Raw genomic sequence first — 69443 nt, 5'->3', positions numbered from 1 at the left:
AAGCGGAAGCCTGAGCTCTTAGCCGGCGCCCATGTCCTGCCCCTCGCTTCCCGCAGCGGAGAAAGCACCAGCCGGTCAGTGCACGAGGGAGTCCGGGCTCGGCTGGGGTCCTGCAGCAGGATTGCACGCGCCTCCTCTGCCCCCACACGCAAGCTGATGCGCACACACACGGTGGGGCGTACCCGCGTGGACAGGCAGACTTGGGAAACTGATCAACACAATCATCAGGCATTCCCCCCCCCCCCCCCCCCTTGTGCACACAGACGGTGCACAGCTCTGAGCTGGTGGGCCCTCTGGGGGAGAGGGTTTGTGTGCAAACTGCTGCTAAGACTAGTCTACTCTGAAATACTCGTGCTAAATGCTCTGCAGGCTTTTTCAGGGGGTGGTGAATCCAGTGAAAAAAATCTTTCATTTCATTTCCGCTCCTATAGTCTTTGTTTCAGTTGGGAACCAGGAGGAGCACCTGGCCAGCCGGCTTCCTGCCGCCACCAGCAAGTGATTTGCAGATCGTGGAACACAGTTTAGGGCTCTCCAGTTTTCGGGGCCTGTATCTTATCTATGCTGCTCTAAACTTTGTGCTATTATTCAATCTGTTCTCTTCAGTCTTAAAAACCCCGAATCCTAGAGTGGACTCTGTAAATTGCTTCTAGAGCTTGAAGGGATGGGATGGGATTACATTCCAGAGAATCTTTGTTATTATGTAGGTAGAAATAATTTTTTTTTTCCGCCCTGTGCAGGATAGATGGGGATTTAATGGATGTTTATTTGTGCACACAAGGGTGAAAATGTGAGGATTTTGAGATATATTTGCTTTTGCAGGAATTAAAGCGGGGAATCTAACTTTCAGAAGCTCACAAATACATTGTATCCCTTTTAAATGCTAATACTGTTTATTTCAGTATCTTTCAGGAAGTGACTTAGGGTAGCAGAAGAAAAGTGGAGGTATAGAGAACAGTGATTCAAGATTTCACTCTGGATCAGCCAGCTCCAGAATAATCCTGAAACTAGGGAGCAGATGGCAACACTATCCCCTCAGTTGCTAACTGCGGCAGCTCAGCAGAACCTTAGACCAGGGAGGAAGAAGGGTTTATCTCCAGCTGCCTCCTTGCACCTGGCTGGGGAGATCTTAGCTGTAGCTTCTGGATTGAAACCTGCTCTCCTGTATGATTACAATTCAGTTGGAGTAGACAAAATCGAGAACTACCTTCAGCAGATCCAGGGCATCGGCCTGACGAGGCATCGGCTGCACCTTCTTAATATAGCAGACAATGTTCTGATACTCAACCTGGAGAAGACGGCACTGTGGCTGGAAATGCTGTTACTCACAAACAAAGTGCCCTTCATTGATGTTTCAGCTTCTAGGACATGTCCTGGCCATTGTGAGCCAGAATATGTAGAATCTATAAAAGGCCACATTGCTGAAATACTGTCTCATGTTAAAACACTGCCAAGTATCACATCCCAGCCGGTCACTACCAGTGAAATCTTCTCTGCCGATTGGAATCTGTGCACCATCTTTGGTGTTCTCCTGGGCTACCCAGCTTCCTATACTTTCACTACTGAGCAGGGGTTTGACAACTGTTTGTCTCTGACCCCACTGAGAGTTTTTACTGTCCAGGCCTCTTGCTGTAGGATAAGTAAAGATCTCCGAGTCCGAATTTATTCCTTTAGTGTCCCAGAGAACCTGTATCTTGCCATGAAGGAGGCCCTGGATGCATGGAGTGGAAATCTGAAGGACTTATTTAGTGCACAGAATGACTTTGCAAACCTCTGTATCTCAACGGAGGTGGTTTCTCTAGCCGCTGTTGCTTTGTAAATATAGCTTCTTCATTTCTTATCACAGGCTTGGGGGGTGCCAGGCATGAAATCTAGCGGGACACTTAACACTCCCCTATGGACAAAGGTTCCCCCAGGAACAGCTTGAAACCACAGCTCCCCCACACCTGGAATTTAGGGCCCAAAGCACTGGATGTGAAGGGTGAGCATGTTAGCTGCTGAACCTGTATTTGCCATGTCACTGGTACGTTGAACACTTGCCTTTCCTGGAAGTGCACTTTGTAGATTCAGGCACCCACGGCTGGGTTGCAGGCAGTTCATGCGGGATGGATCCCAATTGTAGGGTGTTCAACTCCTAGGGTTTGTCAGCACTGCTGTACTGCTTAGTGAAGACGCGACCTACGCCGATGGGAGAGCTGCTCCCTTCAGCCTAGGTACTCCACCTTCCTGAGAGGCTGTAGCTACGGCGACGGGAGAAGCCGTTCTGTCGACATAGCGCTGTTTACACCAGGAGTTCGGTCGATATAATTGTGTTGCTCAGGGGTTGGGATTTTCCACTCCCCTGAGTGATGTAGTTATACCAACATCAGTTCGTAGTGTGGACCAGGGCCTAGTAACCTCACTCAAATGGCACAATTGAACTCCACCTCATTCTTCCTTCCCAATAGGACTGTGGTAATTCCATCCCCTGCCCTACCACATCAACAGCAGCTCCTAATGCCAGTTTGACTAGAAGAATGAGCACAGAGAGTCAAGAAGCCATGGGTTCTAATCTCATTTTTTCCTCTGGCTCCATTGGGGCAAGTGATTTCTCCCCATATGTGCCTCAGTTTCCACATCTGTAAAATGGGGATATTTACCTCAAACATTGAGGATTAAAAAGGGGTCCATATTTGTACTGTGCTTTGAACATGTAAAGTTTGATAAATACTATTACTTATTGCCTATGTTATCTAGTGTAACCCATCTACTATAGACTATGCTTGTACTCACAGCACAAATGTGTGTTTGTATTAAAGATATGTGCTGTTGTCAAAGCAACAGAACTCAGCTGTTAAAGGAATTTCAGTAAGTACCCAGCATTGACTTGGATTAACACGGTATTAACATTTCACAATTTTTCTCCCCACACTTAATTTAAAAAATAAAAAAATCAGCAATCTCTAGTGCTTTGTATGGATTGGAGGGTGGCAGGGAGGGGAGAGGAAGAAGCTACAGTAATCAACTAGGAGGTGATGAGGATCTGGACAAGAGCTGAGACAGTCTAGACAGAAAGAAAAGGTGTGTGTGTGGGGCGGGGGGTGTCAGGGTTTTGTGTCTCCTACCGAGTTCTTTCCTCCAGCAGTGGGAGTTTTTAAGTGGCTGATACACCTATATCCCAATATAACGCTGTCCTAGAGAGCCAAAAAATCTTACCGCGTTATAGCGAACTTGCTTTGATCCGCTGGAGTGCGCAGCCCCGCCCCCCTCTTATATCCGAATTCGTGTTATATCGGGTCGCATTATATCGGGGTAGAGGTGTACTATGCAATAAAACATGGCTGCTGCAGCGCAGACACTGAACCTTGTCTAATGTAACCTTCAATTAAAAATTAAACCAAGCAAGAGGAATGATCTCACGGCATTTATTGGACCAGTGTGAATTTGTTGAGGAGTGAGACCAGCTCAAAAATATCCCCCCAAAAACCCTACAAAATTTTTATACATTACAGTGAAAAAAGTTGTCAGTTGCTGAGCTGAGGTAATTGAAACGGATGGATTCTCAGGGTACAAAATTGGCTAAGAAAGCCGCCATGGCTGCTGCTATCACCACCATTAGGAGGGGGATCCAGTGGCCACATTGTCTCTGAAAGAGAGAATTAAATGTGTTTAGTGAATCAGTACACAAACAAAGGAAATTTTTAATTTAACGTCTGGTGTAAATACACAGGCGCTATCTTTCCTCCGTTGTCCAGATGACATCACAAACCTCACCACCTTCAAGTGCAATGTGTTTCTTTGACTTTGTTTTCTCTAATATAAACACATAGCAACGTGTATTTAAAAGAAAGACAAATCCTACCAAAACAAGACACTCCCATGGATCTGCTGCTCCTGGGGAGAGGAAGGAACCAACGTGACGGATGTGTAGTCATGTTGCTTAATGCTCTACTGGAAGGGGCCCAGACAGTACAATGATGCGTGCAGCATAAGAAACTGAGTAGAACAGAACTGAGAAACAAATTTCCCCCAAGCCCAGCCCCAGCGTGGAGCCTGCAAAGGTATCAAACTGCTCAGGATGTTTGCAGTAGGTAACTGGACACAGTAAAAGTGAACCCCTACTTTTGACTGTTTGCTCTGGAACTGATTGAGCTCATCTCGGCACTGACGTAACTTGGTCATGCAGGAGCGGTACTCGTCGCTCAGGGCCTCCAGCTCAGAGCGGAGATCTGCGCACTGGAAACAAAACAGAGCAATGTTAGGAATGGCCCACGTGGACCAAGAATTTGGCAGGTCTTGGTGAAGTTCCCAGGGCAACAGGGCCCATGTAGTGGAGAGTGATCTTCCCTCTCACCCCTAGTATTGTGACATCTAGGGCAGGACAGCAGTTTATTGTTAAGGCGAGCCCAGGGGAAGCACACTCTGCTTCTGCCTGTATATTACCTCTCCTGGGGTCTTTAGCCTGTAGTTCTAGTATGCTGGCACCTTTCAGCAGCACTCAAGTCATGTGGGAAGAAAAAGTAATATTTCCCCCACCAAAACATAACATATGTAATCCCATCCCAGTGCCTATGGCAGCAGAAGAGAAAGCCCTCAGGTCTGCAACTGGCTCCATATAGGTAAATGGCTTGCCCCCATGCAGAGTTTCACTAACTGGAAGGTAGGAGCAAAATCAGTAGGATTGAGTCAGGGGGAGGGAAGGGAAAGGCATCACACAGAAGCAGCCCTTCCCCCCCCCAAAAAACATTTTCCTCTGTGACTGACTGGTCATTATTAGCTCTCCCCAGAACCCCCCCCCCCCCCCGCATGCCTTGTGGGAGTGACCCTTTAAATTGGGCAGAATCAAGCAGCTGCAGCCCTAACATGGCTGCTTTGGAATGGGCTGCTGCTGGCTGCATCTTGCTTTCTTCCAGCAGGTGAGTAGCTGTTAGATTTTTCCTTTTCATGCTGGGGAGGGGAAGTTGTGCTTTCAGCAGCTCCCCCCAAAGCACCAAGGTTCTGGCCATGGCTGGGGGGCACTGTTGATACCTATGAAGACCTCCTGGTGCTTGTGTGTATTCTGTGTTAGTTGCATTGATGTTTGTGGCAATGCATAGCAGGTCAGGTGTGCCTAGGGCTGGTCAGATTGTTTTGAGGCTGCATTGTATGAGGAGTCAGTGGTCTCTGCGAGGTGCAACGCAAGTTGTCCTGATGGTGCACAGTACGGTATGTAATGTAGCCCTGGAAAAGCTGTTGGCAAAGCAAGAACTTTGTGTGTTCTAGCCAGTTCCTGCTCTCACCTGTTTCCTTTAGATTTAATGGTATTTTGCACTCTCCCTGCCCCCAGCTGATTTAGACCCAATTTGCAATGTCTGGTGCTTGTAGTTATTGAAGGAGACAGTGTCGGTTCAGTAAGACACTCTGAGCTCCATCTGCCACAGAGAAGGGTAAAAGCCTGTTTTATAAATTCCTGTGTATAAGTCCCTTGGTGCCTAGGTATTGTTCTAGGCACTATATTACAGTCAGTAAAGAAAGAAAAAGCCTCAGATCTCCCTCCCCACCCAAACAGCTCCTCCGAAGGGGGTGGGGCTGATGAGGACATAAAGAAGTAGGGGAAGAGAGATTAAAGCAGAGCAATTAAATTCCCCAGAGCCACAATTCCCCAGGCCTCACTTTAATTGTCTGATCCTTTACGTTCCAAGGACTGGAGCTACAGGCGTGTTTGGGATGAGCAGCGAGTAGCTGCCCCACTGGCAGCTGCCAGGGGCTTCTGAGTGCAGAGCACAGACTGGCAGAACATCTCTGTGGTTCTGGGGGAGCCTACTGAGATGATAACTACTGCATGCTGTGAGGGGCAGGTGTGTGCTCCCCATAACAGCAGCTCCCACAGCACTCCCCTAGGGGTATCTAGCATCAGTGGCACTGCTAACACATGCTTGTGCTTAGGAAACACTTACTCTAGGATTCTACCTGTCCCGCACCCGGGTGCATACAGGTCCCTTGTACCCTCTCTGCTCCCTGAACCCCAATCAGTCTGCCCCGGTGTCTGCTCCCTGTGGCACTGCCCTGTGTGTGTGCTGTCATTAGGGTGACCAGATGTCCCGATTTTAGGGTCTTTTTCTTTTATAGGATCCTATTACCCCCCACCCCTGTCCCGATTTTTCACATTTGCTGTCTGGTCACCCTATTTGTCATATTGTGAGTACTTTGCAGGAGGGACTTGTTATTGGCCAGCACTGCTCCTGCATCCCACAGCTCTGTGTGCATTTAATTTTAAAATGTGCCTTTGGGTATTTTCTCTTTGCTAATTCCCTTTGGTGGACATAAACTGTGTTTCTATCATTCACTTCTCTGCTCCAGGAGATAAGTCTCAAAGGAGCTGGCTTGGCGGGGGGGGGGGGGGGAGTCAATTATCTGGGAAGATGGGTACCAATGTGCTGGTTTATTTTGATAGCCCTGAACTCTTCTATGTACAAGATCGACCTGCAGTATTTAACTCGCATGCCAACGTACATTTCAGCTTGTGCATGTAAAGGTTTTATTCGGGGTATGAAAATATTTGTGACTTTAAGGCTATCTATGTAAAGGGCTTGCTTCGATGTCATTGCATGACAATTATTCTACCTGGAAATACTTAGAGGAAACCCAACAGGGGGTTTAGCTGAGGTCAGAATCAAAATGTAGTGACCATGAGTCTCCAGTTACAGAATTAGATGCTATTTGTATGGTTACTCCTAAAAATCATCACACATCAGTTTTATTTCTGCCTTGGAAGCCTTTAAAAATAGCAATTAATCTCCTAATGAGAACACTGAATCTCATTAACGGATTGTATCACCTCCTCACCTCCTTTTCCTTTGCAATGAGTTGGGCTGTCCTCTTCTGCACCTGGTCCTTCAGATTTTCCTCTCCCTCATCGTCTGGATGCTTTAACAAAGCATCTTGTTTTTCTCTGACTGGACTGGGGGGTTGGATCTGCATAGTTAAAACCTGATCTAAAAAAACAGCCAGACTTCCAATGAGAAATGAGTCCAGGCTTTTGGTCAGCCTCTTCATTGTTCTACAAATTGATTATTTTTAACTTAGTACACTTAAACATGTATTGAGGTGCTAAGCAACTGGAAATGAATGGTGGGGAGGGATAGCTCAGTGGTTTGAGCATTGGCCTGCTAAACCTAGGGTTATGAGTTCAATCCTTGAGGGGTCCACTTAGGGATCTGGGGTAAAAATCAGTACTTGGTCCTGCTACTGAAGGCAGGGGGCTGGACTCTATGACCTTTCAGGGTCCCTTTCAGTTCTATGAGATAGGTATATCTCCATATATTAATTAATGCAGGACATGGCTTAGTTGTCTTAGTGCTCAGTTGTGCATGTGAATTAGAAATATTTATTTTTAAAACAATTATTAAGTGTTTGACAGTAGTCTGGCAAAGTAAGCTACCTTTGGTGAGAAGGGGGTCAAAACTCCCCAATCTTTGATGATGATTTTCTTGGTGTGCAGGGGTAGCTGAAATTGGAGATGGAGCATATCAAGTAAACAATGACTGGCATGGCCTCTGAAGAAGGAGTGTTGAAATCAAATCAATTTATTGTTTAAGGCATTTGCCATCACAGATACATGTATTCGTATATAGTGAGGCTAAATTCTGTATCAATTAGGAATACATAGCAACCTGTTATGAACAGTACAATTCCTTTACGCTAAACAGATAAATAGATTTCACTCGAAGTTACTGTTTAACCTTTTCATGTGAGATTAGAAGCATAATGGTTGTCTAGAGTCTGAGTTACAAAGTTTGCTGACCTTTTCTTACTACCACCTCTTCCTGAGCCTTCTGCTCCTTGGACTGGTTCTGTAACTGGTCTGCAAATAGAATAAGCCACTATTATCACCCAAACTATGTACACAAATCAGTTTCATTCTAGGCATTTCCTCTTTCTCTTCTAATCTGCCCCTTCTCCTATCTCAGCCCTCCTTGTTTGTTTTAATTCACTGTAAACTGGTTCTACTGTGTGGGTGGTTTGACTCGCTTCATTCATACAATTTCTTGGAAAATTCTGCCACCGGTTATACCCAGGCTGCTAAAAGCCCAGGTGTTGTATGGCTATCCCCTAAGGCAGAATAATTAGGTCTTCTGTTGCCAATATTGCTGTTATAAAAAAATACCCAAACAGATGTTGTGAAGTCTGGACAGATTTACTCTGAAAGGCAAAATCTTATTTGCTTATGATTATTTAATATAGACTCCAGCATGCCTTCCTTCTCAATGTACAGAGAAGTGCAACAGTACCTGTAAGCAACTTCACTGGCTTCCCCCATTCAGTTCAGGATCCAGTACAAAATGATTCTCCATGTCCAAGATTTTTAAATGACGTGATTTGGGGCAATCAAGCTGAAAGTTCTTAAAGGGAGCAGATTTTCAGGAGGCACGTGCCAAGCACTGTCTGAAAATCAAACCCCTTTAAGGCATCCCAAGTTGTGCACTCAAAAAATCAGGTTGTCAGAGTCACTAGACACTTTTGAAAATCCAGGTCCTTGTATGTTAAACCCTCCATGGTCTTGCTCCAGCTACAGAACTTGGCTATCTGTGTCTGTCACGCCTCATCCTTCTCCCCTTCTCTCTAGTCCCAGTGTCCTGTTAACAGTAGCTAGATTGTGTTAAAGTGAGAGCCATCTCCTCTGACTCTCTTGTTGTCTGAAACAGCTTCCCTTTTGCCCTCCACTGTATCTCCATCTCTTTTCAGTGTCAGGTGAAAACAGTCTCCTCTGCCCTCTCCTCTTGTACTTTTTCTCCCTCTGCTAATATTTAACTCTTAAGACAATCTGGGATAAAGTCTGTGTCAAAGACACACTGTAAAATGAGGTTTCGTCCTGCTAATGATCAATGCCAAGCGCTGGTGATGTGCCTGGTGGAGATGAGCAGGCTAAGGAGGGGTGGGGGCTATTTCACGCCCTCCCTCCCTCCAGATCCCTGGATTTTCTGTTTGCAGAATCAATCAGCTGAGACCTTCTGATAACCTGGTCACCTTTAGAGCCAATCACAGTCGCTCTGGGTGATGGGTAAACCTGCTCTTATATAACGAATAGGAAAGACAATCCAATCAGTCTCTGTGCAGGGGAGTTTATCCATGAATGGAGAACAACAGATGTAACTGGAGAAGGCTCTTGCATTTTCCTGTAGTGCGCATTTCACAGAGCAGTGGGCCTGACTCTCATCTTATCCGTGTAAGCCAGGGTTCCTGAGCTTACTGGAGTTATGCTGCAACGGCAGCGTCAGACCTAATGCATTTTAAAAATGCAGGCCTGTGCCCTGCAGTGCTACTTACTGTGCAAACGAGTGATTGTCGCCTCCAGCGCCAGCTTTTGCTTTTGTTCATTTTGCAATTTACCTGAAATTAACACATTAATTTTTAGTAGTCAGGGATGACAAAAAATCTCTGAGGAAATCTGTGTAAATGCTGCAGGTTTCCTTCTCCCCAAACCTGTACAACTTCTGTACAGTGGAATGAAAGGTGTCGAGAGCCTTAATGAGCTAATATTTGTCCTTAAGACTCCAGCGATTTCCTGTTAATCACACATGCCCAAATAAATGCTGTCTAACCAGTGATGGCAGCTTTACTGGTGCTCTTTACACTCTATTAATAATGCTGTATGTTTTGGTTTTAGTTTAAATGATGTTCGGCAAGACTTTAATCCATTAGGTAGATGAGGCTGCCATTAGTTTATCAGTCATTAATTTTATTTGCTATACTTAAAATAGCCACATTAGTAGTAACTGAAGTTCAGGGCCCCTGTCTGAACTGCCACTTGCCAATATGATTAGCATTTATTTATGGCCTCATAATGCCCATCACTGTTCCCATGCAGCTCAAATGTTAAAGAATTTGTCAACAACCATGTGAGGTGGGTTAGTAATATCATAGAATAGCAGGGTTGGAAGGGACCTCAGGAGCATCTAGTCCAACCCCCTGCTCAAAGCAGGACCAATTCCCAGACAGATTTTTGCCCCAGATCCCTAAATGGCCCCCTCAAGGAACTCATAACCCTGGGTTTAGCAGGCCAATGCTCAAACCACTGAGCTATCCCACTCCCACAGGTAGGGAAATTGAGGTACAAAGATGCAGTGACTTGCCCTAGAGTAGAGCACACAGAGAGCCTGTGACAGAGTTGGGGATTCAACCCACATCTCTTGGCTCCCAGACCACCCATTCTTTTGGGAAAGTCACTTGACCTCCTTATAACTCAGTCATGCTTGGTGGAGAAAATTGGATAAAACTTAATCTAGGATCCCTGTTGGAAACCAGAGTCTGCTTCCAAGCTGAGATGTTCAAAATGCTTAAAGGAAGGTATTTTTTTATGTTGGGCTTTAGCAACTGGGATGCTTAAAAAAGTATTTCCTGACGGTAACCTGTCCGGGAGAAACCCCTGCCATTACTGATCCTGCTCTTCCCTTTGCAAAGTCGGTACCTTCCATTGCACTGACATGCTCCATTCTGAGCTGCCTGTCTACTTGTAGAGCCTCCATTCTCGAATAGAGATCTTCACGCTCACTCTCCAAGTTACACAGGGCCTGGCGGAGCTGATCATTCTGGGTGTCTGCCCACTACATTCAAGAAAGAACCTCAGCATCAGGGCATTGGTTGGTAAAGAAGTTATACTTAACAATTCAAAGAAAACACAATGTGGGCCTGGCTGTCAGAAGTCAAAGTGAGCTGAGTGCTCAACACCTCTGAAAATCTGGTCCTGTCTGACTTGTAAATAATAACACAGTATTGTTTAACCAAGAAATTAAAGGCCTTGTTTTCAAATTGGCCTGAATCTCTGGCCTGCATAGGTGTATGCCGAAGTTTTTGCACACCTAGAAACAGGGCCGGCTCTAACTTTTTTGCCGCCCCAGGCAAAAAAGAAGAGCACCACCCCACCAACACCCTCCCCCACAGCGCCGTGCCGCAGACCCCCCCCGCCCCCCCAGCGCTGCGCCGCCCAAACCCCCCAAGCGCCGGGCCGCCGAACCCCCGCCCCTCCCCAGCACCTCGCCGGGCCGGGCTGCCCAAACCCCCCGAGCGTCGCGCCGGGCCGACCAAACTCCCCGCCCCCCCCCCCCCCAGAGCGCCGCTCCTCGCCTTGCCTCGCTGGCCAAACCCCCGCCACGCCCCCCCGAGCGCCGGGCCACCCAAACCCCCAGAGCGCCGCGCTGGGCCTCCCAAACCCCCGGAGTGCAGGGCCGGCCAAACCCCCGCCCCCTGAGCACGGGGCTGGCCAAACCCCCGAGGCCCTCAGTGCCGCCCAAACCCCCGGAGCACCGAGACGCGCCGCCGAAACACCCCCCCATGCTGCCCAGCCGGAAAAAAAAAAGAAAAAACCCTCGAGCGCCGCCCCGCCGAGCAGCAACAACAACAACAACAACAAAAACACCGCGAGCGCCCCCCACCACCCCAACATTGGCCGCCCCTTCTCAGGTGCCGCCCCAAGCACGTGCTTGGTCAGCTGGTGCCTGGAGCCGGCCCTGCCTAGAAACATGTATTTCACTGTGTAATTGAGTCCATTGCTACAGGAATCACTTGGCCTATAATTGCAATGCAGCCTCTTCTGAAGTGGAATATGGTGGCTATTTAACAGTAAATAGAAATGCCACACAAACGAATACTCTGTGCAACTCAATCTCAAGGGGAATTCAGTTACCTGAACTAGATGGCCGGGACATCAGGGTTAAAGTCATATGGAGCACATGACATTACACAGAGATTTAATGAGGTTATAGACTTTTTAAACAAAGTTCCTGCCTGCGGAAAATCTTATAATCACCTAAATACACCTCTACCCCGGTATAACACTGTCCTCGGGAGCCAAAAAATCTTACCGCGTTATGGGTGAAACCACGTTATATCCAACTTGCTTTGATCCGCCGGAGTGCACAGCCCCCCCCCCCCCCCCCCGGAGCACTGCTTTACCGCGTTATAGCCGAATTTGTGTTATATCGGGGTAGAGGTGTACTGTGATTTAGAAAAGGATACAGATAAAACCTTTGCCAGGGTGGAGTTGTGTTTGAATTTAACCCATTCATGGTCAGACATCCGTGGTCTCTGACAGCCTGACCAGAGTGGCAGAGGCAACAAGACAACCGTACGGTAGAGAATGAACTTACTTGCAGTTGGTTCTGCAAAACATAGAGCTTGTTCTCCAGTTCAGTATGCTTAGTGGCTGTCTCATTCCACTCTGTTTTTAATGTGTCATAGTGTTCTTTCCAGAGAGCACAGTCGTCTTCTGTGACTGCCAGGATCCTCTGAAGAACAAAACAACACCCAGGACGCAACGTTGTTAGCTTCGGACTGATCTACACACAACGTTGCTGCACTGTGTGATTTTATACTGGTTTAGTTAAACTGGTGCAGCTCTTATATCTGTTTAAGGCCGGCTTTTATCTTGCACCTATAAATTTACAAGCACAAGCTCAACTGATAGAACCAGCGATGAACTCAACCTGCTGCCCCTCCTTTAAAGATTCCCCATTCCCCTCATTGAAAGGAATACAGCGCAGCAAAATCCAAGCACACACACACACATGAATGTGTGGGGTTTTCTCTTTCAAGGTTGTATGCTGACAGCACTGTCTCTAACACCTCAGGGAAATGCAGGGGGAAAGTAGGTTCTGTGCATTTGTAATGTAACATGATTGCATTGCCCTGTTTCTGTGTAGTGAAGTAGCATAGAGGCATGTTAGAATACGGTGCCGCCTGATGGGGGTGGGGGGGAGAGAGAGAAACGAGCAGGAGCTTTTCATTCTGGAAGTTAAAGGTACATATGACTGTACGTACAAGAGGAGTGTTTAGTATAACTACCATGAGTTTGACATAGGGGATTACCTGAACTCTTGTGAGTTTCTGTAGATTTAAAACAGATTATTTCTGTGCTGCTTTGTCACAGTGTTTTGTTTTCCGGTGTTGAAAATGTTACTTTGTTCCCTGGCCCAGTGGACAAATGTGGCACGGGAGGACTCTCCTGGTGACATTATTTGTTAGGATTTTGGTCTAAAAAAAGCCACACCAAAGGGCACCCATCCAGAGCTCTGGATGTACGTTTAAAAAACACAGTAACATTGAGCTTACAAACCATGAAGCTGCCCAAAGCAGCAGCATTTCTCCTTCCCACCACGTTATTTAATCACCCATCATTTGGCTCAGACAACTGAAATACGTGCCACTCCCCGCCCCCCAACACACTCACGCACCCAAACTTATTATGAGGCATTGTACTGTTAAGTATGGGGCTGGAGGGTAGGGGGCAGAGGGGAAGGACAACCACTTTCGCCTTTGTTCAGTAGTTAAAGTATATTTTGCACAGTTGTTGAAGATGGTAAAAGGTACAATCCTCTTCTCACTAAAGCCAAGGGGTTTTCCAGTGATTTCACTGGGAGCAGGATTGGGCCCAATGTGATTGACCTGGCGGTGTGATTATATTTTTCAGCAGCCTGAAAATGGGCCCATCCCTCTAGGTAGGACATCTGTTGTGGGATTCATGTTCCTCACCTGAGTATTCTGTAGCTGCTGTTCTGCTTGGAGTTTCTCCTCCAGCAGCTTCTGTAGAGCTTCTCTTGCTTTCTGCTCATAGGTCTGCTTTTGGTCCTCCATCTCCATCAGGATCCTCTTCACACTGTCCTTTGAGTAATTCTTTAAAGGGACAATTGAACTCACAGTTGATTAAGTATTACCAATGGACTCTTAACCCACTGGTGAGAGACAAGCCTAGAAATTCAAAAAGATCCACCAGGATCCAATTCAGGATTGCTCTCTCTCTAATACATTCTCCACGACTTTGTCCTGATTCAGTTTTAAATGTCTCAAACACCACTACCTTTGATGGGCTACTTCCCAGTATCAGAGATCTCACTGGATCTGAGTATTAGCACGTACATGGATAAATGCAACAAGCTGCAGCAAACAATATAACAATTTTTTGACCCTATTTAATAAAAGCCTTCTGGAAAGTAAGACCTGATCTAATTACATTGTTCTGTGTTTATACTTGCATGCAAAGTTTTTCTTTCTATCTGTTCTCATTGCTTTTTTTAAAAAGTCTCATACGTTACCTGGGCACAGGTGTGAAGCTGATTTTCAAGGGCCCTCAGTTTACCCTTTAGTTTGTCTTCATTCAGCTGACCCTGGAAGAAACAATTGAGGCAAGGTCTGGAATACTGAATTACAGAACAACCTCTGCAGATTTCTAAGTGAATCCATCATACTTTGGCTCACTCATGTTTCTGATTTTTCTTCTGCTCCTAGTGTCGTACCCAGGGCTGGCCAAATTATTTTCAAAGTGAAAGTTTAGATTACCTTTCAAAATTTCAAAAATAAGTGGGAAAAATTTAGAATTTCAAAGTTTTGAAAAAATGAAACACTTGCAGTTCCTCCTCCGTCCCCCATTTTTTCCTAGCCAGCTCTATCAATTATAGGAATGCAGGAGCTCTCAGAAAAGTTAAAGGCGCAAAGGAGTCATGTAGTTACTCTGGATGAATCTGTACTGAGAACAGAACTGCCCCCAAGCCCCCACACACAGCCTTGTTTTCTGCTTCACTATTCTCTCTTGCAACAACATTTTGGCTTACGGCTCCAGCTGGTGGCAGCATCTTGTCTCAGCAGCTTCCATAGAAAACAGATTGGGTTTGCACTACAATGAGCTTTGTTGAGGGTGGAGAGAGGAATGGGGAAACTGAGTCACATTTTTTCCCCCAACATTGGTCAGGTTTTGCAGTTGGGTTTGTAAAATGCAGGCTGTATGCAAATCCAGGCAAGGCTTCTAGCAAAGTACTTGCCTGGACTCTCATCTTCCACCTCTGATCTGAAGGATGTCAGCACCACTGCCACTCACTGTCGTGTGAAGCCACGCTTAACATCCATTGGGTTATTATTTAATATTCATATCATGGTAGCATCCAGAGGCCCCAAGCAAAATCCGAGTCCTGGCATGCTGGGTACTCTGTCAACACAGAGATGTTTGCACATCCCAGCCCAAAAAGTGTAAAGTCCAATAAATCCAGGCGTCAGTTCTCATAACAAACTAGAGGCCAATTGTTTTTTAAAAAAAAGGCAATTCTGTGAGATATTTTTAGATGCAAGATACCGGAAGAGACTTCATGCCACTTTCTACTGGCAGTCTTTTTAAGCCTGTGGAAAGTGGATGTGAAGCACTGTGAAGTCAGAGTGGTAGCATTTCTCACCCACTCTATACGCCTGTAAATGAGCACAGAGGGCCAGATGGGAGAATCAGACTTTGTCTATACTTGACAGGCTTTGCTGGTACTAGTAGATTTATACCAGCAAACTCCCTCCTCCCCCCAAATGGAGATGCAGCTTTCCCCCGCAGGAGCTCTTTGGTCCCTGTAACTTAGACCATTTCCCTGAATGGAGTAAGCTCTACTCTACAAAAGGACTCTTTCGCCAGAATAACTGTGTCTACACTAAAAAGCGACAGAGTCCTGTGGCACCTTAAAGACTAACAGACGTATTGGAGCATAAGTGTTCGTGGGTGAATACTCACTTTGTCAGATGCATGGGCATGCACAGGGCCAGCTCTAGGATTTTTGCTGCCCAAAGCAAAAACAATTTTGGCCGCCCCCCGCCCCCGGTTTTTAATTACCCCACCCCGGCCCCGCCTCAACTCCGCCCCTTCCCCAAATCCCCAGCCCTGCCTCCTCCCCCTAGGCTCTCAAGTCTAGGAGGGAGGGAGGGGGAGAAGCGGCGCCCGCGCCGCAGCCACTCGGAGTCTCCCCCTCCCTCTCAAGCCTGGGAGGGAGGGGGAGCAGCGGCGCGCGAAACGGCTGTTTCGCACGCCGCGGCCGCTCGGGATCTCCCCCTCCCTCCCACCCAGGTTTGAGAGCCTGGGAGGGAGGGCGAGTAGCGGCGCGCGAGCGGCAGCAGCAGCGGAGGTGAGCTAGGGTGGCCGGGGCACATTTTTAGGGGCGGCATTCTGGCGCCGGCCATGCCGCCCCTAAAAATGTGCCGCCCCAAGCACCAGCTTGTTTTGCTGGTGCCTAGAGCCGGCCCTGGGCATGCATCTGATGAAGTGGGTATTCACCCACGAAAGCTTATGCTCCAATACGTCTGTTAGTCTATAAGGTGCCACAGGACTCTTAGTCTGGATCTGTAGGAAGCGACAAACATGGCTACCCCTCTGATACTGTGTCTACACTGGGCTTTTGCCAGCACAGCTATGATGGTTACACGTGGGGAAAAAAATCCCACTCCTGACCAACATAGCTATGGTGGCGAAACTTAAAACTGTTGACAAGGCTCAGGTTGTATGGGATTGCTAAGAAGACACCCCAATGCCCCTCTTAGCTGTTCATTCTCACAGTTACATTAGGGTTGTTCCTCATGTCTGAGTTCTCTTAAGATGGCAGCTCACACTTCTCGCAGATCCCTGCCTCAACAGCCTGAAGGCGGCACAGAAGGGAGCTCAAAGTTAGTCAGAGGCCCAGTGTTTGCAAAAGTGGCCGCTGACTTTGGATGCCTCAATCCTTGGGTACCTCTCGGGCCTGATTTTCAGAGACTGGATGACCTCAATTCTATGTGGAGTCAATAGAAGCTACGGATGCTTGGGACTCTGGATCTCAGGTTGGGCTCCCAAAAATTGGGACATCTATGGTCAGTCGCCACTCCAAAATACCTGGCTGCAAAATCCTCCCTCTGCTGCATCCCTGTTCAGCTGTCAGCGAATTACAGGGTGTTTTCTGCGGTGTCCTGGCTAGCCCATGATTGGTAGACTGTATCTGATGTTCCCTCCCTCTTTGCTTTTTTTAAACCTGTCATTTTAAATTCCTGGTTTAAAGAAGCAATTTTAAGCGTTGTTTTTGGACTGCATTCCCTTTGCTCAAACACCATGCCCATGCCAAATAAAATGGAAAAAAGTGAACCCTGAAAGTGGCAGCAAGTGGGTGGAAACAGTCTTTAAACTATGCAGAAAATGTCCCAAATTTCCCAAGGTCAGACAGCATTTTGGGGGATGGGAAAAAATATATTCCGGTGGTGTTTTTACACTTTAAAAGACAGGTCTAAAAAGTCATCACTGGTTACCATAACAACATGAAACTTAGTTAACTCCTTTTGTCTGAAGGTCTCAAAGTATTTTACAAACAGTAACTAAGCTTTACAACAGCCCTGTTGTTATCCTGCTGCTTGCACACGAGGAAACGGAGGCACAGATAGGTTATGCGGGTTGCTGAAGGTTGGTGGCAGAGCTAGGAATAAAACCCAGAGGAAATGGAACCCTACAGTCCTGAATGTAGCCCCTCGGCCCAACTGCTAGATATATTCCTGTTGTACTGATGAACACATTCATTATATTGGTCTAGATGCACCCACAAATATTAAGTAGGATCCGACAGGGATTCTCAGTGTAATTATGACCAGACCATTGTTGTATAGCATTTTTCTTTTCCCTTCAGACTTTCTATTATAGGAGCTTGGTTCTAAAATGCTGCCTCAAGGTTTGGTGCCTCAGCTAGTTATGGAAACATGGCAACCGTCACCTAATTTGCTTTAGAGAGGCTTCCAGATGGGACCCCTAAGAGTCTGGCAACTTCATTTGCCAGCCTTGGTCTTGCAGAAGCCCCTCTGAGCATTTCCCCCCTGGCCTGTTCTTTTCATCATATGTGCTAAACTATTCCCAGAGGACCAATTTCTAAATATCATTTACTTTGTTTGCTCTGTTGGCTACAACACCAGCAACAAATAAATTTTGATTGTCTCATTAAAGGCTAAAAGCAGAGGGAGCAGAGAAATCTATTTTCTATAGCAAAGACATTAAGAAGCAAAGTGCACCCACCTGTTTCTAATCTGAGGTTTCATGGCTACTTCCTGCCAGCGTGTGTGTCAGCGTGTTTTTTCCTGCTCATATTATATTTGTCAGAAGCATTTTACGGAGGAAGTCTCAAACCGCAGAACATCTTAACACATTTTTTGCTCCATCTCACCCAATCGCTTGGCTCCTCTGCTCTGACAGAACTCTTTCAGAGCTTTTTGTTTTTTTTTTTAGTCTAGTTCCAAATTAACGTTTTTTAACAGCAAATATTTTGCAGTGCGACTTGATTTTAAATTTCTATTTTAAAATTTGCTTTATGACCTAGTCCATAATGCCGTGTACTTTTCAGAAGTAGTTGCTTAATGTCACCTCCAGGCTGCTGGTTAAAAATCGACTCTGGGTCAGCTGTAATCAGAAATTGTTACCATCCAATGCCTGTTGGTGAGCCGTGGGAACTAGATTTGGCGGGGTGGAGGCCCTAATTCAGCAGAACACTTAAGGGTGTGTTTGTTTAAGTGTTTTGCTGATTCAGGGCCCTGGGCCCGTGCTTTGTGAAGTGTCCATATAACACAAACTGCCGCCACAGCTGGCTCTAGGTCATCTCCTGATCGCTTGTCTCAACGGAGCGGCAAAGAAGTGAACAGACTTTAACTTTGAGGTGCTCCCTCCAACATGTATCAAGAATGGATTGAGATACAGTGCGTGGGAGAAGCTTGCGCTGCTGCTGTCTGTGTTGTATCTGTTCTGGCGGATAAATAGATATATTCTGCCTCCAGGATTGAGAGTCTAGCACCTTCCCCAGAATGAAATTCTTTCCCACACACCGGTGGTTTAAACTGAGATGCCTGCTCCGTCTGGTTCTGGATTCATTCTTGGCACTGTTATTTAGTACCTCGTCTTGGCAGCTTTTGGCAAGAGAACACACTGAAACAAGCTGTTGCTGAGCTTACGGAGGCTATCCCTCTTGTTAAAATCCCTCTTTTCCCCCTTTGTTTCTATGCATGAAATGGGGTGGTTGTTGTTGTTGTTGTTTTTAAAATCAGTGTTTTCTCAATTGAAAAATGGCGCTTCAATCTAAATGAAAAATTGTGTGAAAAAATTCATTTTGGCTCAAATCTTTTTTGGTCTCCCCTTGCCCCTCAAAAAAATTGAAACAAACGTTTGTTTCAAAATGAAAACTTTTTTTCAGGGGGGCAATTAAGATTTTTTTATGGTCTTTCCCCCCCACGATCTTAGACTTTTTTCTTATTGGAAAAGGGGGAGAAACATGAGTGACAGAAAATGGGGAAAAATCCTCAAACCTTTTTAAAAAAGAAACACGATGAGAAACATTTTTAGTTCAAAACTTAATGAAAACTTATGTTGCATCCCAACATTTTTTGTCCAAAAAAAGAATAATAAAAAAAAAAGAATGAAAATTTCAAACAAAAAGAAAGTTTTCATAACAATGGAGAGTTGTTTTTCAGCTGGCTCTAAAATGAAACAATATTGGAGAGGAAGGCGGGCAATGATATTCACATGCTAAATAGTTCTGAGCACAGTCATGTCCCCTTGCAGACACAGCTCAGCTTCAGAGCTAAACCATCTTCTCCATTAGGAGAGAAGGATAATCCCAAAATTAGAAGACCAGAAGCAGAGCTGGAATTCAGCTGGCAGAAATAAGCAAGACCTGATGGGGTTTTCCCCCTTGCACACATGGATGGGACTCTGCCCTGGCAGATCCTGGCATAATCCTAAAGCCGACTAGAAGTACGCAGCGTAGTCATTTGGTACCTTCCAAGATTTTTCTGATGCTTGCAGCAATGTGGATAAAAGCTCCTGTAAAATCACCATCTTCTGCTTCAGCAGCAGCTCTCGATGTAACGCCTCCTGTAGGCAAAATGAGAAAGCCAGGCTAATATAGGTGCTCTGAATGCGTCTCAGTGACCCTAGTTCATCTGGACATCCAGGGGTGACCTGTTTCCCCTCTAGGACTCATTATAGCTATTTTCACTCCTCACTGTGTTTTGGGAACTTATTCCCTGGGCTTCAGTAGCTGCTCCTTTTGCTTTCCTGGCCACCTTAAAACTAGGTGCATGATACCAGTTTAGTAAAAGCTACCTCCTCACACTCACCCTCCACCCATTTCTAGAACTGTATTTATCATTTTTGTGCTTACCTTGAGGTAGTTGGAAAGTTGAATTATTTCCTAAAAGTGAAAGAAAAATGCAGTAAAATCCAGATTCAGTTCGTGCAAACCTTCTATTTGATTATGTTTTTAAATCAATCACTTAGTCCATAAAGGAAAAGATTTCGCAAGAAACTGCAATCAGTGGTATGAGTTCTAACAAGAATTAAACGGGGACCCTAAGTTATCACATTCTCTGGGCAATGATAATAAGCTGTATAGACCTTTACTGTGCTTAGGCTTGTGCAATAATACAACTGTTCTGTCATTCATTGGCTAAACCCAAAGTAGGTATTTTACCGCAATCAGTGCTTTCCCTGGAACAAGACTGTCCCTGTCTACTGCATTAGATGTACTGTCCTAGATCTTCCTGTCAGTAAATTAGTTTCCAGCAATCTCTGTCATCTACATTCCAATAAGAAATAATCAGGAACAAATCCTGCTTTCATTGACACTGTTCAAACCCTGGAAGTGCAGAATTTGGCCCTTTAACGTTAATGTTTCTTAGGACAACAGGATTCTTATAGGCATTTCTGTACAGGTTAGTCATATATTTTGCTTACCTTATCTAATACTGCTATCCCACAGCTAAAATAAAAAAAAGACAAGGATTTTCTTAGGATGGACATGATACAGATTTATGAAAAAGATCACAAGAAGGGGTGCACTGAAAATACTTGCTAGGTAGAGGAGCAATCATATGACGATTCATAGAACAATAAATAATGCCTATAAGAATAATTCTTTTCACTTGTATAGCACCTTGCATCTAAGTATGTCAAAGTGCCTTTACAGGTATCCGTGACTCCCCAGCCACGCAGAAGCAGGAAGAATGTGTTCCTAATAGGATAGATGACAAAATACTTACTCTGTTTGTTGGCTTGAATTTTTCTTTATTGCACTAGAATCTGTTAATGTTTGAGTGCCTGTTAAGATAAAATTGAGAGGGTGGGCTACTGGTTCCTAAATTGTCAGCAGATAGCTAGTATAAAACCCTTCAGTCACAGCTGCACCTTTCATTCTGAAGGCTCATAAAGTACTTTACCAACTATATATAGGGATTATTCCAACCATCAGAGAAATGCAGCCATTGCTGGGATGACGCATGGCAGTTTAAACTGCACACAGCAGCCTAACACAACAATTTAGGGTGGGAGTATGCAGCTGAAAATGCAAGTGGAATTTAAGTAATTTACCTAAGCTAAAATTTGGCCAAGCTACTGGCAAACACGCCTATTTCTGAGAAAAGCGCCATGGAGATTTTAATGATCACAAGTGTTCAGAGCCTCCATTTTACGTTTGTATGGAATGATGGCTCCCTCTGCAGCACGGTGCCATTTTGCAGCAGGCTGGGGCACCGAGGTCATTATTGACTCAGCACAAAGAATAGCACCTGGTGAATCAACGTATTCTTATCATGCATGGTTTGGAAAGGGAAAAATGTCAGATTTGGCTGATACAGAACATCCTCCTTAAACACTGGAACAGGGCTTCTAGGAGCAGGAACTCTTTTGGCATGTGTTAGTATTGTGTCTGATCCTGCTCCCATGCAATTCAAAGGCAAAACACCCATTGATTTCAGAGGTGCAGGTTCCAGCACATTGTGATTTGGCACCTGAGGGGATTCTTTATCAATACAGACCCTCTTTCTCGGCTTGCTTTGGGAGTCCAAACCAAAATAATCCATGTGATTCCCTTGAACCTCGGAGGTTTCAATAAAATGCAGCCCCCAGATCCCAGTAAGCCTGAGTTCCCTTTTGCAAAACCTAAGCCTCATTTAGCCAGTCTTCTTGTACCTCGGCTAAGCTTGGAGATGTCTTTAGGGAGGATGTTTTGTGATGAAATGCCACAGGAGTGCCAGTTGTTCTGCGTGCGAGGATCGTTGAGACTGTGCTGGGGATGCTTGTGATGGACCATGGAGGTGCTGTTATTCTGAAATGAAATGAGAGTTTAATTTTTATAATGGCCTATTAAAAATCAGGAGAGAAAAGGGGAAGCAACTAACCAAGTGGCATGGTGTCACTTTGAATTGTATAGATCGGGGTAGGCAACCTATGGCACGTGTGCCAAAGGCGGCACGCGAGCTGATTTTCAGTGGCACTCACACTGCCCAGGTCCTGGCCACCGGTCCGGGGGGCTCTGCATTTTAATTTAATTTTAAATGAAGCTTCTTCAACATTTTTAAAACCTTATTTACTTTACATACCACGGTAGTTTAGTTATATATTATAGACTTATAGAAAGAGACCTTCTAAAAACGTTAAAATGTATTACTGGCACGCGAAACCTTAAATCAGAGTGAATAAATGAAGACTCGGCACACCGCTTCTGAAAGGTTGCCGACCCCTGGTATAGACTGTGCGACTGACCTGGGGAATAACATGGGTGGAGACTGAGGGTTACAGTGATTTTTGGGTTCAAGGCCTAATTTTTCAGAAGGGGCTGAGCACCCGCAACTCCCACTGGAGTCAGTGCAAGGTGTAGCCGCTCAGCAACACTGACAGGGGCAGTGGGGGAACCTGCTAACTGCAGGTAGACTGTGAAGCTGCAGGGAAAGAAAGTGCCTCTGAGACTCTGAGAGGCAAGGAGGCCAGTTGCTTCACTAACCACACGGAGAGTAAGAAAAGAGCTTTTGATGCCTTGAGTTAGTTCCTGGCTAGCATTGCTGCTAGCAGCTGGCTAGCTTTAGGCTTAGATATTTCGTAGGGTGACCAGATGTCCCGATTTTATAGGGACAGTCCCAATTTTGGAGGCTTTTTCTTATATAGGCACCTATTACCCCCCACCCCCATCCCGATTTTTCACACTTGCTATCTGGTCACTCTAGATATTTGTTCTGCACTCATCAGAGTTATATCCGAGTGCCTCTCCAGGATCTCTGGTAGTAAGAGCATGAACTCTTTTCTCCCTTACTTCAGTTCCTCAGAGCCCCCTGCAGGTGCTAGGATGAGAGTGATTCTGCAGCCAAAGTTACAGGCACATGGGCTGCAAGCATGTGAATGCCTGCTCCAAGTCTTGCTGTCTGGCTTGTAATTAAACCCAGCGATCAAAAGAAGTAAACAGTAGCATGAGGTACATAATTGTCCTCCACAATCATGCCTTGTAGAGGAGCCCACAGGACATGTCTGTGCTTTTATTTGATTGTCCTTGGTTGTTGATTTCAGTTAAAAGTCCCTTGGATAACTTTACTTAGGTACGAAAACAGATGGGGGGATTATTTCATTTGAAAGGCTGTGAGTTTAGAAGGTACAACCTGATTGTCTGACTCTGGAGCATTTATGTATGATCTTAATCTAGTTTTAATAAATGCATTGGCTCATCTGGTTCACTGCTGGCTGCGTATAACATCGGTAGGCTTGGCAGAGTCATTTTGATTTTTATCAATTTAATTTTTCACAGTTGAGAGAAATTATGGGGCAGTCAACATTACTTGACAAAATATGCAAAGTAAATATCCTTAAATCAAACTCTAATAAGTTCTCAAACAGCATTTTTTAAACTTTGCCTATCTGTACATTTTGGTTACTATAGATGAAAATACTTTATTGGTTGTATATGTATGGTGATATCAATGTTTACTGATAAAAATCTAATACTTCCAAGCCTAAATATAGGATAATGTGTAGTTTGTAAGAAGGATGCTGAAATTAGGATACAATCAGACACTCACTACTAACTCAACATGAGAAAATTCCTCCCACTAAAGATGCTGGCGGGAAGTCATGCTTCCATAGGTTCATCCAAAGAAAGCCAACTGCTTATGGTGATCATCTCAGATCTTTTGATGAGAATGAGAGGCAATTTGCACAAGTGGAAAACAATTATTTTGCTACCAAAATGCAGGTTTGAACTACGAGAAATGGCTGCAAATCTCCATCTGGGTCAAAGTTCAGGATTTAGAAAGCAGGAGAGGAACACGACGAGAGTGACAGGACAAAATCTTGCCCTGGATCAAGTTTGTGAATCGTCAAGGAAATATCCATTTTTGTCAGTGAATTCTCAGTTTTTGCCATCAAATATTTAGACCCTAATCCCAAACCTCTTGTAGTCAATGGAAAGACTCCCATTGATTCCAGTGAACATTGGATAAAGCCCATAATAATTAGCCAACCATCTATGAAAAGTATGATTGTCATAGCTGCAGCTGTTACCTGGAGGGATGTGGGTGACCTCAGATCCATCCAGGAGGATGCTTCCTTGGGGGTGCCTGTTGCACACTCTTGTCCCGGAGATGCTGGTGTCCCAGTAGGAAACCTCACTTGTTTCTTTCCTTCTTCGGTGGCTAAGTTCCTTCTCTTCAGGAACTCTTTCTGGCGGGGGCTCTGGGACTGCTCCTCTGCCTCCTTTTTCCGACATTGCCCCACATGGCGACATGTGGTGACATTGTTTCTCCTCCACAAGCTCTCACGGGTCTCGTGCCGGCGCTCGCACTTCTCGTCGTAACTCTCACTCAGACGCCTGCACCGGCGCGGGGACTTCTCAGTTCGACTGATCATATTGTCCACGGCTCCACACACAACACACCAACCTGTGATGATCTCCTGGCTGCTTTGGTGAAGTTCTTTCCTAATGAAACCAAAGGGGGGGGGGGAGGAGAGAGACATTTTAAGTGAAAACAAATGATCAGGCTGGAGGTTGAATAAATGTATGAAAGACACCGACTCTAGGAATATTCACCTTATTCAGTGGATGCCGGTGGCATCCTTTTTCCGACATCTCTCTACCCCCAGCCATAGATAAATATACACACACACACTTGGGAGCTAATAAAGGATTGCTCCTTGAAGTAGATTTTCCAGTGCTTTATCCAGTTCAGTCTCAAGTGATGAAGTTTCTACCACCTTTCTTGGGAGATTTATTCTTCAGTCTTAGATCTTGCCATTATCAAATACCTCCTGCTGTTCAGTCTAAATTTTTTTTTGCTCAGTTTCGGCCTCCTGCTCCTAGTTATAACCCCTTGGCCCACCTAAAAAAGTAAGACTGCAGCAAGAATAATGGCTCCTGATATTTCCGTAGTAGTGGCCTTGCATTCCTTTCCTGTATAAATATATTTTTCAGTCTGTTCCAAAAGACTAACTGTAGATGTAGGAAATTTGCTATTATATAATTTACTTTTCATGCAGCTGCATGTATTTCTAAATCCTGTTTGCCTTCTGTGCACGCCCAGAGAGACCTGGGACATGGAGCTTGTGTTATCATACTGCATGGGTTTTTCTATAGAATCTTTGGGGAAATCCTAGGTTGTTTCTGTCTCATCAGTTTTAAGAGCTCTTACTATCTGAAGATAATGGTCACCCTAATGTTGAGTTCTGCATTATTTTAGCTCCTCTTCCTTACCCCACTCACCTTTTGCAATAGCTTGACTTAAATGGTACATTCCAGTTTGCACTCTGCACGTTTTTCTTTCCTTTTCCTCACAAAAGCTTGTCTGGCTGTAATGCCGTGTCCTTAATTCTCCTGGCTAGTGGCACTGCCTCCTGTTCCCTTCTGTTGTAAATATTAAATACATTAATGTTTACTCTTGTTAGAAACATTGTTGGACTCGAGATGAGGGGAGAGCAAGCAGGAGAGCTGAATGGTACGGCTCAGCCCAGTGGGTTTACCTCCACTTCTGTTTGTGTATCGCTCAAGCAAAGCAGGTAGGTTGCACCAGAAGCCTGCCCTGAGAATGAGCTCCTTTGTTTGGGCATTACCCCCCTACACTGTGTACATGTGCACAGTGAATGATAATCCCTTCCCTCCACTTCCTCCTACAGAATTCTTTGCTCACTTGCAAGCTTCCCTCTTACTTGCTTTACTAGACTGTGGCCACATGGAAGGTGTTTGGGTCTTCTCCTCTTCACCAGTGAGGGAGAAAACAGAGCACAACATGACACACACTGACAAAATCCCTAAAACGTTACATTTTCCCTCCTACTCCTCCTTATTAGCCAGCACAGGGATTCCCTGCTCCTTGATCCAGACGGATAATCCTCATGCACATTCCAGAAATGTTGTTTGGAGGATCATGTGAAGATGTTAGGCATTCTGCTGAGCGGTTTGGGGTTGGATTAGTGCTCCAGTGGGTGGGAGTGGCTGTCAGCCAAAATACTTTACTCTATTGCCTGCCAGCCCAAGTGTACATTTTGCTCTCTTTTTGGCCTGTTGTATTTGGACAGTGAGATTCTCTTAGTTATTATTGATCATGTTTATTATGCAGGGCCAAAGGGCCAGCCAAGAATGGGGTCCCATTGTGCTAAGCATGGCACAAACCCAGAGTAGCAGATGCAGGGTGGGGGAAGGGGTAGAACACTCAAGCAAAGTGAACAATGTGATGGCAGTGATGCGGGGGGGGGGGGGGGGTTAGGAGGTGATCAGCTAAATGGGAAGGGAAAGGCGAGGAGGAAGAGGGCAAGCGGACAGTTGTGCAGTGAAGTTGAGGTGAAGAGTCCGAGGGAGGTGGAGGGTTGGAACAAACAGCCAGTCAGCACAAGGAAAAACTCTGGAAAACTCTCTGAATGTCCCGAGGTCCCTGCTTTGGCCAATTCTGTAGCTGCTCCTATGGCCGGTTCCGCCCTGCAGTTTTTCCCCAAGGACACATAGCTGGTGGGGTGCAGGGGGTGGAGGGCATCACCTGGGTCCTAGTGCCCACACAGTGTGCGATGGAGGGGTCTCCCCTGCACGGTTCTGGGTGTTGTGGGGAGGAGTATCACACTGCAGCCCTGGGATGGAATATCCATTTTATTTTGACCAGCTAACAGGATCCAAACCAAGGGCCTGGCTCTCCTTTCACTCACCCTGGTTTTATCTCCATTGACTCCAGCGGAGTTACTGTGGATTGATACAGGTGCAAATGAGAGAAAAAAGCAAATTCCCATCTCCAGATTTTCAAAAGTGCTCCGAGTCAGCAGCTCCCATTCAGAACAATGGAGAATCTTCTCTATCCCCACTGAGGACAATAGGAGCTGTTGAGTGTGAAGCTCTTTTGAATATCTGGCCATTTAGAGGATATCTGCACTGCAGAGCTGGGAACGATGCTCCCTGCCCAGTGAGACAGACTCCAGCTCAGGGCTGCCCAGAGGATTCAAGGGGCCTGGGGCAAAGCAATTTCGGGGGCCCCTTCCATAAAAAAAAGTTGCAATACTATAGAATACTATATTCTCGTGGGGGCCCCTGCAGGGCCCGGGGCATGGGGCAAATTGCCCCACTTGCCCCCCCCCCCCGCCCCAGGCGGCCCTGCTCCTGCTAGCAGAGCTTGAGCTAGCATGCTAGAAACAGCAGTGTGCACGTTGTAGCTCAGATGGCAGACGGACTCTCAAGCCCACCTGACCCCCTGGGTCTGAGCTTGGGTGGCCTGAGTAGTTTTTTGGTGGCTGGAGCTGGAGCTTCCACACTGCTATTTTTAGCACACTAGCTCAAGCCCTGCTACCAAAAAAAAAAGCCGTTGCAGCAGGCATTTCAAGGCTTTTATGGATGACTACTAACAAAGGAAGGGAAGGAAGGAATATATAGATTAGCCAAGAAACGCAGAGGACTCGGCAGCTGCGAAGTGTGTCAAAGAAGAAAACAGAAGAGAACTGGTGGAAGATGGTGAAATCGTTAGGAGATGGCCGAGGTTTTATGAGAAACCGCTCAATGAAGAGAATGCGAAGAAATCATTGTGGGAAGTATGCACAAGCAGCAGCTTCATGAGACCTATGACCAGGTTGGAGCTTCAGGCCTGAAGACGATGAAACATGGGAATGCAGTGGCAGTGGACCGTGTACCAAAGGAGGCATTTAAAGCACTCACCCATGAGGTCGTGGTGATGATGACAGACTTCTTCAACTTAATTCTCTGTACTGGGAAATGCCCGACAAGTGGAGGAAGAGCATATTGGTCCCTATCTTCAAGCGTAAGGGAGATGTGCAGGAATGTAGTAATTACCAACCCATCTGTGATGCTCTCCTCAGGGAGTCCAGAACCATAAGCTCACTGTGTTACCTCTCTGCCTCAGCAAGAGAGCGCTTTCCTGGAGCGTAAACAGTGTGACAGCCTCCTGCTACACCACTCTGTCCACCTCACCAGCAAATATCTCCAGACTCTGCCATTCTAAACTTTGCCTTGCAGGTAACATTTAGTGAACCCTGGTTCCTGAGTCCCCTACAGGCATCTTTCTGCAGCATGCAGTCCCTCTCACTTGGATGCTCATCGAAATTAATAAAGTCTCCTGTCTCCAAAGAGACAGAATACACCTCAGCCTGTTGGCTCAGTTGAGGATGTGCGCCTCACTTGAATATAACAGGATGGGGATGGTTGATAGTAAAACTAATAATAAGTTGATTAATACAAATATAGATGTAAGTGATCGTGAGCAAAAGAAAAGAGACAGGTCTGGTGACAAACAAAACAAAAATAACCTACTTCCTAGTGACTGAAACTTAACTTTAACAAGCTATAATCTTTGCCTGAGCAGCTTTCTCACTCACTTCAAGCTATCGGCATCCCCAGCCACTCAGGCAGAAGGATCCACCATTCACAGCATCAACGGGTGCTGATCCCTTTGTCTCCTAAGTGATGGATAACAAAGGAGTCCCCTTTTTGTCCTATTATAGTCCAAAAAGCCTTTTGGAATGTGTTCTTTGAAAATAAACCCAGACAAAGTTCCTCTCCCCTGCTGCTTGTTCTTCGGGATGCAGGTGCCAAGCCCCTTCTTCATCCTCGGGTCAATTTGCTTTTTTTGATTCACTCGATCACTTTGTTTACCTTCGATACAAATGTCTTTCTATTGTCCTGTGCTTGTAATCAAGCCAGGATGTTTTTCTCTTCCACTTGTTTGCTTGATCCATGCAGACAGGTAAATCCACATTCCTTTGTCTAGGGAAGGCTGGTTAATCAACTGCCTCCACAACATATTTTAAGAACATATTTCCAGCATACATACATAACTCTCTATAGACAACCCGTACATACATCACACACGTTTTTTTAGGATACTCTATGAGACATAGTTTGGCTAAATATTCTGTTAGGTGCACTCTTCGCTAATTGGCGTAAAGGGGCTCTCAGGGTCACACCATCAAGTTAATGGGTAACACTATGAAATGGCTAGAAAGAATTATAGAGAGAAGATTTTAGCAGGAGCTGGAGCATCAAATATATGACAACCCATTTGGGTTTATGCTCGGAAGGTCGACAATGGAGGCGGTATTTGCAACCTGAATATTGCAGTAGAAGTACAGGAATAATGCATGGAGCTGCACTTGGTGTTTGTAGATTTAGAGAAGGTTTATGGCAGGGTTCCTAGAGAACTGCTTTGGTGGTGCCTTTGGTTGTGCAATCTGCCAGAGACACATGTTCAGACTGTGATGGATATGTATGAAGATAGCACGACAGTAGTGAGAGGCATTCACTGAGAGTGTAGGTCTACATCAAGGATCAACCTTAAACCCAATCCTATTTGTGATTGCAATGGACGCCTTGATGCAGGAGATTAGGGGAGAGGCTCCATGGAGCATGCTTTTTGCTAATGACATTATTTTGTGCCGTGAAGATAAATACAAACTGGAAAGGGGCCTAGAACTATGGAGGAAAATGGCTTAAGACTCAGCCGACAAAAGATGGAATACATGCAATGCTTTGTTGAGAGGGGCAACATGAAGCCAGTAAAACTAGATGTACAGAGTTAAAGGCTGTGCAATAACTTACATACCTCAGTGTACTGTGGAGCCATGATGGGGATGTGGATGCAGATGTTAGGAACCACCCGACGAGCGCTTGGTGTAAACGAAGCGAGCTGACAGGAATTCTCTGCGATAAGGATATGCCAAGTAAACTAAAGACCCAAGTGTATAAGATCATGATTAAGTCAGCCATGATATGTGAGTCAGAATGCTGACCAATGAAGCAGAGAGAACAACTACTACTTCACGCTGCCAACAGGAGAATGCTCAAGCAGGTGCTGGGTAAGACAAGAGCTGACAAGCTATGCAATGAAATGGTACAAACCAGGATTCAGGTAGCCTCCATCACAGAAAAGCTGCGGGAGTATAGACTGAGACGACTGGGTCATGTGAAATGACAAGATGTAGGATGTGTTGGCCAGAGAGTTCAAAAGCTAGTAGTCCCAGGACAAAGACCACCTAAAAAAGGTGGTTTGAGATGCTGAAGGAAGATATGAAGAAGGTTGATGTCAGCTTGGAAGACACACTCGACAAGAACACTTGGAAACTGAGAACCAAAGCTACAGACCCTGATTGACGGGAGAAGGTGAAGAGGAGCTCAAGCCCTGCTAGCACAAGTCTGTCTCCCTGGGCTGGGAGACATGATCCCAGCTGCAGTGTAAACGTACCCATAGGGCGTGATTTTCAATGGTGTGAAGCATGGACCTAACTCTGTTCCTACTGAAGTCGGTGGGAGTTTTACCATTAACTTCAACAGGAGCAGAGTTAGGCCAACGTGGAATGCTTTTGAAAAATCCCAACCTTAGTGACTGGGGAACATCAAATGATTCAATCATTAGGGTGCAGTTCTGATAAGTACCCAAGGTTTTACCTTAGGGTCACATTCTGCTCTGAGTTGTATAGAAGTCAAACTGGGAGTAACATCACTAAGTGGATGCACTCCTGATTTACACCAGTGTAATTGTGAGCAGCGTCAGCCCTTTTACAATAATTTAAACAAAAAATAAAAGAAGTTTTTGATGGTGTCTGGTGGTTGGTTGGAAATTGAGATTGGAAATAGGGAGAGACTGCTCTCTTTAAGCTTTAGGTTTCCTATTCATAGCAGATCATAGAGCTTTGGAGGACACATGCCAGCATCTGTTCACTTGGCAAGAACATAAACTGGCACCCATCATATGCATAAAGTCTCTGAGCTGGGGCTCTTGCCACTGGACCAGTAGGCTTATAAGAGTGTGGTAGTAATATCCATTCCTAGCAAACATTTTTCAGATTCTCATTAACATATATTCTATTGTTTTCATAGCAACCATTTCTTACAGTCCTTAATGTCTTCGTAAGCTAGACAGCTTCATACACCCTTGCACTCAGAGCTGAAAGACAGACTAATTGAGATGTAGATAGATAAGATCAAATTCCTATCCAAACCCTTTCAAAGTTCTGGGCACTCTCTATCCAGGTACTTATAATGCTCCCATCACTCTTGAGTCTGAGAGTCTGACTGCCTGAAAGAAAAAATGTATCAACTAAAGTGAAGAAAAAATAAGGAAAATTAGTCTCTGAAAAAACAGGTTAAACGTTGTTCACTCTCAAATAAAAATAAGCGATTTCACTAGCATTTCTTTGTCCCAAACAACTGGAAAATCACTGACTTTGATGGAAACACTGAGGGCAATTACTGGCATCAATTAAAAAGTTTGCAAGGTTTTGGGGAAGGGGGAGGAAAGATGGGGGGATTTTATAATAATCTGCCCCACAGAATAGTATAGCTACCTATAAAAAACCACTACAGATAAACACATTTCTTATTATGGCACAGCCAGAGCATGTCACTGAAATGTTTTCCTTTAACTAGAAGAACTCCTTTCCAATATGAGAACAGCCTTTTAATAACTATCTGAAGGGCTTATGCTTTTATGTAGGAGAAATATATGCAAACTAGCTATCAACGCATCACCTTAAATGCTCCCCCAGCCAACTAGGAAAATGAAGACTTCCAAGATAATATTGAAATGAATCACTTTCTAAATGGCCCTGTACTTTTGTTTTTTGGGGTTTTTTTTTCATTATTTGTTTGGAGATGCTGCTGACTCCCAAACCTCTCACTGTCCCTGAAATGTCCTTTTTTCACTTAATTTTTCCACTCGTCCCCCTCTGTGTCTCATCAAAATCTGCTATTCATTTGTTTTTATTGTTGCAAACTTTCAGCTGGAGAAATAATAGAACTGGGGAACTCACATTATAAAATGCTTAAAATGTTGTTTCCGCACAGCTTTTATGTTCTTGGCTTAATAGTTTCATTGTGGCCCTCCTTCTGGGCTTTCTCTCTCATGCCCAATCTTCCTCAGCACAGCAGGCTAAGGGTAGATCTGGTGAACAGCTTCGCCGACATTGAAGTACATAATGATTGGGCCTGTGCCAACACCCTAGAGCTGAAAACCCTCAGAAACGGGATCTGGATGTGAACTCACTCCTTCCCCCCTCCCCAAAAAGACAACTGGCCTCCAAACTTTTCAGGCCCTGGAAAAGATATTTTACTCTGCTTATTTTTTTCATATTTTAAAAATGGCCCAGTCCAGTGCTGAATTTGGGTGCTGCTGCCTATTCATCCGGGTGTGTGACATGTACTCAAAGGCTGGGTTTGTTAGACTCTTCTCATTACAAGCTGCTCAGCTACCTTCTCACCTGCTCTGACTACATTCTTTACAGAGCCTGTTTATTGTGCATCCCAGGAAGTAGGACTTGTTTATACGCTTGATTTAAACACAAAATACCGTCTAACTTTTAAAGCAAGAAAGAAACGTAAAGAAACGTGTGAGCTATTACTCACCCCCAAGCTGAGCAAACTTCTGAGCCCTTGCTGGCGAGTTATGGGTTTTATTTTCTTCCGTGGCCACCCAAAATTACTCTTCCTAATTAATGAGCATGCCCTTTATCTCTCTTTTGCATGCTGTAACACTCGAACTTCAAGGGAAAAAAACATCCCTTGCTGGTTCATGTTACAACCTCCCAGTGTCAATCATGCAGGCTGAACCTCGGGGGGAAAAAAACAAGACACAAATTGCCTTCCTTTACAGGGTCAGCGTTTACTTCTGTACATCCATAGCTAGCCACAGATCTAAAGGTTCTTACCTCTACGCAGCAAGGGCAGCCCTTAGGTGGATTCGCCAGATGTTCAGAGGCCCTGCTCTGCTCCCCGACCTCAGTTAAGCCCCATGCCAGAAAGGAGAAGGGTGAGCCCTGGGTTACCGGGTGCTAACACATTGCAACTGACATCTCGTTTGAATGACTTCTCTTTGCTGCTCTTTTTTTTTTTTTTTTTTTTTTTTGAAACAGGAAATGTACTAAGCCGCAACACTTAACCCAGGTTCCTGTCTCTGCTTAGAGTTTGTGACATGGTAGGAGAGGCTAGGGCACAAGCTGGAACATTGGTGCCCTGCCCAGTACAGTTGTTTGGTTATCTTGTGGTGGGACAGGCTGCATTCCACTATCGCCAGGGTCCAGGAGTGTCCTTTGCTGTTTCTCCATTTATCAGCCACTGCACCTTGAGGTGGTGCTCGGTCCTGAGAAGCTGTGCAGGATGAGCTGTGACTGACTCAGCCTTGCCACCTTTGGCATGAGGAATCCTGGTGTTGGGAAGGAAAGGAGTGTTACTTTTAAACCGTCTTGTGTAGTGCGAAATTCATATTTCTGCCATCTGAGGTTAGGCCGGCGGCAGAATTGACAAAGGTCAGAGTGAAGCTAGTGTGAACGCTCCCCACCAAACAGGCGTGTCCAGGTAAACATGGAAGAAAATGAAACTCTAAGGCGGCCATCTTCTTTATGATAGCTCCAGCCTTATTTTCTAAGGACTCATCCAGAAGTGATGCTTGAGCCAAGTCTAGGCTAAACAGTGCTAGAATAAAAAGCGAGAGCCTCCCTTAGTATGGCTTCTGGGGTTTACACATCCCAAAATAAATCCTTATTTGGGCTGAACGGCAGACCCCCTTTCCTTTCACTCTTTCTTTCTCTGTATTTGCCCCCCTCCTTCAATCATCCTTGTTAAGTTTCTTATTTGACGTTTCTGAAATTCTTGTGGGATTATTTGGCCCAGAGGGCTCCAATTATTATTGTCAGAGGGGAATATCTGCTGCCACCCATCATTCCAATAGTGCTCAGCCTGGTAGACATTGGGCCTGGAACTTCAATACACTATTCCAGGTGTGTTCTCAGGGACTAGTGCCTCCCTGCTCACCTGATTCGCTGTGTATGTAGCTCAAAATCACCCTGGCCACCGTTCTGCCATGTCACTGCAATAGTAGGCCACCTAGAATTTGCTGCCCAATATTACCCCAACATCCTTCAGCCATTACTGCTTTCTGAGGCACCTCCATTCCATGGGACATTTTCCAGCTGACATCACCTGTGGGGAATAAGGAGCCTACAGTCCCTGTTTTGCTTCAGTACCAGGATGTGAGAGGATCCGTGTATTGGCGTCTGCTGTCAGCAGGTGGCAATGCGGACTGATTGATACAGACTCTCTGTGGTGGGAGTGGGGGTAGGTAATTCCACCCAGAATAGGAGAGAGGCAGGTCTGAGCAGAAGGAGGGAAGCAGGACTTGGAACAGAGAGGTCCTGGAGGGAAACCCTAGGAACAGCCTAGCTTGGGTGAGAAAGTTTAGGCTGAGCTTAAGTGGTGTTGCCGTTTCCACTGCCAATAAAAGAACTACCTCAGAAGAGGGATGGCTTTGGATACTAAACCAGTGCATGCACGCACTCCATGCTACAGCATGGTAAAACTTCACCACTTTCATAGCATATTTTTGTGATTTGCCCTTTGCATTGTTAACCAAAGCAGAATGCTTTCAGCGAGGACCTGATCCAAAGCTCATTGAAATCAATGGATGGGCTCCTATTGACTTCAGTGAACTTTAGTTTTGGCCCCAAAAGAATAAACACAAATCCATTTCAAATGTGTGTGTTTCATTTAAACTCCCCTGATTTCCTCATGCCTCCTTGGAACCTGCTGGATTGTGTCTCACAACTTTATTTTTTATTTATATTTTTAGATGAAATTTTTGTGAGATTTTTATAAAATTGCAAACCACCAAAGTAATAGACCAACCATTAGTAAACAAATAGAAAAAAATATGTAAAATACACATTTCACAAAGTCTCATTTATTCACATCCTCTGTTACTCCATTATGCATTATACATTATTAATTTTGATGATTTATGAGACTCCTGATGAGTTTCTATCCTACTGCACTTAATTTTTAACAAGCATAAATTCACTGTGCTTTGCCCAGCAGTCAGTGACGAGAACAGTTTTATAGCTCTCGTTACACTTTCCTGATGTATATTTCAATTAGAACTTCAAAATGAGGTTGCAGTCTCTTTAGGCTGTACATTCCTGATGCTGCTATACATTTTCCACCTCCAATTTCACAGAGTTTAGGACATTTCCCCTGCCTCTGAAATGCAGCTGTTTTCAACCACAGAGGCACCTGCACTTCAGAGCTGGACGATGTGATCCCTAAACTTTAAAGGTTTTGCCCCGAGTACTGTTGAAGTGGGTGGGAACTTGAAGTCTGGCTTGATGGGAGTTCTGGGTGTTCATGGAATGCAGAGTTGGCCTCTATACACATACAGTCTGTAATTCACATTAGCAAGATTGTAAGCTCGTTGGGACAGGAAGTCTTTTTATGATGTGTGTGTCCAATGCAAAAATAGGCCCCAGCCCCAACCCCTGCTTGGGCTTCTAAGCATTATTGCAATGCAGATAAATATTACTAACAATAACAATTAGTGTTTAGCATGAAGGGATGCTGGGGGACCTGATGCTGACTCAGAGCACAGTGAGAGGAGAATGAGATCCTCTTAGGTTTTGCAAGGAAAATTAAAAAGCAGATTTCTTACTAAGCAACTTTGTGCAGTAGAGCAAATGGGAGGTATGCTACCGAAACCAGTGTGGGCTGTTTGCAGCATTGGGAGGTCTGAGAGTTGCTGTCCTGGTTCAAAGTGGGTGACACCCACACCCCATCCCAGCAAACATGAACCCAGCCATTGCTAATGCTGTTCTATAGACAGTGGAGAAGTTGCTGCTTTGCGGAGGCCTCATGTTGCTCCCTCTTCTCATCTCCAGAGAGAAAATATAAAAACAAAGGATGGGATTTTCAAAAGCACCTGAGTGACTTCGATGTACAAATCTCATTGAAAGCCAATCGGATTTGTTGCTCCTAAGTCCCTTAGATGCTTTTACCAAAATATTTAGACTGAAAATAAAATGTCCCCATTTACCTGAAGTTCATGCCATTTGGTTTGTTTTCTAGTTAGGCCCTGCTACATGTGACAAGCTAACTTCTTTTGACCTTTTCCACATTTAAACTATTTCTTATGAGTGAGTCCAAAAATTCTGGAGCCCAGCCTCGTATTAAGAGGGGGATTCTCACAGTGGTGTATGGATAGTAGAGTTCCCGTTTTCGCAATGCTCCACTCTTGATAATCTCCAGTGCACACTCTTCCTTTGGTGCACCTGGCTTCGGCATCACATGGGAAACGGTTTTCTCAGCAGTTTCTGGGGAAAAGGAGAAATACAAGAAAAGGAACTGCGTCATCACAAACCTGTGCAGAGCAATGAAATCTAAAGTTCAACATTTAAGGAGGTATTTGGCATTCTGAAAACGAATTACTAAATAGAGTGGGTTAAAAAAAATCAAATGTTGAGATTTCAACAAAACTTCAACTTTAAAAAAAAAAAAAAAAAAAAAAAAAAGGAAATTGGTGAGATGTATAACTTCTCCCCTGCTTTTTGAGTAATTATACAACTGGAAAATTGTATTGTTGTTTATTTCCTTTTGCTAATTTTATTACTAAGTTATTCAGGTCAAAAGAATTGGATAACATTTTCAGAAATACTCAAGTCCCATTTTCAAAGGTGACTCAGGGTCCTAAGTGCCTAAGTCCCTTTCGAAAATAGGAGTTAAGCTACTAAGTCACTAAGATGTGTTTGAAAATTTTACACCTTATCTTTTACTTGTGTTTAGCACTTACTGGTGCTGTAAAAATAAAATAATAATTTCCTGAGCAAGTCTGAGACACTCATATTTGGGCTGAATTTCTTGTGACTATAAAATCATCATTGATGCAATTTTGAGATGTACTAAAGAGGTTTGCAGGAAAGTTAAGGTGATCGACTGAATTAATTAAAAACAGTTCCTTCATTTTTGTAGCTAAAGCCATGAATTTTTAGGAGATTTGGGTTCAGTATTGTAAAAACTTCTAAAGAGAATAGTGAAACACTTTTTTAAAAGCGACAGAGTCCTGTGGCACCTTATAGACTAACAGACATATTGGAGCATAAGCTTTCGTGGGTGAATACCCACTTCATCAGTCTTTTATTAAAAACGTTCATACTACCAAAAAAAAAAAAAAAAAAAAAAAAAAAGCTGACATGTGGACACTATTCTCCACTCTCTGGATGTAAGTAATATTTTTATGCCTGGGTACTGTATGTGCAAGCCCTTCTAATTAGCAAGGTCAAATAAGTGTGCTGATCCTACCAGTAGCAATGTGGCCCAAGATGCAGAGCGTGATGGAAACATTGATATTCTCGATTATTAATTCCTGTCTCAAGGAGCTGAAAAATCCATCCAGGGCAAACTTAGTTGCAGAGTAGGGAGCAACAAATGGAATTCCAGTTTTACCTAGAGAGAGATGCAACAACAGTGTTTATGAGGCTAAATACTTTCAGTGCACAGAAGCAAAAACGTGTCATTCTGACTTTGTCTTATCCTTCAGCAGCTGTCATATTTCGACTCACAGGAACTAACTACCTCAGTAGGCTGAAGGATATAAGTAAATCCACTAACACTGGGATGTGGGGGGAGGGGGAGTTAAAAACATTCCTAACAGTTTTCCTGTAATATGTGGCACGTACAAAATATATGATGAGATGGGGTGATATAAAGGTATTATCAGCATGAGGTCTGAATGACCTCCATAACTCACTCATGAGAAATGTGACCCTTGCATAGAACACACATCCACATATATATCCGTTAATGTGTATACAATACACAACCCAGCAAACAAACAATATGTATTGTGATGGCAGATATTACCACGTGGCTCTGTTACGCAGTTTTACAAGATCTTTTGCTTAGTGTGCAAGTGAGTGTTTACTGTTGGGAAGACACGTGGTGGTGATGTTAGTCTTTATTGTGCCAGGTTGTGTGTAGAGGCAGCTTCAGAAAAGGGGGCGTTTGCTCCATGCCTTGGACTCGCACTTAGAGTCAATTATTGAGGCAGAGTTGCTCTCTGGGAACTGGACATTGGCATTAGGCTGAGATTTCTGGAAGCAGAGACTGCCCTGTGCACTGTTTGACCATCTCATTTTAGGACTGGTGTACGTGCGTAAGTAAAACCAGTTGCACTTGGAGTACACCCAGACTGCATCACGGATTTCTCCTCCACTGGGAAGCTGATCTGCAAGATGCTAGACGTGCTGCCGCTCAGCAGCGTGGGGTCAGAAGAAGAGTGGTATATGAATCATACCGACTGTTTTTGCATTCAGTAAACAGACTTTGTCACACTGAACCCACAGTCCCAGTCAATTATGTTAGTCTTCTCAGGTGATCCTCCTCCTCTCTTTTGAGAAACAATTTCAGAAGAAGCCTCCTCTGAATCCCAGGAGGAACTAAACCAAAGGAAAGAATCAAGCAGTACTGAACATAAGGGTCTCTAGCCTGGTTCACTCTCACCTGCTCTGGATGAAACCACAAGGATGCTGCCCCCACTCTCCTTCAGCATCGGCAGTGCAGAGACTGTCATGGCCACATAGCTGAGAAAGTTAATCTCCAGGAGTTTTCGTATATGCTCAACATCTCCATCGAAGTAGTTAAAGTAGGTGTAACCGATGTGGTTGAGGATCAGCATGTCTAGGCCTCCTGAAAGCAAAGAGGGGGTTTTAGCTTCAGCTAGAAGAAAATGAAGAAACTGTTTAATGAACCTATGCCAGCAGCATTTGAACCCAGGACACTCTCCTTATCACATAGACCTTTTACCATTTGAACTAACGGAGAAAACTCCCTTAACTAATAGCTATAGTGGGTTGTTATTTTCCAGAGACTAAATACACCTCGCATTGTGTTGCATCAGTGGTTTGGGTATGTAAGTGTATCTCAAAAATCAAAACCCCTTTTTGTCTATAAAATCCTGTGAAAAACGAAAAGTAAACAATGTAACCACATTATCCACCGTATGTTGCCAGCAATGTTAATAACAATACTTATAATAAGTATATATTTTGAAGTGACCATAGTAGGTGTCAGCAATACACGGAATCAGTTCACTGATCCTTCATCTCTGGAGACCTACACTTATAGCCTGGGCTTTAGTGAGAAGTAAATATAAGATTGGGGTTATTCGTCTCTTGTGCTAAAAGCACCTCTGTGAAAGGGGCAGGTGGTGATTTCCAGACAGCAAGCAGTTAACGTACCCCACAATTGTCTGGCTTCCTTCACCACGTCTTCTGCAAGTGCCATGTCTTCCATGCTGCCATTCATATAGTGAGCAGATGCTGCGCCCAGCTCTAGGCACCGTGTGACAACCTGAGACAAATGCAACGTTGAGACATGGATTTCCCCACTGTTAGTACTCTTAGCATTTCAAAGGGACACTTGGGTGGCTCAGTGGGCGGAGTGATTATGTTCTCCTACTTGGGTGAGTCCAGTCCGTGTTCACTGAGTGAGATTCAGAGCTGGTATAAATACATTGACAGCAATGGAATTAGACCATGCAGGCATTTGGTCCCGTGGCTCTGCCTGCAAAAAGTACAGCAAGCACTAAACATCTGATTCTGCAAACACTGACTTGGCTGTAAATTGTAATTTTTTTTCCCCATGGAATTTTGCAAATAGTTATTTTTGCACAGCCCTTGTAATAACACACTGGAGACCCTGGCATAGCAGTCAGGTGTTAGTAGTTATGTCTGTCAACTTTTCCTGTTAATATTTATGTAAGAAAATAATGTGTACTCTCTTCAATTCTGCTTATCTTTTAAAAATGTTGCTAACTAAAAATTCAAGCTTTGATAATAACTGCAAGTTTTTAGCACTCCAGCTTGGTAAAACCAGCTCTCTGCACTAGTTTTTTTTACCAAGAAGCTATGTATAAACCATTGATCCTGCAATGCAATCCACTAATTGGTCTCCATTCAGTGGCCAGGAGCAGAGCAAATGGGTCCTTTTGCAGAATCAGGGGCTAAAACAGGCACGGAGCTTTTACATTCAACAGTGTTCAACTGGGCTAAACCGTAAGAACAAGTAACAAGAAGTGAGAAATCACCACTTTCTCAAAATCTCATAGCTCAAAAATTGCTCTGTTCAAATAGACCTCAAACCTTTCAGTAACGGTTTCTTCTGGGCAGAAGCAACACATGAGAAACTGCCTGTGGAAAAGAATTGTCTGTGTAAAAATTAGTGAGTGGAGGGGGTAGGGACATAAGAATTGCCAGGCTGGGTCAGACCAGGGTTCCATCTTGTCCAGTGATCTGTGTCTTACGTTGGCCAGCCCCAGGTACATCAGATGAAGGTGCAAGAAACCCTGCAGTGGTCAGTGAAAAACAGGCTTTAAAATGGCAGCGTGTGGGAGTTGAAAATAGGATATTTTCCAACAAAAGCCTATAACCTTCATTATGAGATGATTTGCATCTCTATAAACTGTGTATGAATCTGAGCATGCATATCTCTGTAATCAAATATCCACATATATATAATATACCCATCACCATAGTATCTAGGCACCACAGGAGTGTTTGGCTAGCCAGTTACTTTCTGAAGCTTGGCTTCTGTCCGTGCTGTGATCAGAACATGGGCTCCCATCCGGGCCAGGTGATAAGCCATTTGCTCTCCAATTCCAGTGCTTGCTCCAGTGACGATCACTCGCTTCCCTTTCAGCATCTCTGCAGAGTAGCACATAGCGAATGTTACATGTCCCACTAACATCACCCACAAAAACACTTGTGCCCAAAACACTAGTGAAACCAACAATTTTTGTCCCAAACCATACAAGTCCAGCCTCAGATCAACTCAGCCTATTCCTCTTAGTCCCAAGAGAAGAACCCATCAAGGGAACAGTGGAAACTCACCCAAAAATACAGTTTTGATGCACTTCCATTTGAAACCTACTCAACCTTAGTATCTACAACTAGAGCAAACTAAAACTAAACTCCAACAACTAAACAAACTAATGACTCTAACAAACTAAAATCCGAGATCCCAAAGCTTTAAAAGTTTGGATCCAAAATTCACAACTGACCTTTCTTTCTCTAATGGGGCAAGCCCAGCCCTTAGAACCAATTCCTTAGCTAGTGTACATCAGCATCACTCCATTGACCTCAGTGGAGTTATGGTGATTTACACCAGTTGAGGATCTGGCCCTGGATTCCGCTACCAGGATGATGGGTTCAGTATGAAAATCTAGATGGCGCGGAAAACGATCTCACCGTGAAAATAGTTTTTATCCAGAGCTGAATTTTGTGGCTGAGGCTCATCTTTAATTTGAAAATGAAACATATTAGATTTCATGGTGCTAAACCTTGTGTCCAGTTATTTTTATTAGCAATAGTATCAACCACAGTTTATAACTTTGTTGATTTCAAATCACTTACCTTGGAAATTCCAGCAAGCCCCAAATAATCCCCTCTATTCATCTGGGAAGCTAGAATAGGTCTGCACTTTTATACAATTGTGTAATTTGTCATTTTCTACCAGAGAAAAGAATACCATGTCAGGTGACATTCCTGGACATACTTCATTTCAAAAGGCTACAGTCTGGAATTTGAAAGGCTCATGAAACTGCAGCATTGTCTCTGTGCAGATCCATTATTTTAACTCTCAAGTGTACCCTTTTGCTGTCATGGTTTTAAAGGACATTTGCTGTAATCACTTACCTGGTTTAAAATCTTCCTTTGAATAAAAACCGAAGGCCAAGACCAATCCCACAAATGGCACAAGAATCTTTAGCAACAGCCCCATCCCGCTGCAGAAAAACAAGCATAAAAGAGACAAACCCTGAAGATCTGAGCTCCACAAATGCATATAAATATTCTGAAACGGAGGGAGCAAGTGATGGGAGCTTTGAAAACAAATTCAACTGGAAATGTATGTCATAGCCTTTGTTAACCTGGACAAAAAGTAAACAATCATTAACCTTTAAACAACAGCGTCATTTTGGACTTCATATTCCCTATTGCACCCAGTTCCTGCTATGGACTGCCGTTGTGTTCTCTGAGCACACTGAAGGAAAGTGTCCTTTTGTTGGAAGGAACCTGCCTCTGAGAAAGGAAGGGTGGGTTTGTGAACTTCGATTCAGGAGATCTGGGTTCAAGTACCGGCTCTAATAGATACTTTCTTGAGCAGGTCACCTAACCTCTGTGTGCCTCAGTTTCCTCGTCTATACAATGGGGATGATACTCCCCTACCTCCTGGGGGTGTTTTGAGGATAAATTCATTAATGAGTGGGAAGTGCTCAAATGCTACAGGAATGAGGGCCATATAAAAATCTAGGAAGAACTTTCTAGTGATTGCAGCACAAACGTTGCAGGATTCTGCTATTTATTATTACCACTTGTATGATACCCACCATATGCTAGATGCTTTATACTTATAAAACGACATGGTCTATGCGTTGAGGAGCATATGTAGACAGACGACACACATATGCAGGGAAGGAATGCACTAAAAACCAGAGTGAATGAGCAGTCATGTTAGCCATGTCTTGTAGTTCCAGTGGGTGTGTAAACCCTTCCCTGAGGAAAGAGGGATTGCAGGCTTCTCTGAAGGCAGCTTTCTTAAGGAGTGTTTAAAGGTGGAGAGGAGTGAGTTCTGGTGGACTAGATTAGGGCCGGAGTTCTAAGGCTAGGGGAAAGAAGTAAATGCATCAGGATTGCAGGATCAGCTACTAAATTTCTATAGAAAACTAATGGAAAGTTATTGCTACTAATTTGCTTTTGGGAGGCAAAGTGCAATGTTTTCAGTGCATTTCTATGCATACAAGTGCTGTCTGCAAACAGTGCAATTTCAGAACTCAGCTATCTGGGGAGTTGCAATAAAACAAGTCTGGGCAATGTCTCAGCTCTGCTCAGCTCCAGTGTGAAACTCAAACATGCTCTTTTTTCCGAATTGTTTTCCAAACACAATCCCTTTAAAATCTCATTCTGTTTAACATCCTTTCTTTTACAAACTGAAATAGAAAAACAATCCACCTCCTAAAACAGAGGGTTCCACAGAGTCAAGCAATACACCAGGCAAACCCTGCAAAGCTGCCGCAGAGAAAAGCAGCCATATATAAACTTTGGACCTTGATTGTGAGTGCCTGCATGATAGAAAAATTAGGGTTACCATATTTCAGCAAGCAAAAAAGAGGACGGGAGGAGCCCCACCCTGTCCTGCCCTAGCCCCGCCCCTGCCCCTTCTACTCCCTCCCACTTCCCGCCCCCCTCAGAACCCCCAACCCTCCCCCCGCTCCTTGTCCCCTGACTGCCCCCTCCTGAGACCCTCCCCCCATCCTAACTGGCCCCCTAGGACCCTACCCCCTACCTGTCCCCTGACTGCCCCAACCCTTATCCACCCCCCCACCCCCAGACAGACCCCCGGGACTCCCACGCCCCATCCAACCACTCCCCACCTCCTGACAGCCCCCCCCCCGAACTCCCGACCCATCTAAACCCCTCTGCTCCATGTCCCCTGACTGCTCCGATCCCTCTCCCCACCCCTGCCCCCTGACAGCCCCCCCCCCCAGAACTCCCAAACACTCCCCTCCGCTCCTTGTCCCCTGACTACCCCTCCTGGGACCCCTGCTCCTAACTGCCCTCCAGAACCCCACCCCCTACCTAAGCCTCCCTGTTCCTTGTCCCCTAACTGCCCCCTCCTGAGACCCTAACCCCTACCTGTACCCTGACTGCCCAAAACCTTATCCACACACCACCCAGAAAGCCCCCCCGAACTCCCGACACCCCTCCCCGCTCCCTGTCTCTTGACTGCCCCCTGCAGAACCTCCCTGCCCCTTCTCCGACCCCCTGGCCCCCTTACCTTGCCGCTCAGAACAGCTGGGCAGTAGGGAAGGGGGAGGAGCTCTAGACTGCCGGAGGCCCGATGAGAACGGTCGGCCGGCAATCTGCGAATGCAGGGAGGGAGGGAGTGCTCTCAGCTGCAGGGGAGAGGAGGGGGAAGCAGAGGAGGGGCTCTTTCTGGCTGTCGGAGCCCCATGTAAGTGGCACCATCCGGCCGGCTGCCCTGTCAGCCACGCGCACTCTGCATGGGGGGGAAGTCCGGACATTTACAAATTCCCCCCGACGCTATTTTTAGCTCAAAAAGCCGGACATGTCCGGGGGAATCTGGACGAATGGTAACCCTAGAAAAATAGGCTCACCTTTAAAACCAGTCTGCGTCCATCAAGTCTTTAACCTGCTGTATCAGACTTGCTCTCCATCAGCGAAAATGGGTTGGGATGGATTGCCTCTTGGTCTATTTACCCTGTCCCTGCTTTGGAAGGCATCAGCATGTTTACACACTGAAAAGAGGTGGGGTTTTTACCGGGAAAGAATGAGTTTCCCTTGGAGGAACAAAAGTTGTGTATCTTCAACTCGTGTTTCGTGGGGCGTTTTTGTTTGTCCTGTGAAAGTGGAGATCAGCAGGGAGGATGGCTGGTTAATTTGCTGAGAGTCAAGAAAGTAAACACACATACAGAAAGACACACAAAGAAAGAGAAAGGGAGGGACCCAGAAAGGAGACCAGGATGTTGCCGGCCCGAGGACAGCAACAGCGGGGTTCGTTGCCCGGTGTGTTTCGCGCCAATAAACACACCAGGGTGGAGAAGCAAACAAAGTTTATTTGAGATCTCAAAGTGGTGCAAGGAGACAGGCAAGTCTCAGATCAAGCACACCAGCATAAACAGTTTTTCTCTCTTTATACATTTTACAACTAAGCCCCCTCCTTCCCCCCCCTCTTTCCCCCATTCCCTCTCCCTTCTTCTACAAAAGCCATGTTTATACATTCAAGCAGTTAAATCATTCTAGCAGCTATAAATCTAGCTCGTTAGCAACTTCTCTCTAAACCGTTATCTGGTCCTGTTTCCCCTTGATTTATTATCTTCCCTTCAGCCAGAAACATACAGGTCTCATTATTACCGCTTGGTACCAGTGTGAGGGGGGTTGTAACTGATAACTGGCTGTTTACACATTCCATGCATCTAGCTTTTGAGGTCGATTAGAGTTAAACATGGAAGAACTTTGGTTCACTCAGGCCTAGTGACACCAACAAGGAGAATAATAATTAGAAAAAGGAAATAGAAAATGGAAATGTGGTGGATAGAGGGAGAGGTGGAGGATGGAGGGAGTGAATAAGAAGAGATGGGCAAATTCTGTCCTGGTGTAAATAAACAAAATTCAGGCCTTATCTGCATTGGAAAGATTGCACCTGCTTAACTAAAATCAGTTTTTAAACTGATATAGTCACACTGATTCAAACTCCTGTCTGGGTGCTCTGATTTCAGTTTAAGGATTTTGTCTACACTAAGAAGATTTACTGCTTTAACTATGCCATTATATTTATGTTGCAAAGAAAAACCTAGCATGGATGCAGTTATGCTGTATAAAAGTCCTTATTGTGGTATAGCTTATTTCAGTTTGGGAAGCAAAATAAGCTATACAGTTATAAGACAACTTATAGTGTTAAAACGTCACCCACATTAGGGTTTACACCAGTATAACTATCTCAGTAAAAAAACAAACAAACCCCCCCCCCACACACTTCTAACCAACAGTTAAAATTCTATCACTTTTCTAGTGTTGACCAGGTTTAAGAGTGGCTTAAACCTGTTCCCAATCCACAATTGTCTACACATAAAAATTATATTGCTTTAACCGTGGCCTTGTCTACACTAGAAAGGTTTTGCTGGCATAGCTATAGCAGCAAACCCTCCTAGAGTACATGCAGGTTATACCAGCAGAAGTGTTTCTGCCAGCATAGCTGACACCAGTTCCCAGGAGACATAAGATGTACTGGCAAAAGCACTTTTATGCTGGTATAAATGCATCTGCATTAGGGCTTATACGGGCACAGCAAAGTCAGTAAAAAAAAAAAAAAAAAAAAACCCCACACCCCTTACCAATATAGCTATGCCAGTATAAATTGTAAGCATAGATCAGGCCGCTAACAATATAGTTGAAGTAGTACAATCCCACAAGTGTGGACGTAGTTACACTGTACAAAGGTGCTTTATACTGGGATAGCTATTCCCATATGGGAAGGGGGGAATAACCTACACCAGAATAACTTTGCGCCGGTATAACTACTTTTCTGTAATATGTATAATCACCACCCCATCCAAAATAGTTATACTGGTACAAAACTGTGTAGACCCAGGCCCTAACTTAATTGGAGAAAAGCCACTCCTAAACCAAAATAGGTACGTCCACACAGGGGCTCACACCAGTTCAACTATGTCTTTAAATTTACACCTTAGGCCTGCTCTACACCTAAAACTCAGATACATTGCTCAGGACTGTGAAAAATTTCACACCCTGTGCGACATAGTTATGCTGATCTAAGCCCCAGTGTAGACCCCACTAGGTTGATGGAAGAATTCCTTTGTCAACCTAGCTACTGCCTATCAGAGAAGCGGGTTTACTACAGCAATGGAAAATCCTTTCCGTTGATTTAGAAAGTGTCTATGCCACAGTGGCACAGTTTACAGCTGTGCCGTTGTAGTGTTGACATACCGTCAGGTTAAACTGGTGCGGCTTGCCTATGTAGATAAAGCCTCAACTGGAGTCAATGGCACTGCACCCAGGTAGTATGGGCCAAAAAGATGTAATGGAGAAAGGGGGGGGAGGGAATATACACAACTCTAAGGTTAGTGAATTTTATTTTAATAATGAATTCACGTCACTACATTTCTCCTGGTACATGCTCCACAGCTCTGTGTGTTTGTAAGGCCAGGGCTGGCTGGAAGGGTGGTGGTGGAGTTGTTGGAGATTTCTGTCTTTCATGCTTTGTTCAGTCTTGGGCATGTGTTATGAACAAATCCCATGGTGCAGAGTCCAGCCATCTCTCCTTAAACTTCAGCTCAGATTTGGGGACAGGAGATAGTTTCACAATGACACTTTTATTAGAGTTCTTTGGAAAAAGAGGGGAACAATTTCATGAACATTTTTCAATTTTTTTGTACATGTGGAAAAAATGTAATTTAAATTTGGAAAATTTCCATCAGCACTAATTATTTGCCACAAAAAGGGAAACAGAAAGCCAGCGCTGCTGCCTGCTAGCAGTCACCTTTGATGGAGATAGCTTGCTCTGCCAGTCACCACAAATGCCAGCTGTTATGTAACCATAATCCAGCTCCTAAGAAGTCAGAACTGAGGTCAGAGACATTCTGGATACTTCTTTTGCTATGTATTCTGCATTATGTAGTTATATTATTCCAGATACTGTAGCTAAAGCAATGGGGTTTGCTGGAATGCTGGCTAGTTTTTGTTAGGTCTTGGCCTGCTATTTTTTAGCGATGCCAAGCTCCCATTGATCTGCGGGCACTCAGCCCCTCTGAAAATCAGGCCACTTGGCTTTGGGTGGGGGGCAGTCTTCTCTCTTGAGTAAACATTGATACATTTCTGGAGTAGAAATTGTCTGACTTTTCCTGGGACAGGATACTGTAGTTTTCCATGTTTACAGCCAGGACTCCATGATCTAGAGGAATTTTGAAGGAATTGCAATCTTAATTTCAAATACAAAGTGCTGTCTATTAGCTTAAAAAAATCAAAACAAAGATTTTTAAAACAAACATTGCCAGATTTCTGCTGTGAAAATGACCTTCCCACAGTCTGCTTGATCACAAGGGCCGTTCTAATATTGTTATATTGTTAAGGCATTGCCTCTCTTCTGTGAATTTCAAATCTGCCTGCTGCAAGGATTTTATGCACCAGGAGAGGGCGGTATGGGATAAAATACAATCCTTCCCTCTCTGCAAAGATCTCTTTATACGCAGCTGACATATACATAGACTAACAATCAACGGTGCAACAAGAGCCTAGTTCCCTTAAATAAAAATGTCTCATAAAGACCATATTGAGACAAGGTGGGTGAGGTAACGGCAATGACCATTGCATTTTACTGGCGAGGTCAGTTAGTCCTTAAGTCTGTTCAAATGCAGAGAAATGTGAGCTAAGGAAGAGTTAGAGTAGGAAATGCAATCCCAGGGCACCGAATTCAAAAATCTTTTCAAAACATGGGTTTTCAAGGCCAGCATGACTTCACCGTGCTCCCAGCTGCAGGAGCAGGAGTGCATGCGTTTGTATCCGGTAATGACAGGAGTGGCATGCTTAGGGTTGCCAACTTTCTACTGGCACAAAACTGAACACCCTTGTCCCACCTCTGCCCTGCCCCTCCTCCAAGGCCCCGCTCCAGCCCCACCCCTTATCCTAGGCCTTGCCCCCGGTCACTTCATCCCCCCCCCCCTCGCTTGCTTTCCCCACCCTCACTCACTCATTTTCCCCGGACTAGCTCAGGGGGTTGGGGTGCGGGAGGGGATGAGGGCTCCGGCTGGGGGTGCAGGCTCTGGGGTGGGGCCAGAAATGAGGAGTCCGGGCTGAGGCAGGGGGTGGTGGTGTGGGCGGGGGAAATGAGGGGTGCGGGGGGGTGTGAGGGCTCCAGGCTGGGGGGTGGAGCCCAGGGGTTCGGAGTATGGGTGAGGGCTCTGGGCTGGGGATGGGGTGTGGGAGGGGGTACAGGCTCTGGGCTGAGGGTGCGGGTTCTGGAGTGGGACCAGAAATGGGTTCAGGATGTGGGAGGGGGCTCTGGGATGGGGCAGGGGGTTGGGCTGGGGGGGGTGTGAGGGCTTCTGCTGTGGGTGCAGACTCTGGGGTGGGGCTGGGGATGAGAGGTTTGGGGTGCAGGAGGGTGCTCCAGGCTAGGACCAAGGGGTTCGGCGGGCAGGACGGTCTCAAGACTGGGGCAAGGGGTTGGGGTGCGGGAGGGATGAGGGCTCTGGCTGGGGGTGCGGGCTTTGGGGTGGGGCTGGCAATGAGGGGTTTGAGGTACAGGAGGATGCTCCAGGCTGGGATCGAGGGGTTCAGAGGGTGGGAGGGGATCAGGTCTGGGCCGGGGCACAGGAGGGGGTCAGGGGTGCAGGCTGTGAGCAGCGCTTACCTCAGATAGCTCTCAGAAGCAGTGGTGTGTCCCCCCTCCAGCTCCTACGCAGAGGCGTGGCCAGGCGGCTCTGTGCGCCGCCCCATCCGCAGGCGCCGCCCCCACAGCTCTCATTGCCCACTGTTCCTGGCCAATGGGAGCTGCAGAGCTGTTGCTTGGAGCGGGGGCAGCGTGCAGAACCCCCTGGATGCCCCTACGCATAGGAGCCGGAAGGGGGACATGCTGCTGGCTCTGGGAGCCGCGCGGAGCCACAGCAGGCAGGGAGTCTGTCTTAGCCCCGCTGCGGTGCCTACTGGACTTTTAACGGCCCGGTCAGCGGTGCTGACTGCAGCCACCAGGGTCCCTTTTTGACGGGCGTTCCAGTCGAAAACCAGACACCTGGCAACCCTAGGCATGCTGCATTGGTTTTCAGGACTGTAAAATGCCACATGATCCCAGGGTCCCACGATGAGGGATCCGAGCATTGCATTCCCTAAGTGAGAAGGAGCCTGGGCTAGGGAGCTCCACAGCACACCAGGCCTTGATTAAGGTAACCCCAGAGACAGGTATGAGCGGAAAGGCACTGGACAACTCAGACTGATTAATTTTTCTTTAGGTTCTCCACGTTGTAGCTTCTTCTGATCAGATAATCCAGGAGTTCTGGAGCCCAGTCCCGGATCAAGAGGGGGATTTTGGTAGCTGCGTATTTGTAGTAAATTTCCCGTTGGCGGAGGGCTCCCCCCTTGATGATTTCCAGCGCACACTCCTCCTTTGGTGCAGGGGACATCAGCACCACATCAGAAGCTGCTTTCATGGCACTTTCTAGCACAGTAGAACAAAAGGAGCTTTGGTTAGATTTGCAGTGCTCTCCACTAGTGAGCCCTGCACCTCCGGGGCCAGCTGAACCCAGCTTGGATTTGCTTATTTTAATTGTTGTTTTTAAGCCATTTAACATCAATTGAGCCTTGAGTGGCTTAGTGAGCCTGGGAGAAAACCAGCATAACCCCTCTCTTGTTGTTCTGTATCGTGGTAACACTAGAGGCCCCAGTCAAGACTAGACAAGAGCCCCGATTGTGCTAGGCCCTGTACAGATGCAGAGGTCGATGCAATCCCTGCCCCCAAGAGCTTATGATTTAAGCAGATGAGCCACATAAGGGTTGGGGAGAGGGAGTCAGCTCACTTTCAATGATTTTGATAGGCATACTAGAGCCTGTAAAAAAACAAGACAAAACAGAATTGGAAATTTCAACAGAGGAAGAGAATTTTGCAAAATGTTGTAAGTTCCCCCCCACTTCCCCCATTTTCCAAGCAACTCTCATGCAGACACTTTCACTTTTTATATATTCACGTTGTAATTACATCAGTACATAAATATACAGCAACATCTTCAGCTGGTGCAAATTGGTGTCATTCCATTAACTTCAGTGGACCTATGTCAGTTTATACCAGCTGAGGATCTGGCCCGCAGACTCACCCTAACTGCACGTCAGGCTGGCCTAGCCATTATTCATTGACTGATTTCTTTGAAATGATGAGTCAGAAATGGGTCTGAGGGTATGTCTACACTATGGAGCTTATCCCATCATAGTTATGTCACTGGAGCTGTGCCGGCATAGCCCCCTAGTGTAGACGTAATAGAGCAACAGAATGAGTTTTGCTATCGCTGTCGCTCCCCTTACGACATTAGCTACGTCTATGGAAGCACTCTTCAGTTGACAGACCTGCAGCTACACTGCTGGCTTTGTCAGCATAATTATGCAAGGCAGGGTGTGGTTTTTTTCGCTGATTGACCTAGTTATGCTGGTATAAAATTTCAGTGTAGGCCAGGCTTTGGAGGAGGGTGGGGGTAGTGTTCTTCCAGATCAGTCCAGAGAGGACATTCCATGTATTCGGGGTGGCATGAAAGAAGACAAGAATGTTTGTGGGGAGTTGACAAGTAGCATTGGTGGAGCAGAGGCAAGAGAGGAGGCGGAATGGAGGGGAGAGTTGTGAAGCAACTTGAAAGTTAGGATAAAATGCTTGAACTTGGAGGGTGACTAGTTCCTAATCAGCAAGGTCCACATGGCACTGATCTTACCTGTATCAACGAAGCCGAGTATACAGAGCGTGATGGAAACATCAACCTTCTGAATGATTAATTCCTGCCGCAAGGAGCTGAAAAACCCATCTAGGGCAAACTTCGTTGCAGAGTAGGGAGCAGTAAATGGAAACCCAGCTTTACCTAGACACAGAGGAGCAATGTTGACACAGTTAAGTTCTGTTGCAGTGCTGCAGAAAGCTTTATTTGATTCTGCACCAGATGGAACATTCTTTCCAAGTGCGTTGAGTGCCGGTGAAGTGTCACGCCGACTGCCCCAGAGACGCAGGCTGGGGGGTTCAGAGGACACAAAGGTAAATAGGCACTCAAATCCTATTGCTTTTAACTCTCTTAAGGTCCTTTGAATAGCCCAGCCAAATGTCCTGTTCATGCACAGAGCGGGCGGCTTCCCACCTTCAATGCTCTCAACTGATGTGCTCAGACCTGACCTGGAGAGATCACCTACAATGTTGAGTCAGTCTCAATGGCCCTTTGGGTCCTTGGCTCCTCAGCTGAGCTCACCAGCAAGGGGTTGACTAAGATGGCAGATTTACAATAGGGAAACCTGTCACCTAAGATGCTTCATGTAAGCCAGCGAACCATCAGCTAGGGGGTCAGCTGGCTATTGAACTTGATCCACAGAAACAAAATGACCCTGTCTAGTCAGTCAAATAGCCAAGACAAAGAGAGAGCCACATATTTCCAGTCTGTTCTGGTCAGACTGTAATGCCAATATTTGAAGAGCTTGAGCTGTGCTCCTCCAATAAGCCCCTTTGCTTATAATCAAGAAGCATGCCAAGGTGTTCAGCTTCTATTGACAAAGCGCTAGGGGGAGCAAAACCCAAGGGAATCATAGAATATCAGGGTTGGAAGGGACCTCAGGAGGTCATCTAGTCCAACCCCCTCTCAAAGCAGGACCAATCCCCAGACAGATTTTTATCCCAGTTCCCTAAATGGCCCCCTCAAGGATTGAACTCACAACCCTGGGTTTAGCAGGCCAATGCTTAAACCACTGAGCTATATTTCGTTTTGGAGGTGCTGAGTACTTGCCTCTCCCATTGACATCCCTTGGATTTTTGGGTGCCCATCACTTCTGAAAATCAGCCCCAAGGTCTCTGCCCCCGTTCACGGCTCACCTGCCATGGATGAAACCACCACGATGCTGCCCCCGCTGTCTTTCAGCCTGGGCAGCGCCGAAACAGTCATGGCCACGTAGCTGAGAAAGTTAATCTTCAGAAGCTTCTGCACGTGCCCCACGTCTCCGTCGAAATAGTTGAAGTATGAGTTGCCAACGTGGTTGAGGATCAGCATGTCTAGGCCTCCTGAAAGCCAAGGGGAGAGCTAGGGATGCTTTAGTTTAGGGGGGAAGAGAGTGAAGGAAGTGCAGAGCACACCGCTTGTGTACGCTACATATCTTTTCCTATAATCACTATCAATCTCTGCAGGAATTTATTCCTTGGAATGAAATACCTCTATTATTCTTATTATTTTTAATAATAAGGGAGGCCCTTGGGTCACTGCACGGGCCTTTCATCTCTGCAGAGCTGGGTCAAAATCCAGATTCTGCTTGCCAGTATGTGTGACTGGTGTGCACTCACCAAGTCCCAGTCTTCAGATTGCACACCTCTACCCCGATATAATGCGACCTGATATAACACGAATTTGGATATAACGCGGTAAAGCAGCGCTCCGGGGGTGGGGCGGGGCTGCGCACTTTGGTGGATCAAAGCAAGCTCCATATAACGCGGTTTCACCTATAACGCGGTAAGATTTTTTGGCTCCCAAGGACAGCGTTATATCGGGGTAGAGGTGTATTACAAAAACACTTTGGCCAGGTCTACACTACCGCGGTAGTTCGACGGCTGGCAATCGAAGTTCCGGGTTCGATTTATCGCGTCTGGTCTGGACGCGATAAATCGATCCCGGAAGCGCTCGCCGTCGACTGCGGTACTCCAGCTCGGCGAGAGGAGTACCGCGGAGTTGACGGGGAGCCTGCCTGCCGCGTGTGGACCGCGTCTGAACCGCGGTAAGTTCGAACTAAGGTATGTCGACTTCAGCTACGTTATTCACGTAGCTGAAGTTGCGTACCTTAGTTCGAATTTGGGGGTTAGTGTAGACCAGGCCTTAGTTGTGATTTGTACTTTCGGCTCATTCAGGGTGGAGCGGGTGGGGGGACACACGCAGGTCCTTCTTGACCTGCATGTGGGCCCGCAGGTGCAGCATCAGGATGTGTGGCAAGAAAGAGCAGACAGGTGTGCCTTTGCTATAATTGGCATAGCAGGGTTGCTACAGCTTAAAGAGTCTGGAAGGCCTAGGAATGTAATACCCACGTCTCTGGGATGGAGAACCAGGAGCAGAGTGTTACAGAGGTGTAGGACTGCAATCAAGAGTGCCCTTGAGATCAAACCTGAGCGGCGGAGCTGTGTGTGGGTCCAGGTTTTGAACAGCATGGGGGGCCAGCAGGGCAGGATTGCAGTCCACTAGCAGAACAAAGCCTGACACAGCAGATGATGCTTCTAATCAGGGCAGAGTTGCATTGGCAGAGCTGGGGTGGGTGCATGCACAGAGCCTGTCTATGCTATGGTTGGCTCTCTTCAATCCTATTTGTATCTCACATTCACAAGTGGCCAGTTAATACATTTAATAATAATTGTAACTATAACTCGATATAGTTACTAAATGTATGGATTGGTCACTTGTGAATGTGAGATACAAATAGGAATATAATCCTTCATTCTTCTCATTACACACACACACACACACACACACACCCAAATGTAATGTGAGAAGGATGAAGGACATTTCCACATCCCTCTGATTTTTCCTGCCCTTTCTTGTTTTGTTTTTTTAATGTGGCAGACACTAATGTGGCTAAGGAGTGATGCTACATCTCTCTGCATTTTATCACTTGTTAAAGGTCGGATGGCGATTTCCAGACGGTGAGCTGCTAACGTACCCAGCACTAGCTCAGCCTCCTTCACCACATGCTCGGCAAAGGCCTCATCCTCCATGCTGCCGCTCACATACTGCGCGGAGGCTGCACCCAGCTCCAGACACCGTGTGATGACCTGGAACACGTGAACGGAATGTTGTAGAACAGGGGTTCTCAGACTTTTGTACTGGTGACCCCTTTCACACAGCAAGCCTCTGAGTGCCACCCCACTTATACATTAAAAACACTTTTTAAATATATTTAATACCATTATTAATGCTGGAGGCCAAGCGGGGTTTGGGAAGGAGGCTGACAGCTCGCGACCCCCCATGTAATAACCTCGCAACCCCTGTTGTAGAAACACATTTCCCATTGATGACCCTCTGAGAACCTCAGTGTGTTACATCCATGGTTGGATAGACATGGCTCTGTGGGTAGAATGAGTGCATTCTGCCTGCCAAGACTGGTTTCCCTTCGTTTGACCCTTTGACCTTACTCCTGTCCCTGTTTTTTTTATTAGTTGTCCCCCGTAATTTTTTGGTCTCCAGGTCCTGTAGACCCCCCCTTAGGCTGGGGGGGATCCTTTAGCAGTGGGCTTTGCCCGCCCACTTCCTGGATCCCAATAGGATTACTATGTTGAACCCACTGGCTCTGGCTTTAAACAGTGGGCACTAAAGGATCTGAGAATGGGATTGGAGCCTCCTGGGATTTCAAAGTCTGTGTACCATGGAAATCTGAAGCAACCTGGCTATTTACCAGTATAGTCTGCTCTGCAGTGGAAGTCTCTGCCTGCAGGATGAGTGGGGGCGTGTGTATATTACTGCAATGCAGTGAGAGGGCATGCTTGTGTGCTAGTGCACATGAGATTGTGTGTACATAAGCGGGTGTGAGCACGGATACCAGCACATGTGTAAAAAGAAGAGTTCATGAGTGTGCATGACCATGAGCATGGATATGTACATGTGTTTGTGCATGCACAAACGTGTGTGTGTATGTTTGTGCATGTGTGAGAATCAGCATGCGAGTGTACCGATGCGCATATCATGTAATTGCAATGGTGAGTGTGCATGCGTGTCTGTACGTCTATGTGTGTGACATGATAAGACTGACCTTCATGTGTGTGTGTGCTCGGTACGTACTTTCTGAAGCTTGGCTTCCGTCCGTGCTGTGATCAGAACATGGGCTCCCATCCGCGCCAGGTGATAAGCCATTTGCTCTCCAATTCCAGTGCTTGCTCCAGTGACAATCACTCGCTTCCCTTTCAGCATCTCTGGAAAGCAAGGCACAGGGATGTTAATTTACCAGGATACCAGAGAAAGATTTCCCCCCCTCTCCGTGCCCCCCAGGGGTCAAGAAACCAAAGTGGACAACAAGCCAATCCAACCTGCCCAAATCAGCATGCCCACCCTGCACCAGGCAAACTTTCTGCCTTGTCCCAAGAAAACTGCAGTAAGAAGAATAGTTAAAATTCCTAATGTGAATAAAGCAATATTAATAGGGACATGGCCAGATTGTTTTAAAAAAACATCAAGTTGCAAATCAGGATATGATTTTTTTTCTGATAATTAAAATTTCCAGCCATTTTCAAAAAAGATATTTTCAAAGTTATTAAAGATTTTTTTTAAAAAATTATTTGTAAAATAGCCTTTTTCTAGCTCTTTTTTTTACAAACATAAATCATGTGAAACTGAATGTTAAAAGCCCCCCGTAAATCCGAATCATAAAACTCCTACTTCACCTGTTTCCTAAGAAAATGTTTCTCTGTGTTACTTGCTTGATGTAGTTTGAAAGCTCCGCAAAGCAGAGTGTTCTATTATCTGCAGTGTTCCAAATGCCCAGACATGTTTCATTTCAGGCTCTGTACACATCCTGTGTAAAACAGTCAAACGTGGCTTTTTCTGTTTAATTTTTAAAATACATTCGCTTTTAATAACTTACCAGGTTTAAAATCCTCCCTTGCTGAATAAAAACAGAAGGCCAAGACCAATCCTACAAAGGGAATGAAAATCTTTCTCAACAGACCCATCCCACTGCAGAATCAGGAAATAATAAAGCATGAAAGAAGAAGAAAAAAAACAACAACTCCTCCGCAGATCTGCTCCAGACAGAAGTGCCAATGCCTAACCTTTAAAAACCTGTTAGTGCCACGACTGCAGCTCCCCAAAGGTTCAACCTTTGGAAAAATCACAGTGGTGGGATTGATGGGTCCATCAAAACCTTTAATTTGCTCCTCTTCAGAGTTGATAAATCTCAGCCTAAGTGACAGCTTCGCTTTGGTTCTGGCCAGCTTATTTAATATTTCCTGCCCCTACGTTAACGTATAGTATTTTGCACAACACCCTGGAAGAGGTGTGCCTTTGCTGGAAAGCATCAAATTTCACTGTAGGAAGCATCGGAGACTGCCTACTGAAGGTGGGAGAAGGTTGCGTTGTATTATCATTTGTCTGCTAAGCACTGACACTGCACACAGGCACTATTGCCAACATATAAGAGGACACAGACCCTGCCCCAAGGAGCTTACAATTGTATTGCAGTTCAGGCACAAGGAAAGCAATTCAGGCCCACGAAAGCCACCAGTTGGGGGGTATTGGTTCAGCGTTGCAGTGCTCTGGACTGGGTATTGTTTAATTAACACACTTTGGTTGTGTCCACATTGCAGCTGGGGCGTGAGCCTCCCAGCCTGTGTAGACGGACTCGTTCTAGCAGGGCTCGAGCTAGTGTGCTAAAAATAGCTGTGTTGACGCTGCAGCACTGGCAGAGATCCGGCTCTGACCCAAGGGGTCGGGTGGGCTTGAGAGCCTGAGCTGCCATTTGAGCCATCACAGCCACACTGCTATTCTTGGCATGCTAGCTCAAGCCGTGCCAGCGCAGGTCTGTCTTCCAGCCCTGGGAAGCTCACCCCTAGCTGCAGTATAGACAGACCCTTTAGCTGAGCTGGAGGCCCCAGGTTGTTCAGAAGATGCTTTCCCAATTTAGTTTGTTGTATCCTATTGTCTAATTGACTGCCACTAATTGGCTCTCTCACCAGAGGAGCCAGGGTTTCAGAGAGTTGGGACTGAACTCCCGGCTAGATGTGGTCCCTCCAGTTCAGGACGGAGGCCGGGAAACTTGCCGTGATGCTGTGCACGCTGTACCCTGTTGTGTGGGTAAACACAGGTCTTTGCTCTCCAGGCAGGGCCGGCTCCAGGCACCAGCCAACCAAGCACGTGCTTGGGGCGGCACCTGGTAAGGGTCGGCCAATCTTGGGGTGGCGGGGGGCAGCGCGGCGTGGCGCTCGGCGGGGGGGGGGGTTCCGGTGGCGCAGCACTCGGCGGGGGGTGTTCGGTGGTGCGGTGCTCCACGGGGAGGGGTGCGGCAGCGCGGCGCTCGGCGGGGGGGTGTTTGGCGGTGCTCCGCGTGGGGGGTGGGGGGTTTGGCAGCGTGGCGCTCCGCGGGGGATGTTCGACAGCGTGGTGCTTGGGGATATTCAGTGGCGCGGCACGTGGCGGGGGTTTCGGCAGCGCGGCGCTCCACGGGGGGCGGGGGTTTCGGCAGCGCGGCGCTCTGTGGGGGTTTCGGTGGCGCTCTGCGCGGGGGGGGAAGAGGAGGCTTCAGCAGTGCGGCGCTTCGCGGGGGGCGGGGGTGTTCGGCAGCGCGGTGCTCCGCGCGGGGGGGTTCAGCAGCACGGCGCTCGGCGGGGGGCAGGGGCTGTTCGGCGGCGCAGCGCTCGGCGGGGGGGTTTCGGCGGCGTGGCAATCGGTGGGGGGGTGTTTCAGCGGGGCGGGGCGGCGCTTTTTTTTTGCTGCTTGGGGTGGCAAAAAAGTTAGAGCCGGCCCTGTCTCCAGGGGAGGCTCTGCAGCATCTTTCACTAGCACTCAATTCATTTTCAGATTAAAGAGGAAAAATCGAAGAGAACTCCAGAGCGACAGCCAAAGGCTCAGGGTGTTGGGCCTCAGTACAGTCGGTTACAGAGGTCTTATAATAGGTGTCAGCTTAAGCGACTGTCAGCCTAGCTCTAGCTCTGGGATCTTCCTGGACAGGACAGTACATCTTGTTACGTGCCGTTCTGGGCTCAGTGCCATGGCACATATAGGTTGTGGCATCACTCTGACTGGGCTTCATTTGCTAACGAGATTATCTCTCTGGACCCTGTCCATTCATGCGGTGGGGAAAGTTCCGTTTACAAGGATAAAAGCCTCGTCTGCAAGGCAAGATGGTTTGCGTTACAGATGCACAATGCAATGGGTTCCTGTGGTGAAATTGTACACACCCCACATCTATTTAGAGAAACCTCAGGGCGTATCCTCTTCCACATAGCCAATGAGTTAACCTGAAGTACCACACCCTCCCCAAACATCCCAATTCTATAACCAATCAGGGGATGCAACTCAGCACTCAGGAGCAACCCTACAATAACAAACCAGTGGCTGTGTGCAGCCCAGCACACATACAAGCAACCCTCCAGTGATGAACCCGGGACAGTGCTTTGTTATAGCTTTGAAGGAACAGGTGATTTGGGTTAATAATATACTCAGGAGGTCTGTCCAGCTGCCATTGGGGCACTGCTCTTAAAGTGTAGATTTCTCTTCACTCTTAACTTATCCTCTGCTGATAAAAAGCACTTAGAATATGTTTTGGTCAGATAAATGTCATTGCGTTCTGGGAAACGCTGCCACTTCCCCCATCTTCTTCTTTTGTTCTAACCCTGAGTTCATGGAATTGGCCACTTCCCTTTCTTGGCTGAACAATAAAAGAATGAACTCTCTGTTACATGCAGCACCTGTGCACCTAGCACCTGTGGAAAGGACGGATGGTCCAGTGGCAAGGGCCCTAGGATCTGGGAGAAGTGGAGTCAATTCCCTGAAGAGTTCTGGTGTGACTTTGGAAAAGTCAGGAAGGGCCAGATTTGCAAAGGTTTCCAGGTGTCTAACTTACACTGATTGCAATGGGAGTTAGGCCCCTGGAAATCTGGCCCTTAGTCTCTCCCGGTCTCAGTTCCCCCTCTGTACAATGGGGACAATAGCACGTCCTTACCTCTTTGGGGGGTGTTGAGGATAAAAACATTCAAGATGGTGAGGCGTTCAGATACCACAGCAATGCGGGCCAGATACGTATGTTATGTGGGATGGGCAAGTCACTCTCTTAGGGTACTATTGTTATTTGTATTTGTAGCATCTAGAGGCCGCAGTTGAGCTCAGATCCCCGTCATGCAAAACGCTGTTCAAACACACAGAGCGAGACTGCCCCTGCCCCCAAAGACCTTGCAATCTAAATACCCAGGATAGGCAAAGGGTGGGAGGGGAAACAGAGGCACAGAAAAGGGAAATTCCTTGCCCCAGGTCTCACATCAGGTCCCTGGCAGAGCCAGGAATAGAACCCTGTCTCCTGATTCCCAGTCCAGTGCGCTTGGGGTATGTCTATACCCTGTCTCCTGATTCCCAGTCCAGTGCGCTTGGGGTATGTCTATACCCTGTCTCCTGATTCCCAGTCCAGTGCGCTTGGGGTATGTCTATACCCTGTCTCCTGATTCCCAGTCCAGTGCGCTTGGGGTATGTCTATACAGCTGTCAGATGTGAACTTGTGCTAGTGCTCTGAAACTAGCTGCATAGATGGTGCTTTGAAGTGGCGGCTTGGGCTGAGGCTCAAGCTCTGAAGCCCATGGACGGGGGTGGGCTTTAGAGTCCGAGCAGTGGGCTGACAGCTTTTTTAACAGTGCAAACAATGTAGAATGCAGGGCTGGTGAAATGCGTAGGGTTGACAGCCCTGCTTGGGTCATGTGCTGCCCAACCATGTCCCGAGGCTGTTGTGGGGAGTTGACAGGGATCCGATCCTCCTCCCCACAAAGCTGCTTTCAAGCTCTAACCTAGAGGCTGCTCTTGGCACTACTGTAATTGCAACAGCTGGGCAGGGGGAGCTTGCTGGGGTAGGGGGAGGTGCTAACACACACCTTTCATTCTCCAGGTGAGTGGCTCTTGGCTGCTGGCCTCTGTAGTCCCTCCCAATAGCTGGGCTTTTTTCAGAAGAAACCATTAATGGCATTGGTTGGTATGGAAACCTGTGGGGAACAAGTGATCTGGATTGACCATAGACGTATGGGATCTAGAGATGGAAAATGTCCTATCTGGCCCAGTCCTTCTCCAGCAAGGCAGGTTTGTCCCCTACAGGACATTTCCTAGTGGTTTATCCAGTCTAATTGTACACCTCTGAAACAGTGGGTCTTCCATCATTTCCCTGGGGGGCTCTTCTACAGCCTGGCTCTCACTCAAGAGGCTTTGCCTTCCTGCTATTTACTCCAAATATCCTGTTCTTTAATTGCCTCCTGTTATTCCTATTGCCCTCCCATAATTATTCATCTCCCCCCATGGTGTGGCGTGGAACTCCCTTCCAATACTTACGGAGGATTAGCACCTGCCCATTATTTTGCCAGACTGGACTGTTTTAGGTCCTCGCTGTTTCCTCTAGATCCCTCCATCCCTTCACTTGATCTAAACATTTACATACAACTGAGCTGAGCCCAGTATTCCTGGTGTGGCGTCACCAGAGAGCAGGGTATGAGATGCAGTCCCAGATCACACGGGCCTGTTTTGGAGGCTACGCAGAAACGGGAGCTCACCTCATTTGGTGACTGTCACCCTTCCCAGGTTCCTCCATCCCACTTGGCATCTGTGGCTTAGTGCCCCCACCAATCCCTTGGGTAATAAGAACACTTTAATCTAATGGTTGGTTTTACACCCCTGCCAGCACCATGCTATCCGATCGCCTTCCGTATAAAATCAGTAGTGAAGTCCTTAGTGAGCTCCATGGAGTCTCTGGCTCTTCTCCCTTCTCAGGGCAAAAACTTTGCTTGGGGGTAGAGTTTTTTTAAATGTTGTTTGTTATTTGGTTATTTGACTTGTTGGTTTCAGGCTGCTTTTTCTGGGGGTGTTTGGTGAGGAGGAGGTGATGGGGGGAAAGCCTTTTCTGAAGAGAAAAGTTTAGCAGCATTTCCTAAAGCGTGTCAGATTCTAGGCTCACCTGATGTTCTGTCTTATGTTGTTATTTCCTGCCCATCTTTCTCAAGGTCCCTATTTCTCTGTTCTCACTGGGGCTTGCAACACCCCCCCCTGGTTTAATGTCATCTGCTAGTGTAATTAACATGCTCTTCCCAGATCGCTACCCTGAATAACTGGAGGAGCTCACGGGGAGGGGAGGGGATTGAGTGCTGCCTGAAATCTAACACCTCTCTTAAACATAAAAGGCCCTTCTGTAGCTATTTACACCCTCAGTGTATGGTACAGACATTGCCTGGCTCCCAGGTGCTTTGGGAGGATTAAGGGGTAAACAAGTGTTGCTATTTCTCATTTTGCAAAACCAGGAGAACAGTTACGGAGAGAAAGGAAGTGATTTGCCCAGGGCCTGGTGTCAGCACTGGGATTAGAACCCCGGAGTCCCTGGCTTCCAGGCCTGTGTTTGGAGGAAGAGGCCTCATATCCCCACATGATTTCTTTTGCAGCATTTGATTAGCTCGGCGTTTCAGGTTCGCTGTGAGCCTTACAAGGCCTCAGGGCTGGTTGCCAGGTGCTAGGAGGGCCAGGGAAAGGATGGAAGCAGAAAGACTGACAAGCAGCCCACCCCACTCTGGAGTCTTTAGACTCCAGCCTCAGGACTAAGCTCTAGAACTGGTTGAGAATTTTCCATCGAAACCGTTTTTTTGTGGAAAATGGCTTTTATACAATGTTTTCGTAAATACGTCACTAACTTTTTTGCTGTGAACTATATAACAATTTGCTTTCAATAACTTTTCCCGGGGGGGAAAAATGATTGTCCAGCCAGCTCTGTTACACTCAGAGCACATTGTCGTCGCTTTCACTCACCGGTAGCTGGAACGTGGTTTGCACTGAACAGCCACCATCTCCCTTTTGCCAAGGAGTTTCATGTGTTTGGAGACCAAACTGAGGCAGCAAAGTTTGCTCTCCAAATGTAGAATGTTGTTTGTGAACAGCACCTTCCTGGCGGCGGCTGCTGCTGCTATGAACACGTCCTCCTTGGTTGAGAAGGCCTGCCAAAGGGGCAGATCTTATAACTATTAGTCACATTTCTAACACGCACACGTGTGCCAGGCACCACCTCTCTCATTCCCTTTATCGCCCATAGCTTCTAAATTAGCCCAGAAGTATGCAGAGCACATAGCCAAAGACCAGCAACCTGATAGTAAAGTATTTATGAGAGCAAGTGAGGAGTGCCCTTGAAGTGAGCGTATTGGCAGCATGCAGAATACGCAGCCACTTCTGAACTAACCTCAGCGGCATTATTGTATTTGTTCCCCTTTGGAGAAATGCACCCTGGTGCAGAGGGTCAGCTCTGTACCATTTAAGTCCAATTTATACCCCACTTGAAGGAAATAAATGGTGCATAGATGTTGTGCTGGCCATTCTGTACAGGGGATGTTTTCCACTCCTTGAAACCCATAGCCTGTTAGAGAGAGGATTTAATGTAAATTTAAAGGTGCATTTTTAAATGTCCTGATGGATGGTCAGTGAAGCAGCAAATCATATCTGCTGTAGCTTCCCTCCCCACACAAGCCACCCCTGGCCTGAGTATTAGAAGCAAATACAGTGAACAGGAAAAAAATGTAGGCAGGTTTATGCATGCAAGGCAAAACTGATGGATTCACAATAGTTTGAAATTAAATAGTAATAGTAGAAATTAAAATGGCTTTTTAAAAAAGCAGCTTTGCTTCTGTTTCATCATAAAGAAAAAGCTGATGTCACCAGCTGAACTTTCAGTGCTTACTAAAGAGAGGCCATCCTGGGCTTTGGGAATGGGACACGGGCATGTCACTTCCTGGTCATTATTGGTTACAGTCGAGCCTTCGACCATTGCTCAACGAAAGGCAGGTACAGTGCAGCTCAGAGTGGCCAGAGGTGTGCATCACCACGACAATACTTGGCCCAGTGTTAGCAGGGGTAAGGACTGAATGGGCCATGGAACCTGAGCTCCCAAGACAACGTAGTGTTTGTTTTTCAGCATCAGGGTAGCTGCCCCTAGGAACCCTGTGCTGGAAATGACTGAGCCCTGTGCACACGAGTACCCTTGCCAGCCCTCGTGCAGCTGCACTGGCACTGAAAAATATGTTCTACATGTGCTTATGTAGGTGCAGGTCTCACTGTCGGCGTAGACAGTAGGGCTGCAAGAAGGGTCACCTATGCCTCAAACGCCTTCCCCACCCTGTCCTGTCCTTGAGCCCGAGCCATGTCACCGTGCAATGCCCTGTATGAACATGGCCGCGAGGAACATTGCACCATTGCCTTTTGGGAGCTGATTGTGCTTTCTCAAACACATGTGGGCCTGAGACGACAGTCAGTTCACTCAGCCCCCTGAGCCACTGGGTGCTTCCAGAGGTGATTTGGGAAGCTCAGTCAAAACCACAAAAGAGCAAGTTGGGAAAACAAGCAGCTGGACAGTGCAAATGCGGTGGCCTGTGCGTAGGAATCTGCTGTGTATCTGAGAGGTTTCGGCTCAGTAGCAGCCACTGTGTTTCTTATGAGCTTTGAGGGCCTTGTGCTTTGGGGGCAATCAGCCCCCGTGTGAAGCCATTACAGGGACAGCAGTTGGATGAGGTGCAATGTTCAGGTGACGGGACAGGGGGTAGAAGGTGTTCTGGCCCCTAGCAAAGTGCTCCTGGAGTTTGGGGAAAGCTGGCTTGACTTGCTAGTTCTCCAGGGAGAAGGTATGGGACCGCCTGCACTGTTCCAAAGGGACTGGCACTCCACTCCTCAGACCATTTCACCTCATCGACAAACCTCATTCCAGGGTCAAGCCTCATCCCAGTTATGTGCTAAATCTTGGATTAATGAAGCAGCAAAATGCCCCTAGCCCAAATGGGGACAGTGCTTGGCAAACGGTGTGGAGATGTGTGTTAAGCAGAGAAGGTGGGAAGGCCTGTGTGGAGGTGAGATTGGGGGAGGTTTCAGGTGGTATTCCTGTTCGAAGGTCTCAGTGAGAGCTCCCCACGTACAAGTACCATCGGAGTTTGCACATCGCTAGTACAGGGGGAATAGTGTGTTTGTGATGTTCATATCTGCTGGGTGACCTGACCTAACCTAACTCACTCCTGGGAAAGATCATCTCCAGGACCCTGACTACAGCCTGCCTGGGTGAGCCCTGGACACTGGCCATGCTCCCTGTGCCCTTGAAAAAAAACCTGGCTTGTTTCTCTCGAGGTGTTGATTGCTGAAGTCCTAAATTTAGGTGGCAGGCCCTTGAACCAAGCAGACCCCAACCTGCAAATAGCAAGTTAGGCATTTCTAAAAAACCAGCCACCCATTCTCTTGCGGTGCATTGGCAGGTGAGAGAAGGCCGCAGTGCCTGCAGCACGCTACCATCATGCTACCAAGACCTGAGTGAAGTCTCAGCGTTAACATAACCTCTTTTGAGATGTGCCTGGTGAGCTTGCGGGAAGCTGTACACCAGATCTCACTCCAGCTGCATTCCCTGGGGATGTAACGTGCCAGGGGATTTTTCCTGATTCATTGCTTAGAATAAGCCAAATTTAGATATGCCCTAAACAGAACAGAATAATAGAAATTAAAACCTAACATATTAGGGCAGGTGTTGGCAACCTTTCAGAAGTGGTGGGCCGAGTCTTCATTATTCACTCTAATTTAAAGTTTCACGTGCCAGTAATACATTTTAACGTTTTTAGAAGGTCTCTTTCATAGATTCATAGATTCTAGGACTGGAAGGGACCTCGAGAGGTCATCGAGTCCAGTCCCCTGCCTGCATGGCAGGACCAAATACTGTCTAGACCATCCCTGATCTATGGTCTATAAGTCTATAATATATAACTAAACTATTGTTGTATGTAAAGTAAATAAGGTTTTTAAAATGTTTAAGAAGCTTCATTTAAAATTAAATTAAAAAGTAGAGCCCCCCGGACCGGTGGCCAGGACCTGGGCAGTGTGAGTGCCACTGAAAATCAGCTCGCGTGCCGCAGGTTGCCTACCCCTGTATTAGGGGATGTCATTCATCCCTCAGACAATGCACGGTTGTTCCTAAAGCTTAGCCCTAAATGCTTTAGCGCAGTCCAATTTCAAATGGTCCAAGTGATGTTATTTCACACTATAAACTTCACTGTTAGGAGCCTTTCCTGAGTCTGAGTTTACATCTCCCTCTAATCAATTCCATCCCAGTGCTCTTAGCTATAGCCCAATAGCCCATGTTAAAAAAAAAAAAAAATCCCTCTATCTTTTTGGAAGTTGCAAATGGACATGTATGATGCAGATACAACACTTTATCCTCTGTATCTGACAGATACAATTTGCTTATGGCATTTAGTTGCAAAAGACAGTGTTTGTGCTGTTTGTATAGCCCCAAAACATCACAAGAATTCCTGCTTTTGGATGCCCGAGTTAAAGTGCATTAAATTTCTAGGTGCCTCGAGTTGGGGATTCAAAAACGGAAGCCCCAAAATGACAGGCCACTTCAAAAATTCCAGCCATAATGAAGAAAGTGGGGTTTGTTGAAACCTGCTCTTCTTTAGTGGGTGCTTCCTGCAACCCACCACTGTTACCGTGACATTATTTTGAATTCACAAGCACTGGAACTAATACACATGGCTTGATGTAAAACTTTGCACTGGCATTATTGCACGGCAGTTTAGCCACTGACACGTGCCTAATTTGCACGGCTGTAAAAAGCCACAGTTTTCTATGCACTAAGTGCAAACTCATGTTGCAGAATCAATGACATACAGAACTGAACTTTCAGATTGACCTTTGGGGGAAATATTTGCAAGGGGATGACCCCCTGGATCACAGTAGATCAGAAGGCTGCATCTTGGAAGGAAGGACTTGCTCAGAAGATTCTAGACATACTGGCATCGTCACGGCTATTCTAACTGTCTAATCCCGTTAGCCGCCTAAAGTGCAGCTATTTTGACAGTTGCACAAATCTCTCTGCTTTAAGCTCATAAACCCTGAAATTAGATAACTCTATTTTTATTCAAAGGGGGAGCGGGTGGAAGGACACGATTGCCCTCTCCCAGTCATCCCAGACAAAATGAAATGCCCCTTTGCACAGAGTTGGAGGATGATAAAAATAATTGCTGGCTCATATTAAATTCAGGTCATTCAACATAGAGGCTTCATCTAAAGCCTCTGAACTCTGCATCACAGGGGTTTCCTGTTATGACAGCAAAGAAGAAATGTTTCTCTTCATTTTCTAGGTTTCCCTATTGTCCTGCACCAGGTGTAACCTGTGAAGCAGGTCTAGTCCTGTGAATGAATAAGATATTAAGAGTTTGAAGCCAAAAAGGCTTGAATAAAGTCAAGACCCAGTTGTTGTCCTACTTAAATCACATTCACACCTGTGGCCCCTAGGAGCCCCAACTATAGCTCAGGACCCTACTGTGCTACTAGGAGCTGTAAAAACACAACAAAAATCAATTTCAACAAGACTATTTCTGAAGTAAGGTACAGGACTGGGCAGTGAGGTGAGTAAGGGGGTTGGAGTATGGGCCCAAAGTTTTTCTTTCCACTGCCACAAGCCTTCTGCAGCATAAGGATCCGGGTAGGCTGTAAAACTATCAGTGTCCTTGATCTGGCATTATTCAGGGACATGGTTCAGCTAACTGTTTTCTTCAGGCTAAATTGTGCCTTCACCTTTGCACACTCAACATCCAGTGAAGTGAATGAGGCATTGGCCCGTCTGTCATGTCTGGGAAACTGAAACCCGGAGGAATGCTTGATTGGCACATAAAACACGTTATTTCTCAAGTGCTATTTTATGTTGACGTCTATCCCAGTTTTTTCCCAGATGGAAAATGTACGTGCACCCTTGTGTTTAATTCAGAACATGAAGTTTTTACAGGCTCAGGGACATTCTCCCCATATTATGTGCCCTTTTTGACAACAGGTGTTGGTTACACAGATAAAAGGGTGAAGTTGGATGTTTTTATTCTTAAAATAAGACTAGCATCTAGAAACCATTCAGGATATTTCTAGCATGTTCCTTCCTGCTTTCCTATCTTTTTTATTTCCACGATCTCCCGTTCTCTGTAGCAATTAGAAAAGGGATCTTTTTCCCCCTTGTGGCTAGACAGAGGCACATTGCTTGTGTGTTTTCCTGATGCTATATACAGTGTGTACCTGGCAAGGAATTAGTGTGAGAAATGTTTACCCTGCCTCCTTGGGGGCACTGGACATAGCATTGCAGCTTCTAACTTCTAGCAAGTAGAAACCAACATTGACATGCCCCTCCCATACTTGGATGACCCATTGACTTCTGAATGGGTGAGTTTGCTAGCATTGTGTTACATGTAGCATACATGCACCAATCTTTTTTTTTTTTTTTAAAGTACAGTGGAAACAGTTAACCTACTCGCTTGTAGCATGTGGTGCTAACAATCTGCTGCATTCAAGACCATGCAGGTGAGAAATTGCAAGAACATTGTGATCAAAGGACAGTCTGGTGAGCACAGTGTGTCCTAGTGGGTAGAGCACTGGACTGGGACTCAAAGGCATGAGTTCTATTCCCAGCTTTGCCACTGGCCTGGTCGGTGACCTTGGGCAAGTCATTTCACTGCTCTGTGTCTGTTATCCCCTCTGCAAAATGGGAATAATGGTACTGAAAAGTACTATGTAAGAAGTGGGTATTAATGTCCTTGAGAGTTTTGCCATTACCATTAATGGAGGCAGGATCAGGCTCTTTTCATTAGTCCTGCAGCTTGTTAGAAATAAGACAGAATGGGCCAGATATCCCTTTCTGCATTTACACCCATGTAACAGAGATCAACATCTGGCTACACTGCCCCTGCCTCCATCCTTAACAAAACCCAAACCAACCAACCTCGGTGTATGATTATAAATACAGGGATGTGAGCAATATCTGGTTTGTATAAAAAAGTTAGGCTTTAGAAAACAAAAGGGGGAGAAGAAAAACAAACAAACCAACCACACAGGGTCTCCCATTGTTGACTGTGTGTTTGTACTAATTGGAAGGTGACAGCATTCAGCAACTGTTTCACTGCCAAACTTAGGACGCTTCCCTAAGTGCCCTGATAAACACCACCCTGCAGGAGGCATTAGGCTGTGAAGAATTTATTTCAATAACTTTAGCTGAATTAAGACTCCATCCCTCTTTGAAGACTGACAAATGAAAGAGGCTTGGTAATGTATAAAATATTTATTTATAATGCAAAATATATTTGTAAAGTTTATTCATAATAAAAAAAACATGTTGGTGCAAAATGCCAGGCACCTTACACCTTTTTATACCAACAAAAGGGTACATATTCAACGGGTGGCGTTTTTGAACTGCTGCATGGCAGCAAATAATAGTCACTTCTCTAGAGTCCCTTGCGTCTGCAGTCAGTGTCGATTCCCTTCTCCCTGGAGTCCGCACCTGGAGATCAAACAGGCCAGCAGTCTCTTGGGCACGCCTATTACTGACTGGGCAGTCTCTCTTAGGATGCACGCTGCCTGATCACCAAGTTCCTCTGCATTACATCCTGCTCTTTGCTCTTCTCCACGATCAAATCCCGCTGTTTCTGGGGGACAGTGTGCTCTTTGGTCAGGGGAGGTCTCTTCTCCTCCTCCTCCTTCTCCTCTTGTAGCTGCTCTTCAGAGGTGAAAGGGCTGCAGACTGTCTCCACCAGGCTAATAACCACCCCGAAGAAAGCCAGCACGCTGCCCAGCATATAGATCTTGACCATCTTTCTGCTGGGCTTCTGGTTGAACATTTCTTTGGCAAAGGGAATCAGCTCCTGCATGGTCTCCATCTAGGGCCGCAGACCTGGAAGGTCACAAAACCTGGAGAGCAAGAGAGGGAAAAAAGAGAGAGACCCATCAGCTGCTATCTAGTGCAGCTTCCTTCTGCATTCAGCAGGGCTGCTTCCAAGAGAAAGCGGAGTCCGTCTAGAGTGCACAGGCACACTAATTAACACTGTCATGGCCCAGTGTCTGTTTCAGGAAAACGCAGACGCTCAGCTAGGGCGGTGATGGGCAGTACAAAAACCTCACCGCCAAGCGATCCCTTCAGCCGTTCTCCAGCCCCATCCACACGGGCCAGTCCCCGTTGCAAAGCGGAGTTTGAAGAACTCCCAGACATGGCTCAATAGTAATAGGGAGTGAGGGGTAATAGGAGCCCATATTAAAAAAAAAAAAAAGCCCCAAATATCGGGACTGTCCCTAACAAATCGGGACATCTGGTCACCCTAGTAACTGCCGGTGTTTGGGTCTGAAATTCCCCCAGGATAAGCCGGGGCTCCCTCGGCACGTGGTCCCCTTTCTCAGGGGGCATGGGACTGCACCCCGCTCCCGCTGTACTTACCGCAGGGCGCGCTGTGCTCCGCGGGTTCGCAGCGAGGGATTTCGGCTCAGTTCTCCGCTGTAGCTTGGCAGCTGCTTCCCCCAGCCACCCCGAGCCTTATATCGCCCTGGTGGCTGGCGGTTCCTCCCCTCCCGGGGCCGGCTCCTCCTTGCTCAGGCAGGCTGGGGGCCAGCAGGGCTGTGCACGCCCCGAGAGCATGCAGGCAGCAGGGTTTCTATTGGGTGACCACCCCCGTGAGGCTCGCTGCGGGGGCTGGGGTCGCCAGCTACAGAGCAGACACACAAGGGAGAGGGGGGGGATCACGCCCGGATCACGCAGGCATCACTCAGCCTAATCCATCCTCTGGGCACCAGAAGTGGGAGGGGGCTTCTGGGCAGGCTTGGAGCCTGGGAGTCACGTAGCAAACGTTTCTGCCCTCTCCAGT

The 69443-nt window shown here is 46.2% G+C and overlaps 5 protein-coding genes across 10 annotated transcripts; 1 reads left to right on the top strand and 4 right to left on the bottom strand.

The window, feature by feature from the left end:
• Positions 1–877: 877 nt before the first annotated feature.
• Positions 878–2881, top strand: C4H1orf74 (chromosome 4 C1orf74 homolog). The gene is made up of 2 exons (XM_065403982.1): positions 878–888; positions 1009–2881. Exons 1-2 carry the CDS (start codon positions 878–880, stop codon positions 1814–1816), a joined length of 819 nt encoding a protein of 272 aa, XP_065260054.1. The 3' UTR covers positions 1817–2881.
• A 505-nt stretch (positions 2882–3386) lies between these two features.
• On the bottom strand, positions 3387–32948 carry TRAF3IP3 (TRAF3 interacting protein 3). 6 transcript variants are annotated; one of them, XM_065402552.1, is made up of 19 exons: positions 32690–32948; positions 32388–32591; positions 25266–25406; positions 24071–24485; positions 21716–21851; positions 20788–20845; positions 20483–20507; positions 19911–19940; positions 19526–19621; positions 14043–14114; positions 13483–13623; positions 12102–12239; positions 10424–10559; positions 9283–9345; positions 7760–7819; positions 7397–7462; positions 6802–6950; positions 4099–4212; positions 3387–3622 (listed from the first exon to the last, which is right to left on the bottom strand). In XM_065402552.1, exons 4-19 carry the CDS (start codon positions 24413–24415, stop codon positions 3539–3541), a joined length of 1713 nt encoding a protein of 570 aa, XP_065258624.1. In that variant the 5' UTR covers positions 24416–24485; positions 25266–25406; positions 32388–32591; positions 32690–32948; the 3' UTR covers positions 3387–3538. The 6 variants fall into 6 exon arrangements, with proteins under 6 accessions (XP_065258624.1, XP_065258623.1, XP_065258629.1 ...); XM_065402551.1 differs by lacking the exon at positions 32388–32591; XM_065402557.1 differs by lacking the exon at positions 7397–7462 and having other exon boundaries at positions 32388–32948.
• A 2946-nt stretch (positions 32949–35894) lies between these two features.
• LOC135877180 (11-beta-hydroxysteroid dehydrogenase 1-like) lies at positions 35895–41639 on the bottom strand. Its single transcript, XM_065402559.1, has 6 exons — positions 41492–41639; positions 40371–40501; positions 39038–39149; positions 38301–38486; positions 37101–37244; positions 35895–36115 (listed from the first exon to the last, which is right to left on the bottom strand). Exons 1-6 carry the CDS (start codon positions 41637–41639, stop codon positions 35895–35897), a joined length of 942 nt encoding a protein of 313 aa, XP_065258631.1.
• A 7684-nt stretch (positions 41640–49323) lies between these two features.
• LOC135878465 (11-beta-hydroxysteroid dehydrogenase 1-like) lies at positions 49324–55757 on the bottom strand. Its single transcript, XM_065404142.1, has 6 exons — positions 55670–55757; positions 54871–55001; positions 53756–53867; positions 51936–52121; positions 50800–50943; positions 49324–49544 (listed from the first exon to the last, which is right to left on the bottom strand). Exons 1-6 carry the CDS (start codon positions 55755–55757, stop codon positions 49324–49326), a joined length of 882 nt encoding a protein of 293 aa, XP_065260214.1.
• A 12396-nt stretch (positions 55758–68153) lies between these two features.
• On the bottom strand, positions 68154–69061 carry G0S2 (G0/G1 switch 2). Its single transcript, XM_065404423.1, has 2 exons — positions 69020–69061; positions 68154–68499 (listed from the first exon to the last, which is right to left on the bottom strand). The coding sequence occupies exon 2, from the start codon at positions 68466–68468 to the stop codon at positions 68154–68156; it is 315 nt and encodes a 104-aa protein (XP_065260495.1). The 5' UTR covers positions 68469–68499; positions 69020–69061.
• Positions 69062–69443: the final 382 nt, after the last annotated feature.

Source organism: Emys orbicularis, chromosome 4, assembly GCF_028017835.1.
Source record: "Emys orbicularis isolate rEmyOrb1 chromosome 4, rEmyOrb1.hap1, whole genome shotgun sequence".
Taxonomy (NCBI): domain Eukaryota; kingdom Metazoa; phylum Chordata; order Testudines; family Emydidae; genus Emys; species Emys orbicularis.
The sequence above is the reverse complement of the archived record's forward strand: the minus strand, read 5'-3'. Positions and strand labels throughout refer to the sequence as shown.

Coding starts and splice junctions, on each gene's coding strand:
- TRAF3IP3 (XM_065402553.1), bottom strand. CDS start 24,415: ATGATCAGTCGAACTGAGAAGTCCCCGCGCCGGTGCAGGCGTCTGAGT. Junction 12,240..13,482: donor AGCAGCTACAGAATACTCAG/GTGAGGAACATG, acceptor TTTGTTCTTCAG/AGGATCCTGGCAGTCACAGA. Junction 7,463..7,759: donor AGAGGTGGTAGTAAGAAAAG/GTCAGCAAACTT, acceptor CTCCAATTTCAG/CTACCCCTGCACACCAAGAA.
- LOC135877180 (XM_065402559.1), bottom strand. CDS start 41,639: ATGCATTTGTGGAGCTCAGATCTTCAGGGTTTGTCTCTTTTATGCTTG. Junction 39,150..40,370: donor CAGAAGCCAAGCTTCAGAAA/GTAACTGGCTAG, acceptor CATTTGTCTCAG/GTTGTCACACGGTGCCTAGA. Junction 37,245..38,300: donor TGTGGTTTCATCCAGAGCAG/GTGAGAGTGAAC, acceptor ATCTCTCTCTAG/GTAAAACTGGAATTCCATTT.
- LOC135878465 (XM_065404142.1), bottom strand. CDS start 55,757: ATGGGTCTGTTGAGAAAGATTTTCATTCCCTTTGTAGGATTGGTCTTG. Junction 55,002..55,669: donor AAGGGAGGATTTTAAACCTG/GTAAGTTATTAA, acceptor CTTGCTTTCCAG/AGATGCTGAAAGGGAAGCGA. Junction 52,122..53,755: donor GGAGGCTGAGCTAGTGCTGG/GTACGTTAGCAG, acceptor CTTGGCTTTCAG/GAGGCCTAGACATGCTGATC.
- G0S2 (XM_065404423.1), bottom strand. CDS start 68,468: ATGGAGACCATGCAGGAGCTGATTCCCTTTGCCAAAGAAATGTTCAAC.